Raw genomic sequence first — 72,089 nt, forward strand, 5'->3', positions numbered from 1 at the left:
TCATCATAAGATTCACATATATTCTTCTGGACCAAAAAAAAAAAAAAAAAAAGTCACTTTATGATAATCAAAATCTTATTTCTATTCTGATTTTGAGTGACTTTTTCATTTCCATACATTCATTGTTCATTTCAAAATCTTTTTAGAGCTAAAATGAATTTCAAGTAACCCTAAATTAGGCTTTAATTTATATGTTCTGCTAATTCAGAAAAGCTAATCAATTTGGTTCTGCTTTTTTGATTCATTTTGCTTGAATTTAATGCTTATGTTTGGGAAGCAGACAGATAAAGAGATAAATAGGTCACTGTATTTATGACTGCTCATTACTTCTTTTAATATCCGTGTTGAATAGTGTAAATTCTGATTACAATTCAAATGCTTTTATGCCATCTTAGCAGTAATTGACTGAAACAGGCAATTTGTACTTTGATTCTGCTTGTTAAGTAATTGAAAATCATAAACCATTTCTTGACAATTCTTTTAATTAGTAGGTTCTTTTTCAAGTGTTTAGAAATATTTTAAGAACAAGCTCATTCTCAGATGTGAAAATTCTTGTAAATTTTTCCACATTCTTTTCTCTCTTACTTCTACTTCCATTAGTTTTGCATAAAGTAAAATTCAAAAGATAAAATATAACATTCTCAATTCTATGCCAGCTCTGTCCAAAGCCTGGTCTAGACCAAACTGGCCTCTTTGCAGGTATAAATTGCATTGATAATATCAACACCTGCCATTCTGCACTTGTGTTGTAATGCATATGAAAAATACTCTTGATTTGCACTTGTAACTAGCTGATTCTGTTCAAAATATGTAAAAGGTTATTTTCATAGAGTCACAGAAGTATATTTTATTAACTTGTTTCCCAGTCATACTTTTCATTCACAAATTTTTGTGTTCTCCTTAACATCATCTTTCCCCAAACCTCAAAAATAGATCCAGATTCTACTTAAGTACAGGTGAAAGTCTTAGAATTAAATTCTTGTTAATTTGATAGTTTTTTGTTTGGTTGTTTGTTTCTCATCAGGTAATGATAGTTGGAATTCATAGCAGAGTCCAGGATTTTGCATTCATACAAAACTAGTTATTGACTATAATGATTTTTTCCTTCCCATAGTCATTCTGCATCAAGACAATTTAGCTTTCTTATCTGCTGGGTTGGCATAATCTTACAAATCATTCTGTATTGCATCTTTGTCAACTCCATGATCAAAGTTTCTGATCCCACCCAAGATGATGAAACATGTCTGTAACACACACACCATGACTCACATTCTAAGGACCAGACTTTTGAGGACAAAACAAATATGTTTAGGCTGTTCTCATTTTGCCATTCTGGTCTTCTGAGGACAGAATTAGAAGAACACATAAAATTACCCAACCTGACACTGATACTACTGATCAGTATACCTTCTTTGATGAGGGAGATGTTCAGATGATATCATAATAGTATTTAATTATTTCACCTACTATCATATGTCTTCATTGCTACATTTTCCTCTCATTGATTTTAATATTATTTATAAAACTAGCTAAATTTTGTACAGTGAATTCAACAAAATTGTTTTTATGATATCATAATGAAAGAGAAAGGAACATAATATGTGAAAACATTGTGCTTTCTATTTCTGATATTCCACCCGAGGACAGAGATCATTTTTCATATAGTAAAACACTTCTGCTTTCAGCAACAGAAATTTATTATATTGTTTTCAGAAACCAAATTTCTACTATTGTTTTAGGTAGTCTTCAGTATGGGTAGCATTTTCTCAGACTTTTATCATTCCTAAGGCCAAAAATAAATAGTTTCTAAGACGTAGTGTTAGAATAAAATCATGTACAGAGTTTTTGTTTACACAGGGATTTTCAAGATAGATAAGCTTGATGAAGAAAGTATGGCCATTTAAGGTATGTTTAGAAACCTTGCATTATTGAAGTTAATGATGAGATGAGGTAGCCAGTGAGGTAGCCTCACATCAGTGAGGCAATCAAATGGAAACTAAATACTTGATAAATACTCTTTGATGCATCTTGTAAATGAACATTATACAGTTTCTAAGAATTTTAATTCACTGTACAACTTGTTATTCTGTTTTATTTTTCAGCTTATATATAAAACATAACAGTTAATGGGGAATATGTTATTTCAAAGATAGCTGAACAGAAGAGGCAAAAGGAAATGCTAGATTTTGACTATTCAGGAAGTGTAAGTACTGATGAAGTACGGACTGGGTAAGTGCTCAGTGACAGTCTAAAAATTGACTGAACTGCTGGGCTCAAAAACCAACCAGCAGCATGAAATCCAGCTATACGCCAGTCAGTCCTGGAGTTTGCAGGTGATACAAAATTGAGAGGAATGGCTGAAAGACAAGATAGGTATGATAAGTATTACTCATTTTTTAGATATTCCATCTGATTAGAAAATATTTATAAAAAATATTTAGTTATATTAGACATAAAGATGACTACTTAGGACTTTATTAAAATGCTGAGAACATTTCTTTTAAGTGGACATATTGATAATACTTCCCTAAAACTAAATATGTTTGTGGTAGTTACCTACTGTTTGTGGTAGATATCTTTGGATTTTGTTATAACACTATAATTTTCTGAAAGTATAATACTGTGTTACTTGCTATTGTTATTTCTTCACATTAAGGAGTAAAAAGTATGATACTTGAACAGAAACTTTCACACATACAATTATGGGTGTATGTGTGTGTACAGAAGACCTGCAAAGCTCTTGAAAGACTAAAGCTTCTCAAGGTATTTCAAAGTATAGTTAGATAAATAGTTAGATAAATTGTTCACTTTAAATATTTCCTGCTACTGGAAAATACTTATTCAAATATGAATAACTGTAAGATAATACAATAGCCCAGTAAATATTATTTTTGAACCCTTTTTTTTGTTTGTTTTTCTTGTTTGTTTGTAACTGTGTACAGTAAGATGACAAAGTACCAATATTAATATTTTAATGAATTTAGAAATCAGAAGAAAAAATAAAGAATTATAAATATTTTCATAAGATTTCTCAGTGTTGTAGAAAAAGTAATTTAAGTAGCTGCTGTCTGGAGAATAAAAAATTTGGCTTCCTATGCTTCCACTGTTAGTGGAATAACCCATCCAGAATTCAGAAAACAGTCAGAAATCACAAGGAAATAAACTTCATACATCTTCTGTATTATACACTGATGATAAGAACAAATTCTAAACATTTAAACAAACTTGAACATATACTGGTTCTGAGGTAAAACAAAGATGGTCCTTAAAGACACCATTAATCTAAATGGTAGGAACATTTGTTATGCCAAGATGAGAAGATTGTTAACAGAGTTCAGCAGCACAGAAGAAGAAATTCAATCAGTTCTGTCTTCACCAGTAGATATTAAAAAGAATAAATTAGATTTTAACTACTTGATCATATAGATGTTCTGTGTAGTAAAGCAGATTATTCATCTTCTGATAAAATTTTATTTGGAATTTTGTGAATGATATGTTCATGTATGTGCAAAGAATTTTGTGCCCTTTCTCAGTTAGCTTGGACAGGTACAGTAAACATAAAATATGGAGGAAAATATACAAAATTATAAACATAAGTTTACAGAAAATATAAAAATATATATATTTTTTAGAATTTTTACTTGTCTTACAGAAATAGTTGTGACTGTAGGAAATATTTGCTAAATGGTAAATAGAGTGCACTGAAATAATCTATAAGAAACACATGAACATGCTGCTTACAATCACTTATGTGGCTGAACATCAAATCAAACACCAAAATCAAGCTTGGTTGGGGAGAACATAACAAAAATAATAATTAAATTATAAAATTTCTGAAGTTTTTTGGCCTGTTTTTGATAAGAGAGAAAATATTCTGATCTCATCAGATTATTTTTTTTCCAAATCTATGTCACATTCAGTAGTTAAAAAACAATTCAACAAGAAGAGGTAAAGAAGAAAAATCAGTTATTTCTATTTTATATGTATTTAACTCTTCAGACACCTATGTAGTAATCATAGTAATCATGTAGTAATCAAGTCTAGCAGTAAGAAGCCTATGAGCTCATTAATTTGCTTCATCACTAACCGTGAATATAATCTCCCTGAATTAAAAGGAAAGTATTTACTTTATTTAGCTAAATAAGCATGTCAGATTTTTTACAGTTTGATTAAAAATGTTAGAATGAATGAAGACTATAGTCAGTAAAGCACTAAGAGTGTAAGTCTCTGTTTTCTACTACTCTGAACTACTTTTAGATTGCTTTTCCTCTCCTCCGTCAGTTTACTAGAAGACGTAAAATCACGATTTGCTCATTTTCCTTATGTTGCTGAGATTGGATTGTTGAAACTAGGTCACAATGACTTTGTTTCTCAAAATGTTTAAGCAGATATTAACCTGTCTTAATTTTTCTTATATAAATCTAACAGAGATAACAGTTCTGTTATCTCTGATAACAAACTTTTTTTTTGTTTGATTGATTGTTTAACTTTAGTTGTTTGATTATTTAAACTGGAAGGGACCATTTATTCCAAACCTATCTCTAAGCATAACCAACTTCTGAGCTGGATCCAAGCTGCAGTTGTGTCTTGAAGCTCATGACCTTGTCCGATTAAGTTCTCAATATATCAAGGAACAAAGTTTGCACAATATCTCTCAGCTTCAACAAGGAACAACCCCTCACTGTGATTTTTGTAATTTACCCCCAGAAAAATGTTCATTACCTTCTTCTGGGACCTTCCTGGAAGAGTTTGTCTCTATCTTATTTATAACCACTCATTAGGTAGCTAAGACAGCAATTAGATCCCCATTAGGTTTTCATAGAATCTTCATAGGATCATAGGATCACAGAATGGCTTGCATTGGAAGGGACCTTAAAGATTACTGAACACAGAGTACTGTGTTCAGTTTTGGGCCCCTCGCTACAAGAAGGACATGGAGATGCTTGAGCGGGTGCAGAGAAGGGCGGCGAAGCTGGTGAGGGGCCTGGAGAACAAGTCCTACGAGGAGCGGCTGAGGGAGCTGGGCTTGTTCAGCCTGGAGAAGAGGAGGCTCAGGGGCGACCTTATCGCTCTCTATAGGTACCTCAAGGGAGGCTGTAGCGAGGTGGGGGTCGGTCTATTCTCCCACGTGCCTGGTGACAGGACGAGGGGGAATGGGCTTAAGTTGAGCCAGGGGAGTTTTAGGTTAGATGTTAGGAAGAACTTCTTCACTGAAAGGGTTGTGAGGCACTAGAACAGGCTGCCCAGGGAAGTGGTGGAGTCACCATCCCTGGAAGTCTTCAAAAGACGTTTAGACGTGGAGCTTAGGGAAATGGTTTAGTGGGGACTGTTAGCGTTAGGTCAGAGGTTGGACTCAATGATCTTGAGGTCTCTTCCAACCTAGAAAATTCTGTGATTCTGTGATTCTGTGATTATATATTTCCAACTCCCCTGCCATAGGTAGGGATGCCACTCACTAGATCAAATTGCTCAGGGACTCATCTAACTTGGTCTTAAACACCTCCAGTGAAGAATTTCCTCCTAACCTCTAATCTAAGTCTCCCTCTTTCAGTTTAAAACCATTCCCCCTTGTCCTGTCATTGTCTGCCTGAATAAAAAGTTGCCCTTGCTCTTTTCTATAAGCCCTCTTTAAGAACTGAAAAGTCACAATGAGGACACTCTGGAGCCTTCTCTTCTTCAGTGTGAACAGCTCCAGTTCTCTCATTCTTTCTTCATAGGAGAGGTTCTCCAGCCTTCTGGACATTTTCATGGCCCTCCTCTGGACCCATTCTAACAGATCCACATCCTTCTTGTTCTGGAAGCTCCAGACCTGGACCCAGTACTCCAAGTGGGGACTCACAAGCTCCCCCTTACAAGTAGAGGGGGACAATCACCTCCCTCGACCTTCTAGCCACTCCTCTGTTGATGCAGCTCAGGATGTAGTTGGCCTTCCGGGCTGCAGGCATACACTGATGGCTTATGTGAGCTTTTCATCCACAAGTCCTTCTCCGCAATGCTGCTATCAGTAAATTCTTCTCCCAGTCAGTACTCATGTCCAGGATTGACCCAGCCCTGGTTCTGCACCTTTCACTTTGACTTGAACCTCACTAGGTTCATGTGGGCCCAATTCTCAAGCTTTTCCAGGTCCCTTGATGGCATCCCTTCCATTCAGCTTGGTGTCATCTGCAAAGTTGCTTATGGTGCTCTCAATTCTACTGTCTATCTCACTGAGAAAGATATTAAACTGTACTGGTCCCAGGACAGACTCCTGAGGGATACCACTCATCACCAGCCTCCACCTGGACATAAAGCCATTTAGCACCATTCTCTGGGTGTGACCTTTAAGTCAACTCCTTATCCATGGGATATGCTCCACCCATCAAACCCTTTTCTTTCCAATTTGGAGACCAGGATATTATGTGGGACCGTGTCAAAGGCTTTACAGAAGTCCAGAAGTTTCATGGCTTTTAACCAGCATGTCTGAAAACTATGAAATAGGCAGCAGACACACCTCACTCTGGTCATATCACAGAATCACAGAATCACAGAATCACAGAATTTCTAGGTTGGAAGAGACCTCAAGATCATCGAGTCCAACCTCTGACCTAATGCTAACAGTCCCCACTAAACCATATCCCTAAGCTACAGTCCCCACTAAACCATATCCCTAAGCTCTACATCTAAACGTCTTTTAAAGACTTCCAGGGATGGTGACTCCACCACTTCCCTGGGCAGCCTGTTCCAATGTCTAACAACCCTTTCGGTAAAGAAGTTCTTCCTAACATCCAACCTAAAACTCCCCTGGCTCAACTTAAGCCCATTCCCCCTTGTCCTGTCACCAGGCACGTGGGAGAATAGACCGACCCCCACCTCGCTACAGCCTCCTTTAAGGTATCTGTAAAGAGCAATAAGGTCACCCCTGAGCCTCCTCTTCTCCAGGCTGAACAAGCCCAGCTCCCTCAGCCGCTCCTCGTAGGACTTGTTCTCCAGGCCCCTCACCAGCTTTGTCGCCCTTCTCTGGACCTGCTCAAGCACCTCAATGTCCTTCTTGTAGTGAGGGGCCCAAAACTGAACACAGTGCTCGAGGTGCGGCCTCACCAGAGTCGAGTACAGAGGGACGATCACCTCCCTAGACCTGCTGGTCACACTGTTTCTTATACAAGCCAGGATGCTGTTGGCCTTCTTTGCCACCTGAGCACACTGCTGGCTCATATTCAGCCGACTATTAACCATCACTCCCAGGTCCTTCTCTGCCTGGCAGCTCTCCAACCACTCATCTCCCAGCCTGTAGCTCTGCTTGGCGTTATTGCATCCCAGGTGGAGGACCCGGCACTTGGCCTTGTTAAACTTCATGCAGTTGACCTCAGCCCATCAGTCCAGCCTATCCAGATACTCCTGCAGAGCTTTCCTACCCTCAAGCAGATCGACACACGTGCCTAGCTTGGTGTCTTCTGCAAACTTACTGAGGGTGCACTCAATGCCCTCGTCCAGATCATCAATGAAGATAGTAAAGAGGACCGGCCCCAGCACTGAGCCCTGGGGAACGCCACTAGTGACTGGCCTCCAACTGGACTTGACTCCATTTACCACGACTCTTTGGGCCTGGCTATCCAGCCAGTTTCTAACCCAACGAAGCATGCGCCAATTCAAGTCAAGAGCAGCCAGTTTCTTGAGGAGAATGCTGTGGGAAACGGTGTCAAAAGCCTTGCTGAAGTCAAGGTAGACCACATCCACAGCCTTTCCCTCATCCACCCAGCGCATCACTTTTTCATAGAAGGAGATCAGGTTCGTCAAGCAGGATCTGCCTTTCATAAAGCCATGCTGACTGGGCCTGATCGCCTGCTTGCCCTGCAAGTTCCGCGTGATGACTCTCAAGAGAATCTGCTCCATGAGCTTCCCTGGCACTGAGGTCAAACTGACAGGCCTATAGTTTCCCGGGTCTGCCCTCCAGCCCTTCTTGTAGATGGGCATCACATTTGCTAGCCGTCAGTCAACTGGGACCTCCCCTGATAGCCAGGACTGCTGATAAATGATGGATAGTGGCATGGCCAGCTCCTCTGCCAGTTCCCTCAGTACCCTCTGGTGGATCCCATCCGGCCCCATCGTCTTGTGCACATCCAAGTGCCGTACCAGGTCACCAACCATTTACTCATGGATAGTGAGGGTCACATCCTGCTCCCCATCCCCTTCCACCAGCTCAGGGTACTGGGTATCCAGACAACAACCAGTCATGACACACCTGGACAACTGACAAGCCAATAATGCTTGGCAGTATTTCCATTTTCTCCTGAGTTAGATATAGCCTCGGTATTCTGTCTGATTTTTAATTTGCAGGGGAAAAATATTGTACAAGTATTAGTAGATGAAGACAAGATATCCTTCAGGCCATCTGCTCAGTTTGCAGCGGATGCATGTTCACTCTTACATATTGACTTAAGATTCCTGCAACTTGGATTTATGTTAAGACTTACAATGTTGTTCTATTGGGGTGAAAATAAGGAAAGGAAGCTATCTAGACATTAAATAATCATGACTTTAAAGTATTTTATTATGAAAAGAATGAAAGATTATGAAAATAAATTGTTTGTTCCTTGCCTTTATTTCATTGTATAATCTTTGTGGCTCCCTTGTATATTTCTTAATACTTTCAAAATGATGCAAATATTGCATAATTTAGCTTAGCAGATATGACTTTTTGCTATTTCTAATAAAAGATTGCACTGATCTACAGTACAGGGTCTTGGGGCATACTCCGTCATGAGCTGGGCTGGGCTTATTTCAGCAGCTGCCTTACGCTTCCATAAGCAAACCAAATATTTGTTGCCTCCCCGGCCTGAACTTGAGGTCTGACAGTGCCTCTGCGTGAAGGGTCTGGAAAAGCCCTGAATTCACTGCCCAACAAAGAGCTGAGTCTGGGGGAGGCTGTGGTGCTATATTTATCCCTCAGGTAGGAGCAGTCAGAAGGCAGCAGTCAGAGGTAAGGAAGCATTCAAAGAAACATCAAACTGGACCACTGCACCACTGTGTAAGAAACAACCCCCATGAACACAACACTTCTCTAGAAAACACCTCAGAACATAATATGACTTGTCAGAAGCCATCCCAATTCCATTCATCTTGAGAAGGGACTTAGAAACCAGAGAGATATGGAAGGGAACATTAGTAGGTACTAGGAAGGTTATTTTTGTACTACAGTTTTAAGAGTATTATTAAAGAGTATGTTTTCCTGTATTAATCAGATAATCAGGACTATTAGACGCTTAGAAAATTGATTACACCAACACTAAATCTTAGCTCCACATTTGGTATGCTCCCTTTTCCCATAACAAGATTTTGAATGTAACAAGTTGAAAAGTAGTTTTTGAAGGCAATATATGACATATATGTAAAAGTAAATATATATATTGCTCTCAGAAGACCAGGCTTTGTCCTCTTCAGGGATGTGCCTGGTAGAATACCACAAGATAAAGCCCTGAAGGGAAGAAGGGCCCAAGAAAGATAGTTAATACATCCCAACAAAGAGGAAGTCAGGCAAAAATGTCAGGAGACCTGCATGGATGAAAAAGGAGCTCCTGGCCAAAGTCAAGTAGAAAAAGGAGGCCTAAAGAGAGTGGAAGTAAGGACAGGTAGCCTGGGAGGGATACAGAGATATTGTCCAAGCAGACAGGGATCAGTTTAGGAAAGCTAAAGCCCTGATAGGATTAAATCTATCCAGGGAAATCAAGAGCAACAAGAAATGCTTCTATAAGTATGTCACTGATGAAAGGAAGAATGGGTTGAATGGGGATTTGAGTAACCTGGTCTAGTGAAAGTCATCCCTGCCCATGGCAGGGGGTTTGGAACTAGATGATCCTTATGATCCCCACGAACCTAAACCATTCTAGGATTCCATGACTGATTCTATGATTCTACGTGTAAATATATATGTAAATGTAAAAATATATATATACACATATATGGATATAGATATATATATAAATAATTTATATATATATATATAAATGCACATGCATTTGTATATACATAAGGATATATAAGTTTAAAAGATATTCCAATTGGTCACAGCTCTCCTGTCTGTCCTTAAAAAAAAATAAACAAACAAACAAAAATACTTATAAGCAAAATTTATCTAAATATGCTCTTTATTCCAAATGGAGGGTGGTAAAATATAGTAGGTTATAGTAGGTGAAAGGAAAATAGTTTTAATCAAAAAGCCTGAATCTGTTCTCAGAACTACCTGTAAAGCTCCATTAAAGTCAGGGGTTTTTCACCAGTGAAATAGAGGGTAGAACCCTCTGAAGCTGTGTAATTAATATTGATAATTTCTAAACCTTAGTTAAAATGCATTTTAGTTCTCATGAAAGCTGTTAACTGTCTTGAAGACTTCAAAGCTGCCTCTTGTTGCTCATCAAGATAGCTTGGGAGCCAACATCAGGAAAAGCTTCCCAATTTGATCGTATCATTCTGCCTGAATACTGGTGTGGTGGGACTGCTTCTGAAGGTGAGGGCATAGTTCAGTCTTTAAACCAGGGCAGGTTTAATTATTTATTACAATTACTGAATTATTCATTTCTGTTCACAAATAAGCTTTGATTTTTATAAATTTATTTGGCATACTTTACTGCTTGATATGTTTAGCCAAACAAGGTCTACCTTTGGGGTGTCTTACTAAAGGCTCACTCCTGCAATGCACTGTCTTGTCATCGTGTAGCTAAATCACATGGCATTTCTGTCTCTGAATTATTGACTGACGGCTTCAGGAGAGTGGTGAACGACAAGTAGGAAACAGGACTGACTGAACATCTGATTTGTTTTGATAACAGAGTTTCACACATAAATACAGATCATCCTTGAGGACTGCTATCTTCTTGATATTTATGATCATGGAAATAAAGCTTTTTTTTTTTTTTTTTTCCTCAAGATTCACATCATTGTATTTTATGTATGTTAAAAACACTTAGAAAAAGGTATGATAGAGACTAGAGGTGGCATAAGGTAGAGGACAGAGGTAAGGAGGGAGATATCCTAATAGCCAAAACTTGATGTAAGTACATCTGAAATCTAAGTTCCATGCTGTTGTGTCTTGATTATGCTCATCTTGACAACAGAAGGGCAGCACTAAGTTCTGTCTAAAAGCTCTCTAACAGTGAAACAACTACCTTTCATAAGGCTGCAAAGATGTTCAAACATTCATTTAGGAAATGGAAACTTCCTACAGGAAGAGACATTTGAATATGTGTGGTGTAATTGCCTACAGAGACTAGGAAACTTAAACTAATATTCCCATTTTAAAGAAAATATATAGCATTGAAGAAGCTTTCAGGGTGGACTGTAGCTGCATTACCTAAGCATTCCCTAGGCTTCCAAACTTAGATGCTATTGCACTAGGGGAACCTTGTGTGTTTACTCTAAGGAACAGTATAGAGTGAAGGGAGGAGTGGGGACACTGTGGCTAGTCTCTGTGATCAGATGGGGACTCAATTGTTCTTGGGCACACCGAGACCAATAAGCTGCACATTTGATACCCTAAGCCAATGACCTGTCATGTTTTTGACAAAATGCTGTACCCTAGTGAACTTTTGCTCATTATAATATCATTATAATACCAAAATACACCTCCATCCCAAAAGCTACTCACCCCCGAGGTGCGTTCACCCCTCACTGAGCACGTGCTCTGAATTTCTTAGAGCCTATACCTTTAAAAAGAGATGGGAAAACTTTTCACCCATCATAACTGAGATATGTTTGACTAGAGTCACTCAAGCTCTGTCAAAAAGATAGAAAATAATATAAATTGACTTAAGAGAAAGGGCATGTTAGGGAAGATACCATCATGAAGGATACCTTCTGATATCTGGGATCAGTCGACGGGCTGAGTCTCTTCCCCGCTCTTCCCCCTTCCCCTCTGCACTGGGACGCTGTGGGATAAGATTTGAACACTTGATTATATCAGGTGTCTCTGCAGAATCTATAGAGTCTTTGTGCCTTTTAATGTGTTAGTAGCCAGGCTGTGTACATGTGTATTTCATGCATTCTAGCTTGCTTTTGCAGACAGTGAATTTATTGCCAGCAATCCAAAGAACCTGTGTATCTGTTGCTATAATAAATTTCACTTAATTGCATTTTTCCTAGCTGTGATAGTTCTCATTGAATGCAACTAGAGTGAGGGTGTGCTACGTTGTTGGTGAATCCATGACCATGATAGTTCAGTACCCTGAATCTGACCGGACCTATATCAGTTAATACATTATTGTATTAACTGATTGTGAATCAGTGACCATGATAATTCAGTATCCTGAATCTGACCAGACCCACAATAGTTAATTGGCTACATCCCTTAACATGACAGTATGTAATGTTTTATTAAATATATATATACATATTATTTCTTTTTCCCTTTCAAATTCATACTGAAGGAAAATGAGTGATAAATCTCATGAAGAACACGGAATGTAACCAGAACTGTAATGGAGAAACGATGTGGAAGTGTGCCTATCATGTGAGCAAAGAACCAAGGAGAGTAAATTGCCTCCTCATTATGATATACCCTTCTTTCTAAAGAAAATGATATAAATCACTTGTAAGGATTATTATAGCTTTGGTAAACTGTAAGAGGTGAAGTGGATGTAAAACATAAGATATCAAACATGTTATTTTTTGAACCCTGGAATTTAAAAATTTGGATCGGGAATCTGTAGAGGTCCCCATCAACAGGAAGCTGGCAAATACAGTCCCAGTTTTCAAGAAGGGTAAGAAAGAAGACCCTGGTAGATACAGGCCTGTCAGTCTCTCTTCGGTGCCTGGCAAAATTACGGAGAAAAATATTCTGGGAATTACTGAAAAACACGTAAAAGATAATGCAGTCATTGATCATAGCTAACATGGGTTCTTGAGGTGAAGGTCCTGTTTAACACACTTAATTTCCTTTTATGACAAGGTCACCCATCTAGTTGACCAAGGGAAGCCAGTTGATGTCGTCTTTTTGGATTTTAGCAAAGCTGTTGATACTGTTTCTCACAGTATTCTGCTGGACAAAATGTCTAGTATGCAGCTAAACAAGTATATAGTACAATGGATTAAAAATTAGATCACAGGTTGGGCTCAAAGGGTGATAATAAAGGGAGTTACACCAGGCTGACAGCTACTCAATAGTGGGGCTCCCCAGGGCTCCTTTTTAGGGCCAGTTCTCTTTAATGTTTTCATATAAATCACTTGAATGTGGGACTTGAAGGTGTACTAAGTAAGATGACACTAAATTAGGAGGATATGTTGATTCCATTGAAAGACCTTGCAGAGAGATACTGAGAAATTTAAGGGCTGGGCAATCACTGACTAAGAAATTTAACAAGTACTGGATTCTAGAACTGAGATGGGGTAATTTTGTATATATATTTACAGATTGTGGTACAAGAGCAGCCCTGAGGAAATGGATCTGGGGGTTTTAGTTGATGGCAAGATGAAAACGAGTCAGCAGTGTGCCCTGGCAGCCAGAAGGACCAACCATATACATGAGGTACATTAAGCACAGTATAGTTAGCCAGTCAAGGGAAGTGATTGTCCCACTCTACTCTCTGCTGCTGTGGCTTCATCTCAAGTATTGTGTGCATGATATAAGAACGGCATAAAACTATTAGAAAGTGTCCAAAGTAGGGCTACAAAGATTCTGAAACGTCTAGAGGGAAAAAAGTATGTGGAGCAGCTGAGGTCACTGAGTTTGGAGAAGAGAAGGATGAGGGGTGACCTCATTGCAGTCTACAGCTTTCTCAAGAAGAAGAATGAAGGGGGAGTCACTGATCTTTTCTTTCTGGTGACCAGTGACAGGACTTAAAACTGTATCAGGTGAGGTTCAGGTTCAATATCAGGAAAAGGTTCTTTTCTGAGGGAGAGGTCAGGAACTAGAACAACTTTCCAGTCTCCTTAGGGAACTTTCATGGAACTTTCCCGAGTTCAATAAATATCTGGATAATGGTCTCAGACAAATGATTTGATTTTTGAGTGGTCCGTTTTGGAGCCAAAAGTTTTGGAGCCAAAAGCCAAGGATTCAATGATCCCTGTGTGTTCCTTCCAACTCAGGATATTCTATCATCCTAAACTGAATATATATGCATCATGTATATGAAATTCTAACCTTAATCAAAGATTAAATGTATTTCCAAGACAGTAGGACTCTTCATTTACCTGTTATCCAAGAAAAGAATAGACATATACCAAGCAAACAGGGATGGCTACAAGCTTAGAACTGTACTGTGTTGAAAGATTGGTTTGAAACATGAAAGCAATACAAATCTAATTACCTTGAGCATAGCAGCACATAAATAAAAGAGAATTACTTCTCGATGTGTGTCATGGTTTTGGTTAAGACTGAATTTATTTTCTTCAGAGTCTCATATGATGCTGTGTTTTGGATTTCTGATGAAAACAGTGATGATAACACACCAATGTTTTTAGCTGTTGGAGACCAGTGCCTACACAGTATCAAGGACTTTTCTATTTAAAAGTGGACAGTGTGAAGTTTATAGCTGAGATGGGGATTTCATTTAGAATATATCTCTCAAAAGACTTTTCTATCAAAGATATACCAGATCTTTACTAGGTAAAGCAAAGGCTGCACATACAAGCAAAACAAACAAAGAATTCATCCACTACTTCCCATCGCCAGGCAGGTGTTCAGCCAATTCAAGGGAAGCAGGGCTCATCACATGTAATGGTATCCTCAGGAGACAAACACCATCATTCCAAATGTCCCCCCTTTCCTCCTTCTTTATGCCAGGTTTATTGCTGAGCATGATGTCATATGGTATGGAATATCTCTTTTGTCAGTCTGGGTCAATTGTCCTAACTGTGTAAGGCAGTATGAGAAGCAGAAAAGTCCATAGCTCTGTGCAAGCAGGACTCTGCAACAACTGAAAACATCAATGTGTTACGGTCCTGGTTTCAGCTAGGATAAAGTTAATTTTCCTCCTAGTAGCTATGGAATATCTCATCGGTTAGTCTGGGTCAGATATCCTGCCTGTGTCCCCCCCCTAACTTCTAGTACACTTCCAGCTTCCTTGCTGGAAGTTAAGAAGTTAACTTTTTATTGAACCCGAAGTTTTCTTGGAAGCTATCATTCATACATCTATTTGTGAGGATGTTATGGCACACTCATAGAGTTGGCAACTGTAATTTCAGGAGAGAGATTCTAAGGAGAAGAAAATATTTTTGTTTTCACAGTGCTTCAGGAATGTAGTAGATAATGTTTTTCAACAGATACATGTACTTTACTCATCTTGTGATATTTCAATTTCATAATGAATCAGTGAGGTCTCATTATATTGGATAGCTGTATTCATTGACCCACTAAAATTCCATTGGAAGTAGCAGGTTGGATAGAGAGCATTAAGATAATCTCTTTTCCTGGGACTATCTTTCTCATATAGCTAATGACTGTTTGAAAGATTTATTTATTATTCTTAATATTAATAAGAGAGTAGATATTTATTCTCAAGAATAAATACTAAGTTTTTTATCAATTATAAAAAGCTTACCAAAAATTGGGAATTAGAAGATATAGATGTACTGATTGTCAGTGGCAGATTAGTTTTCTATGTTCAGGGGTCTATTTAGTTGCAATGTTAAACATTACTGTTTCATTGATCTGAGCACTTTGGGTTTTAATGAAGAAGAACATGGGTAGCAGAAAGTGAGTATTTATTGATATATATATTTGTTCCTTTCCCCACTTGTTGTTATATATGCATTATTTGTATAATTCTGAAATTTCAAGGTATTTTGACAAAGAATGCCCACTGTCATTATAAAGACTAAAGTGAAATCTTTAAAGTGAAGTAGAGGCTTAGCTTCTACCACTTCCTTGCACAAAAATCCTCATAAAAATTACCAGAGATAATTGTCAGAATAAGTGATTGAAAAAATTAGAAGTCCATTGTCTGGCCTTCTATCACTCATAGACCATATCTATGTTTTAAATCTATGATAAAATTTCAGTTCCATATCTAAAGCATTTTTTGGTGTTGTTTTATCATCAGACAACCTTACGGAAAAACATATGTACAATCTGGAATGGTGCTGAAAAAAAAAACAAATCCACTTTTAATTTCTTTCTCTTCCTCACTGATCTTGTTATGTTTCCAGTTATAAGGAAGACAGAGCAGGAATAATTAATCAATAAGAATTAATGATTGAAAGTGGTGCTATTAAGCAGCTTATTAGACTGCAAAGAAAGATGTAAGAAAGTATATTTCTTCCTTATTAGGAAAGCTATCTATCATTAACTCATAGATTTTCAGTGAGGATGTCAGTAATACTATACTCTTGCTTCCAAATAAATTTGGGAAAAAAAACAAAAAACAAAACAAAACAAAAACAAACAAACAAAAAAAAACAAACAAACAACAAACAAACAAAACAAAACAAAAACAAAAACAAAAACAAAAACAAAAACAAAACAAAACAAAACAAAACAAAACAAACAAACAAAAAAAGCAAACAAAAACTTGCCACTAGATATGTTTACAGTCTGGAAAAACAAATTTCTGTCACCTTCTATTCCACTTAAAAACATGTAAGGACAAATATGTTTTGTGACACATGGCAGTAACCTTTCAGCTCTTCCAGCTCAGCAACTTTCTGACAAGTGTATAATGTTCTCCTACTCTTCCTTTAACCTGACTTTCAGATTAGCATCTCAGAAGTTATGTTTGCATTGGAAAAAAAACAAACCTTGTGAAGAAACACTCATCCAAACTGATAGAACTGTAGTACAGACCAAAATAATTCCACAAAAATGCACCACTGTATTAAAAAGGTGTAATCACATTGATAGAGCTACACCTGTGGAAATATGCACTGTTTTGGTATTAGTTTGCTCAGAGCAAGTATATCAAACTTGAATCCATTCAGATGACAATTCAGAGATTAACCTCTTTTCCTTGTCTCTTTATTCCAGTATATATATATATATATTATATATATATATATATTCCAGTATATATATATATATATATATATATTTTTTTTTTTTTTCCAGGAGTCCTGAGATGTCCCATATTTATATATGGCTTAACAAAATAGGGCTTTTTCTTGGCTTTTAGTCACTAAGTAGGGAACATACATAAGAATGCTCCCACACTGGATATAAGCTAATTTATACTGGAAAATATTTGATTCAGTCTTTCAGAAATCCTGCAGAATACCATTCTCTATAATTCATACAGTACTATAAAGTACCAGAGTACAGTGCTTCATTCTTACAATTTCTGTTACATTTTTTAATGAAATAAAGTGATGTTTCATTAAATATTTTGAGAAATTTATTGAATGTGTTACTGAAACTTTTCACTTGTTGCATTTTTACTTTGTTTCTAAGAACATTTACCAGCCTAATGGATCTTTGTTCCTTTGGAACTCCTTTGGAGTTGATCCACTCCTACTGTTTCTTGAAAGTTGTAATCTTGTGTTTGCAACATTGCAATAATTTTTTGGGGAGATTATTATGATTTTTCCAAATAGTTGATTCTAACTTCAGATGGGAAATAAATCATAGACAAATTCCTAAGGGGTAGGAGGTGGAGGAGGAAGATACTGCTGGGGAAGAGACCGTTTTCTGCAAATGATCTGATAGAATCTGGGAGAGAAAGGCAGATGATTAATAATTTTAATAATTAATAATTTATACAATTTTTAATTATATAAATTATATTAAAATATATAAAATGTATTACAGTTGTATATATTATAATTAATAATTAATATTTTTGTTATGAAAATGGAACTTTTTCTAATTAGAAGGTGTTTCTTTGCCTTAGGTTTTCCATTAAAAGCTACGTATCTTCTTATGATTTTGAAATTGCTTTATGGCCAAGGGCAGATTCTAGTATTCTGATACTGTTCCTTCCTTTTTAGGTGAGGCTATAAAGGTGTATAACTTTAATCATTACAAGTAAAAGCAGTAAAATATAATGTTGGACAAATCAGCAGTGCGAAAGAACATCATGCTTCACATATTTAAATAGGTTTTTGGACTCCTTTTAGTGATTAGTGATCACTGTTCATTCTCTTATGTTGGAAAGAAATGTTGAAAAATATTCACAAAAGCTATTGTCCAGGGACTCTAAAGTCAATTCCCTGTAGTAAGTAATCACTTTGTATTTCTAGTTAGAGATATATTCCTAAAGGAAGTGTCTCAGAGCTGACATCTAAATTGATCTGAATCAAACCCTAGAGGGAATGTCTATACAAGGAGTTCAAGAGATTAGACTAAAGATAGACATTATACTATTTCTCTTTATAAAGGAGAATTTAAAGCAATAACTGTTTGAAGCATCAAACATTTTCCATTTCTTTCTTTCTTTTTTTTTTTTTTCTTTTTCCTTTTTTATTTTTTTCAGTATTGTTTGGTCTGGTATTGGTGAATGAGAAACAAGGTTAAAATACCAAAGAATATGAAATCAGATCTTCACTAAAGTTCTTATCTCCTAATTTATATATAAATCAAAATACACTTGCCTCAAAGATTTCTATATGATATATCTTTGAATCAAAGAAACACCTACATGTATTTCAAGCTCTGGGTCATAATGAAATGTCTTTAATTTGTCTCTAATTTTAAGTATATGTCTGTCTAAAATATAAGCTGTCTTTCAAAATGTTAACAGAGTTGATGTTAATTACTAAGGAAAAAAAAAAAAAAGAACTGTGGATGTTGTTATTTTGGACAATTACAATGTCAACTATATACAGGATTCTGGCACAATTGATACAAAATAGAACCTCCCTGAAGCTGAGACCATTGCTTCAGAATCTCCTTTTTCAGAAAAATAAAAAAGAGACCCTCGTAGATATTATTTGAAACAAGAGTCCTGAATGTGCTGCTGCTGGCATTTGAATGTTCCTAAATCTGTAGCTATTGCTCTGAGCAATGTGAAATGCCATATGTGCCAGTTAATTTAGAACCTAACAATGACATTTTACATGTTAACTTTGACAACTCATTGATTTTGACAACAGGCATGAAGGTGCTAGAAGATACCAGAACATCTGCAGTGACTAATAACTCATTCTGCCACTCACAGTAAAGCAATGCTTGGTGAAAAAGAAACACCTTTTCCTACTCTGCAATTAGAGCCCAAGCTGAAGTATTTTATTAGACTGCAGTGGGAGTAAGTAGGTAAAGTGGATTGGTACAATGAGATCTGAAAGAAAGATATCTTGGAAGGTTTCATAATACCCTTTTCTAAAGTAAGGTCTAGTTCTTTCAGTAATAAGTTAAGTAGAAACCTGGTACTTATTATTTTTAAGTTCCTAAGAAGCTTTCATATTACATGCAAAATATAATACTAGCAGAATTTTTACCAAAAAACTCTGTGAGTTTTTTACATGGAGAAGACAAGCATATGTAACTATTAAACATAGAAACAAACATAATATTCATTCAGATACATTTCTATAATAAAATATATAACAGGATATCTATGCACTTACAGGATATCTATATGCACTTACCATAAACACAAACATACACTTGCCCAGAAAAACCTATTCTACTCTACTCTACTCTACTCTACTCTACTCTACTCTACTCTACTCTACTCTACTCTACTCTACTCTACTCTATTCTTATCTAAGTGCATGCATATACATACAAAGAGAATTCAGATAGACCTTTTGGATTTAGTGTAATTTATTTTTAATATTTCTGCTAATAGAATCAAAAAAACAAGTAAAATACAACCTATTGGTCTATTAGTTTCTAGCTCTTCTGATGCTTTGTCTTGTTTAATTAACATTAACATTTGTTTATCTATGTAAATTTTTTATTTGTGGTACATTTTCTTTGTGATACGTATAAAATTAGAAGAGATGCTACAACTCAGAAATGCAGTGCTATGGATTAAAATAAAGAGTACCTAATAAACTATTGATCATGAGGTTATTTAGACCTGGAGGCAATTTTGTTTATATTGCTTACGAAGCAAATTATCCTGATTCATATAGGTTTAGAAGAATTTCATATGCTGTTCCCATGTGACATGGATTCAAGATAAATTGCCAGTTTATAGAAAATCCCAAAGCATAGAAAACTTTTTAAAAAAATGTTCAATAAAAATGGCTCTGAGTGCCATGTATCCTCTTTTCACAGCTTCTTTCCTATATGTTGTGAAATAGCACAAAACTTAGGTCTTTTGCAGAAAGGAGGTTTAATCCTCAAAAATACATGTATTTGGTTGAAGTGTAGAGATTGTGGAAATATTCTTAATATTTACACTAGCAGTATATTTTACGAATGCAAAATAATTTTAGTATTTGTGTTTTGGTTACATTTATAAGCATTTGGCCTTCTATTGATTAGGACAAAATCAAATTGAAGTCTAGCATAAAGCTGTTAATTTTCTTACTTTTAAACTGAAGCACTGTCTATATTTATGCCTTAAAGGTTCCCCTAATGCATACAGAGAAGAAATATGAACTAAAAACTTCTAAAAGAAAAACTAAATGAAAATGAACTAAAGAGAAGTTTATAATATCAGATAATGATAAGACACGGAGAAAATGTTTTTAAATTAAAAGAGGGAAGATTTAGAATAGAGATTAGGAGGAAATTCTTCACTCAGAGGGTGGTGAGGTATTGGAACAGGTTGTCCAGAGAAGTTGTAGATGCCATGTATCTCCTGGTGTTCAAGACCAGGCTGGATAGAGCCCTGGGCAACCTGGTCTATGGAAGGTGTCCCTGCCTATGGCAGGGTGTTGCAACTAGGTCTTTAAGGTCCCTTCCAACTGTTGTGGTTCTGCTTGAGTGGGCAGCTGAGCTTCACCACAGCCGCTCTCTCACTCCCCCTCTTCAAAGAGGAACGGGGAGAAAAGGGCTCAAAGGTTGAGATAAGGACAAGAAGGTCACACAGTAATTATTGTAACGGGCAAAACAGACTCGGCATAGGGAGATAATAAGATTTATTGTTTATTACTAACAAGCTAGAGAAGTGAGAAACAAAGGAAAGAAAACAAAAGCACCTTCCCCCCCATCCACCCTCTTCCACCTCCTCCCCCTGAGCAGCGCAGGGGAACGGGGGAATGGGGGTTATGGTCAGTCTACAGCACTTCTTCTCTGCTGCTCCTTCTCGGTCACTCTCATCCCCTGTGCTGTGGGGTCCCACCCACGGGATGCAGTCCTTGATGAACTGATCCAGCATGGGCTTCCCACAGGCAGCAGCTCTTCCAGAGCTGTTCCAGATATGGGTCCGTACCACGGGGTCCATCCCTCAGGAGAAAACTGCTCCAACCTGGCTCCCCTATGGGCAGCAGCTCCTGCCAGGTCACCTGCTCCTGAGTGGTCTCCTCTCCACGGGCTACTGGTCCGGCCTGGAATCAGGCGGCAGCCTCCGTGGGTGCAGGTCCACCTGCTCCACCGTGGTCTCCTCCACAGACTGCAGTGTGGAACCGTGCTCCACCGTGGTACTCCATGGGCTTCAGGGAGACATCCTGCTTCACCATGGTCCTCACCACAGACTGCAGGGGACTTTGCTCCAGTGTCTGGAACACCTCTCCCCCTCCTTCTTCACCGGCCTTGGCGCCTGCAAGGCTGCTTTCTCACTCCTCTAACTCTCCCAGCTGCTGTGTCGCACAGCGTTTTTTTCCCTGTCTTAAATATGCTCTCACAGAGGCGCAAAACAACATTGCTTATTGGCTTGGCTCTGGTCAGCAGTGGGGCCCTTACCAAACATGGGGCAGCTTCTAGATCCTTCTCACAGAAACCACCCCTATGGCCCCCTGCTACCAAAACCTTGCCACGTAAACCCACTACACCAACACAGGCCTTTCTATGATTCTATGACTACTTCAAGTGTGATTTTTCAAGGCAGAAAGCAGCATAGATTTTTAAGTAATGAAAACTGGGAATATTTAAAATATCTGATCCACAGCTGCCTCAAGCCCAAAGTTTATGCTTTTCTTAAATGAAGAAAAGAAATTAATTCAAAAACAAGCAAACAAACAAACAAAACTCTAATTTTTTCTTTGAGACCTGAAAGTTTAATATAGTGACTTCCTTCATAATAGGAAGTGGTAAGGTTGAAAAATACAGAATAGTTTGTAACAGTATTTGGTATTTGGCCCCATGTTTTGAGTTTGACTTTGGATTTTAAATTAAATTGAAGTAGTAATTTAAACGATGCAAATGCAGACCAAAGCATTAATTATCAACCACAATATATTCTGAGATTGGCAAAGCTATCAGCCATCCTTTTTGCAAAATATTTTATTAATTCTAATTATTATTCAGTCAGGCACTTTCAGGTTGCTCTATCATGAGTGTATCCTTTGACCTAGGACATGACAGCTAACTCAGCAAGTAAGTATTAGGGAACATGTGCACTTACAGCTTGGCTGAGATATTCAGCTGCCTGTACATGACTCTGAAAGCTTTATCAGCTTCAGCAAATCTCTTTCATTCAATTACGGGTCAGTATGTGCTATTTCTGGCTTCATAAAACATGCACTCACACTAGTACAGCAGTGGACATAAGCACAGAGGGATGCATGTTCTACTTCCTGAGCTGTGTGGTAGAGCAGACTACCACTGTGTGGTTGTTAGCATGGCATTGACAGATGAAAGATGCCGGTCAGCAATGTATTTGTTAATGGAATCACCCACCAAAAAAAAAAAAAAAAAAGTATTATCTGGCATTACGAAAAATATCTACACGCAACTGTGGTCAGGGGTTGCAGAAAGGAACGGCTTTGAGGAAAAAGTAAACAAATCATGACAAAACAGAAATGGATAAGAATATAGAACTTCAGTTACTCTGTAACATTGAAATTTTTTTAAATAAACAGAGTAGACTTATCAGAATGAAATCTGCTCATGACTGCATTTGACACCTGAAATATTAGTTAAGAAAGAGAAGTGGTAGTAAAGCCCAGCTAGTGGACTAGACCTATGTATCATTGTCTTTTAGAGGGAGTAAAGGAATTATGAAAAAAAAAAATCAGCATTGTAGACAGTGTTAAAAAGGTCATTCTGGAGGTACTAGAATGAGTAGCATATCTTCAGTCATAAAGGAAGATTGTATTCTTGCTTCACACATGTTTTGCATAGGGTAACTTTCATACCAGCTTCTTAGTAGAATGTCAGGCATCTTCAGATATACCATTTTGTTTACTGCCATTATTAGTATGTTTTAAACCTTCACAGACTATAGTATATAAGCCCCTCTTTAGATACTTAAAAGTAACAAACATTAGAAATCTTAGAAGCTTCTTTTGTGTAAAACATGTTACTCTTTCCTATTTTAAAACAAAATAACAAAAAAAAAAAAATCAGTAACCTCTGGTTTCATGATAGACTCTCAAAATAGTACAGTATTTGATAACAATATAAGGGGATAGACTATGGTTTCCTAATACACCTTCAAAACCTTCAAAGTTTTAGGCCACTGCATTTATCTCCTTGGATTAGGAGAGAAAAACGTCATTTCTGCAGGTCATAATTTTTCATTTTTGTTTCAAAGAATATGGCACTTGGAAAATAAGGAGGTGATTGGTGACAGCCAAAAGGAATTCACTCAGGGCAGATTATGCATGACACATCTGGTCACCTTTGTCAACAGGGTTACAGCATTGGTGGATAGGGGAAGAGCAACTGATATCATCTGCCTGGACTTGTACAAAGCATTTGACACTGCCCCACATGACACTCTTGTCTCTAAATTGGAGAGACATGGATTTGACAGATAGACCACTTGGCGGGTAAGGAATTAGCTGGATAGTCACACTCAAAGCGTTGCGGTCAACAGCTCCATGGTCAAGTGGAAATCACTAAGGAGTGGTGTTCCTCAGCAGTCAGTATGCTGGCTGGGTCCAGCATTGTTTAACGTCTTTGTCAGTTACATAGACAGTGGGATGGAATACTTCCTCAGAGAGTTTACTGATGACACCAAGCTGTGTGGTGCAGTCAAGACACAGGAGGGAAAGGATGCCATCCAGAGGGACCTGAATAAGTTTGAAAATTGGGCCTGGGCAAACCTCATGAAGGTCAACAAGGCCAAGTGCAAGGTCCTGCATCTGGGTTAGGGCAATGCTAACCCAGGCTGAGGGAATTGGGGTTGTTCAGTCTGGAGAAGAAATGGCTCCAGGAAGACTTTATAGGGGCCTTCCAGTACCTAAAGTGAGACTTCAAGATATCTGGGAAGGGCTCCTTTATCAGAGAGTCTACACTGATAGGACAAGGGCTAACAGCTTTAAACTAAAAAAGGTGAGATTTAGATTAGATATAAGGAAAAAAATCTTTACTGAGAGAGTGGTGAGGCGCTGGAACAGGTTTCCCGGAGAAGGTGTGGATATCCCATCTCTGGAAGTGTTCAAAGCCAGGTTGGATGCGGCACTGTGCAACCTGGTCTAGTGGGAGGTGTCCCTGCCCATGGAAGGGGGATGGAACTGGATGACTTTTAAAGTCCCTTCCAACCCAAACCATTCTATTATCCTATGATTATTCTACAAAAAGCTAATGGGGATTTAATTGTTGTCTTAACTATGCAAGCTACCCTGTGATTCTATGAACAGTGCTTGTAGGACACAGTGCCTCACTGTTTTCATTCTCAATACTTTTATTATTACCATGAAACAATGAGATGTCTTTCAGAATATCAGCCCATGGTCCTATTGTGAATGTGGTTCTAAATGTTGTATAAATATCAGGGCATGAAGCTTACACAGTTTCTCCTCATAGAGGACAAGGGCTCTGCTAGATTATTTTATTATTATTATTATTATTTTTCCCTTACAACAAAAGTGGTGCATATAATATATAGAGTCAAGTTCTGCAAATTATGTATGCATAAACTACAGCATCATTAATTTAATTGATTACAGGGAAATGAACTGAGAAGAATCATTATTTCAAACTGTAATATTAGTAATTTTCCTGTCACATGCCAAGATTAAAATTTTAGACCCATTATATGCATATATATGACTATAGAGCTAAAAAAGATTGATTTTTTTTTCTTTTCCTTTTTATTTATTTTTTTCCCTTACAGTTACTATGTCTCTGTACAAATTATTTTGAATATTCTAATAAATACCTTCATTCACTAAATTTCATTCACTAAAAAAGGAGAATGAGCTGACTATATTAATATAGTTAAAAAAAAAAAAAAAAGGAACACTTGTACATACACCAGAGTTTTGAAAAAAAAAACAAAAAAACTTCCAGCTTTTTAAAAATGAAACCCTTGAAATTATAGTGATGACATCTTTTTTACCTAAGAATTTTATAAATTATCATGAATGTTAAATGGATAAAATCAGGAAATTATATGTAATAAGGGAACAAATCATGTTCAGATTTTCAAAATGTAGGACTGTAGTCACTACCTAGGTGTTTAATTTTCATTCAAATCAGTACTGAAATTTACAATAACTTTAATTTTAGTAGTTCAATATAAATTCCTATGTGAATGAGGAGACACTTTTTGCATGAAGTGAGACTTTTGTGTTTCACAGGACATTCATCTCAAAAGTAGCCATATTTGTACCTCATTCTCCAACATTCTCCTAGGACTTGGCTTGCACACAGGATTCTCCAGCAGCCCTTTTGTCAGAAACTGAAATGAAACAATAGTTTCCTTAACAAGGTAGTGAAATTTAAAAACCAAAATGTTGTGTTTCAACAAGCTATAGTTGAGCAATGTTGAGCTAAGTTGAGCTATAGTTTTAGCAGGTGCAACCTGCTAAAACAAGAATTGATTCATCCACAAGGGCAAGATGCTTCTGTGGGAGTGGGACTGTGAGTACAGGAAGTATGTGAGTACATACTTTCCTTCTGGAAAGCATGGGATTTGTGTAGAATGATTGGGATGCCTCTAGCAAGAGGTATAGGTGCTCCATACTTTGCCACACTTGCAATTTCAGTTCTGAGTAAATGTTCTGTTCTGAAAGCTAAGAATCTAGAACAGCCAAACCCTAAGTCTCCCTTTAAATTGCATACTGTCTTTTGGTTAGTCCTTGATGCTGTCAACTCTCTGCTTCTTGTGTGTGACGGCAAGCTAAACTAGAAATGACTATCACACTATTTAAGAAATTCATCTAACTGTTTTGTTCGAAAGTGCAGGTGGTATACTACATTGGTTCATCCAGAATGAAGAATGAAAAAAATATATATATATCCTATTTCATTTGTTATTGACCTTACCTTTTTTTTTTTTTTTTTTTTTTTTTTTCCAAAAAACTTTAAGGGGAACTGAAAAGACCTGACGGAAACATTCTGGAGTAAAGGTTCCCTGGAAAAAGGACATGAAAACAAGAAGATTGGAGGTGATAGGTGATCCCAAAGGATACATTAAATAAATAAATAAGTAAAATAAATTAATAAAATTAAAATTAGGGGAAAAAAAAAAAAGTCTTCAGTATAATATTTTGATGCTCAAACTTCCCTCTCAGATTCAATGTAACTTTGGAAGCTTCCAAAATTCCTGAAAGAGCTGCAGACTCCCATGCAGCTGATTTTCCAGTGTTGGTACATGCAAGTAGATATCTGAAGGGGTAAGGAACAGAAGCAGAGGTACACAAAATTTAGATTTACTCATGGAAAAACAAATCCTAAGATGTCATGAAGGTTGTATGCCTGACAATGAGAAAAGTGCAGTCATTTCAGCTCAATTTCTAATACAGACCTGTCATTCAAAATGACGGTATTTGATATCACCTGACAGTTTTTATTAGCAATTTGATTCTTACCCTTAAAAGTGATCACTCCAGCTCACAATTCAGTCTTATTGGAAGGGAAATATCTTCAGAGCTCTGACTGAGTTTGTCTGAGCTTGGATTGCTCCAGGGACATCCAAGGAAATGCACTTCAAGGTTATAAATATAGACATACATGTATATTCAAAGATCTATAAAGAGTATTAGAATGTATACAAGATATAAATTATAATGATATACAGGATAGAAATTCAAGTGATACAAAATCAAAATATCAAATAATATGAACAGAATACACATTGAAATTATCTCAGTTGTGTTTTGCTGGTTAATAAAATAGTTTCTACATCATTATTTTGATTTGTCTCTACTTCGTAGTGTTAGATAAATTGATTCTTTATTCAGGTACACGGTACTGTGACATATTAAACCTGATTTTGACATTTCTAAAAAAGATAATGAAAATTTATATATGGGAAATATTGTATCTTTCATGCCTATTTAGAGTGATACAGGACGTGCTAATTGTTGTTCTACTACATTCACCTTTCATTTCATGTGTTACAAATATTACAGGAGGCAGATATTTTCACATATTAATTAGCAATTAAAAATCATATAAATAAAGTCAGTTCATAAAGACGTCTTATTAAAATGCAAAGTATTATTCCAGATTACTTTTAAATAAGAAATTATCAGAAATGCTGAAGACTGACTACTAGCTATGCAAGAACATCTTCAAAAACAATTTGTTGAATATTAATGAACTGAAAATGTCATTTGTGGTCCAATTACTGCAAGTAATTAGTGTTTTTTTTTTTTTTTTTAATTATGGAGGAATTAGAATTTTAATAAGGTCAATTTTACAATTAGAGTTTTGAAAAAATCCTAATTGCATTGTTTTTGTCTTATATAAAAAATTGAATACCTGTTGAATTCAATGTAAATAAAGAAAAAAATACTTCATTAATTCAGTAGGAATTAGAATTTTAATAAGATAAAGTTTGTTTTTAAATATAAAAAATTTTTATTGAAGCAGGTATTAGTTACAATAACAAAAATCCTGATGCCATTGCATACTTTTTTTTTTTTTTTTTTTTTTTTTCTGGAACAATTAAGAATAATATCATGAAACTACTGTTTCTTTTGGAATATTTACTATGTAGCGGTTAAGTCTACTGAAATCATATTAATTACTTCCCAACTTAAATAGAGATACTGCTTTACACTAGTATGTGTTCTACCTTCAGTGCTGGTCAGTCCTTTGCTATAAAAATAAACAAGTCAGTCAGTCTTGTATTACATCTGGAGACAATAAAAGTTAAGGGTTAATACTTTTGTGCACCTCATTGTTTAATGTTTAGATTTGAGAAACGAATCTCCATACAGAGTTCTTTGATGTAACTTTAAAGTTGGTTAGAATTAAACTATTTTCCCCTTTAATGCAGTGTGAATTTCATTGAACAGTTTTCCACTTTAATCATAAAACCTTGTTTTATAAACAATCCCAGACGTAGCTAGCATTGCCATTAAAAGCTAAATTTCCTAACCTTGTAGATATTCATTCATAAGATAGAAAATCTAAATCTACTATTATACAAATAGACATGCAAGTCTTCCCTTCCCTTCCCTTCCCTTCCCTTCCCTTCCCTTCCCTTCCCTTCCCTTCCCTTCCCTTCCCTTCCCTTCCCTTCCCTTCCCTTCCCTTCCCTTCCCTTCCCTTCCCTTCCCTTCCCTTCCCTTCCCTTCCCTTCCCTTCCCTTCCCTTCCCTTCCCTTCCCTTCCCTTCCTCTTCCCTTCCCTTCCTCTTCCCTTCCTCTTCCCTTCCTCTTCCCTTCCTCTTCCCTCCTGTGACTGAAGGAGTCTATGCAGTATGGATGTATTGGCCCCAATACTCTAAGAGTATTTTTCTTGTTTAAATATTTGCATATCTGAATTCTGATAATTCCCTTAAAGTTTTCTAAGACATTTCTTAAGATACTTAACCTGCTGATATTTCTTCTTGAAAATGATTCACAATCAGACTTACAGGAACATGTCCTTGCCGGAGAAGACAGCCCAGGAACATAACCAGTATTGTTCACCATCATAACCTCTAATACAGCACCCAGCCCCATGCACTGTCATGCTGTCATGTAACCCTTCCCTTCCCTTCCCTGCCCTGCCCTGCCCTTCCATTTCCTATTTCATTTCCTATTTCCTTTTCTATTTATTTCCTTTCCATTTCATTTCATTTCATTTCATTTCATTTCATTTCATTTCATTTCAATTTATCATTTCATTAATACTTATTTATTTATTTATTTATTTATTTTAGATTCAGAATACTCTGTAAAGGCAGGAAAAAAATAATAATAATAATAAAAACACTGTAATGGTCCACATATACAGATCTTTGAAATCTGTGTTTCTTTTTTATACGGAAGGCAGTTAAAGCTTTCTAGAATGTAATGCTGGAAAAGATCCAAAGTATGATCTACTCGAAAAAAATGATATATATTGACCTGATCAAAAGTAGAAGAAGAAAATTCTCCCAGCAGTTACGTAGCAGTTTTTGGTTGATGATTTTTTATTATTATTTTTTTATTTTTTAGTTGGTGTCTTAGAACTGGACAAGAACACATTATTTCTTGCTTCCCCAGTAGATCTAGCAAACTATTTATTTTTTTGCTTGTTTGCTTGGCTATTTCATAGTAAAAAATATGATTAGCATCCTATTTCAGAATTTCTCAAGTTTTCATGATGATGATAATCTCCAATGATGTCTTCTAAAGGTTTTATAACCATCATCTGTTTTGTGTAGCCCTTATATTTCCATTGTTAATTAAAATATTTTTAATTAAAATATTGAGTTTACCTGGTACAAAAATGATAACTGTAGAAAGACTGCATTTTAGTTACTTGCTTATGTGAATGTCATATAAGAAATTATTATAAGCCTTATTATGTGACAAAACATATTACATCCACCCTTTATTCTTCTTTCAGACAAAATAAAAGTTTTTCAATTTTGTATGACAGTGGAGAAGTAAAAACATCTTTCTGAAATAAGCAACTGCTAGGTCATAAAATAACAGATCAATGTTTCTCTTTGATAAATAAAGGAAATGGATTAAGAAACAAGTCTAAGAATCAGTAGCACATAATCCCAGGTTTATATGCAACATTTGATTTACAAAGATAGCATTTTAATTAAAGATATGTAAACAGTAAAGTAATCAAAATAATTTCTTAGTCTCCCTGTGTGTGCACATCTGATACCCACATTCAGTTTATCTGATCTGATGACTTCCTCATTAAAATGAGGATGAGGTGTTTTCTTAATTAATGTTTTGATGTCCTCTAACCATAAAAGTGAAGAAAGTAACAGCAACAGCATGTTACCACAGTTTGAAACTTGTGCTTTAGCAGTACGTCTGGTTTTAACAGACATTTCAGAAACATACATTTCTAATTTTGTAATTGATGTCCATCTAGATTTTCACATTTCAAAACTTTTTATCACACTTTTTACTTCTCAGATGTTATTTGATACTGCAGATAAACTGTCAAAAAATGCTGAGGGTGCTTCCCTGATGAAGACTGAATGAGGAAAACCTTACATGGTTCTATTCGAAGCCCATTAGAGTGAGACAAGACTTTTGTCTTTGTTCTGTTGAAATTAATAGGAAATCTTTTATTGACATCAATGTGCAGAATAAATCTTGAAGTAATCCAGGACATACCTGAAAGCAAATCTGAGTTCATGTTTAGTTTTCGAAACAGATGTCTATACAAATTTATAGTGTTAGGTCAGCTGTATTTGTCAATAAGACTGCAAAAACCAGATTAAAAAAAAAAAAAAAAAAAGTATATATTTTTTCATTTAGAATAAAAGGGAGTAGGAAACCCAGTCAGATTTCTCCCTAGTGACTTCTCAAGTTTCTAAAAGACCGTAGCCAACCACAGATATGGCCTAGTTGTCTGTGACTATGTATTTGAACACATTCTAGTCACTCTACTTGATACCATATGATGTTAAGAAATAATAATATTTTTTAGGTGTCCAGTCATTGTTTCATTGCTTTATTATTTATTATTATTATTATTAAGAAAATACAAGAGTTTACAGGTAGGTTTTTGTGCCTTTGTAGCTCAGTGAAGCCATTCCTTATACAAGGTTCCAGGACCTACCTGGCAGGTTTATTCTGGACTTGTTTTGTCCTGCTTGGAGGTTTTTGTAGCTTGCAATAACAATCATATAATGGTCAATTGACTTGTCCAGTGACTTGTCAATTCACTGTCCCCCATAAGATCCCCATAGACAAGCTCAGGAAGTGTGGCCTAGATGAGTGGTCAGTGAGGTGGATTGATAATCGACTGGATAGCAGAGGTCAGAGCATTATACTCAGTGATGGAGTCCAGCTGGAGGCCTGTAGCTAGTGGACCACCAGGAGTCGGTGCTGGGTCCAACACAGTTCAACTTTCTCATCAGTGACCTGGACGATGGAACGGAATACACCCTCAGCAAGTTTGCTGACAGCACAAAGTTCAGAGGAGTGGCTGTGTTGCCATTCAGAGGGATGTCAACAGGCTGCAGGTTTCGGCAGAGAGGAACCTCACGAAGTTCAGCAAGGGCAAGTGCAGGGTCCTGCATCTAGGGAGGAATAGCCCCAAGCACCAGTACAAGCTGGGGGCTGACCTGCTGGAGAGCAGTTCTTGCAGAGAGGGACCTGAGAGTTCTGGCTGAGAGCAGGCTGACCATGAGTCAGCAATGTGCCCTTGTAGCCAAGAAGGCCAATGGTATCCTGGGGTGCCTTTGGAGGAGTGTTGCCAGCAGATGAAAGGAGGTGATCCTTCCCCTCTACTCAGCCCTGGTGAGGCCACACCTGGAGTAATGTGTCCAGTTCTGGGCTCTGTACAAGAGGGACATAGAACTAGTGGAGCGAGTCCAGAAGAGGGCTATGAAGTTGATTAGGGGACTGGAGCACCTGTTGTACAAATACAGGCTGAAAGAACTGGGCCTGTTTAGCCTGGAAAAGAGAAGACTGAGGGGAGACGTCATCAATGTGTATAAATATCTGAAGGGAGGGTGTCAAGAAGATGGAGCCAGACTCTTTTCAGTTGTGCCAGCAAGAAAACAAGAGACAGCGGGTGCAAACTGAAACACAGGAAGTTCCAGCTGAATATGAGAGGGCACTTCTTTACTATGCAGGTGACAGAACACTGGAACAGGTTGCCCAGAGTGGGGTTGGAGTCTCCTTCTCTGGATATATTCAAAACCCACCAGGATGCCATCCTGTACAATGTGCTCTTGGTGATCCTGTTCAGCAGGGGCTTTGGACTAGATGATCTTCAGAGGTCCCTTCCAACCTCAGCCGTTCTGTGATTCTGTGATTTTGTTACTTCCTTTATTTTAGTTTTTGCTTGGCTTACTTTAAATGGTATAATATTTATACTATTACTATTATAATAACCCATATATACACCAATTATATGACACTTATTATTATGTATGCATGTCCCCATATTATTATTATTATACTTGTCCTGGTTTCAGTTGGAAAAGAGTTAATTTTCTTCATAGCATCTGGTATGTGTCATATTTTGGATTTAGAATCATAGAATCATGGAATGAAGAAAGTTGGAAAATACCTCCAGGATCATCTACTCCAACCGTCCATCTACCACAAATAGTACCCACTAAACCATGTCCCTAAGTACCATGGCCAACCTTTCCTTAAACACCCCCAAGGACAGCAATTCCACCACTTCCCTGGACAACTCGTTCCAATGCCTAACTACTCTTTCTGAAAAGAAATTTCTCCTAATTTCCAACATGAACCTTCCCTGTTGCAATTTGAGGCCATTCTTTCTTGTCCCATAAATGGTTATCTGTGAGAAGAGGCTGACCCACAGCTTCCCACAACTTTCTTTCAGGTAGTTGTGGAGAGTAATTAAGTCTCCCCTGAGTCTCCCCTTCTCCAGACTAAATTACCCCAATTCTCTCAGTCGCTCCTCATAAGACTTGTGTTCCAAACCCTTCACCAACTTGGTAGTCCATCTGTGGACTGTTCCAGGGCTTTGATGTCTTTTGTAGTGAGGAGCCCAAAACTGAACACTGTACTTGAAGTGTGGCCTTACCAGAGCAGAGTAGAGGGGGACAATCACCTCCCTGGTCCTGCTGGCTACACAATTTCTGATACAAGCCAGGATGCTGTTGGCCTTAGCCACCTGGGCACACTGCCGGCTCACGTTCAGATGAGCATCAACCAACACCTCCAGATCCTTTTCTGCAGTATAGCTTGTCAGCCACTCTGTCCTAAGCCTGTGGCATTGCACGGGCTTGTTGCGACCAAAGTGCAGCACTCGATACTTAGCCATGTTGAATCTCATCCCACTGACCTCTGCCCATTGATCTGTCCTGACCAGGTCCCTCTGCAGGGTCTTCCTATCCTCCTGCAAATCAACACTTCCCTCCAGCTTAGTGTCTTCTGCAAACTTACTGAGGGTGCACTCAATTCCCTCACACAAATCATCAAGAAAGGTATTAAAGAAGATGGGCCCGAGGAGAATTAGGAGAAAAATAAATAATTCCAATGTTTTAGCTGTTGCTAACTAGTGCTTACACTAAACCAAAGACTTTTCAGCTTTTCTTGCTGCTCTGCCATCAAGGAGGCTGGGGTTGCACAAGAAGTTGGGAGAGGACAGAACCAGGACAGCTGACCGAAACTACCCAAAGGGATAGTTATGTCCCTTTGTCCCACATGTGACATCACATGTGACACATGTCCCACATGTGACATCATGTGGGACAATAAAAACTGGGAGGGTTGGCGGGGGCAGCACTGCTACTTGGGGTCTGACTGGGCATTGGTGATCAGATGACAAACAACTCCTTCTTCTTCTTCTTCTTCTTCTTCTTCTTCTTCTTCTTCTTCTTCTTCTTCTTCTTCTTCTTCTTCTTCTTCTTCTTCTTCTTCTTCTTCTTCTTCTTCTTCTTCTTCTTCTTCTTCTTCTTCTTCTTCTTCTTCTTCTTCTTCTTCTTCTTTTCTTCTTTAATTATTTATCATTGTTATTGCCATTAGTCTTATTTTCCTCTCCATTTCTATCCTGTTAAACTCTCTTTATCTCATCCTGTGACTTTTTACTTTTCTTTTCCCCTCTGATTTTCTCCCCCATCATACTCAGCATCAAGCTGAGTCAGGAGTGAAGTGAAGTCTAATAGTGGACCTCACTAGGAGTGGACTGTATTTGCAAGAGAGCAGACAACAGTTTGAGAAAATGTTTTTCCCTGTTCAGAAGACTAAGATCCTCTGTCCAGCTTGAGGTTGTTTCTTTCCAACAGAAAATGTGTTGAAAAAAATGAGAAACCATATGGGATATGATGTATGAGGACATGCTGAGGGAACTAAATTTGTTTAGCCTGGTGAAAAGGCTGATTTTCCACTACTTTTATAAGGTCATAGAGAACATGAAGCCAGACTCCACAGAAACAGACACACAGCAGAAGGACAAGAGACCACCATCATAAGCTGCAACAAGGGAAGCTCAGGTTGGATGTTATCATTCACATTTAGAGCAGTTAAGCATGGGAACAGGTTGCCCAGACAGTGTGTATACAGTGTGCATGATGTCATATGGTATGGAATATCTCTTTGGTCAGTCTGGGTCAGTTGTCCTGACTGTGTAGGGCAGCACAAGAAGCAGAAAAGTCCATATCTCTGTGCAAGCAGGACTCTGCAACAACTGAAAACATCAGTGTGTTAGTGTCCTGGTTTCAGCTAGGGTAAAGTTAATTTTCCTCCTAGTAGCTGGTATGGTGCTATGTTTTGGATTTAGGATGATAACAATATTGATAATGCAACTGAATTGTTGCATTTTAATTGTTGAAGAGCAATATTTACACTAAGCCAAGGATTTTTCAGTTTCTCGTTCTGTCCTGCCAGCAGGCAGGCTGGGGGTGCAGCAGGAGCTGGGAGGGGACAGACCCAGGACAGCTGACCCAAACTGGCCAGAGGGGTTTTCCATACCATCTGATGTCATGCTAAACAATATATAAGGGTGGCTAGCTGGGGCAGACAGGCCATCTGCTCGGGGATAGGCTGGGCATCGGTCAGCGGGTGGTGAGCAATTGCATTGTGCATCACTTGTTTCGTACACATTATCTATTATTGTTATTGTTATTATTATTATTATTATTACTATTTTCCTGTCCTAATAAACTGTCTCTATCTAAACCTACAGTCTTAATTTTCCTGATTCTCTCCCCCATCCCAGAGAGGGAGGGGGGAGGGTAAGCAAACGGCTGTGAGATGTTTAGCTGCCAACTGGATTAAACCACAACAGTTATCACCACTATTTTCATCTGAATCCTGAAACAAGCCTCTATGAATATGATTAACTGTATCTCAGCCAAAACAATTATACCTTCAGATATACCTTCCAAATTAAATATCTCTGTGATTCTGTGACAAACAATTTCTATAAAATTTGGTATTCAGAAACAATATGACGTGTTAGAAAGTTTCCTAAAAAATAGAATCCAGACAAATAAATAATATTAGGGCTGAGAACCATTTCAGTCTAATGAGATGAAATGGGGAGAAAAAAAATACTAAGAAGAAAGGATTATAAAGACAGTTTACCTCAGACTTAATAGTAGGTTTGCAATGATAATGCTGTCATGTCCCTGCACCCTGTGCTGTAATTAGCTTTTTAATAATATGATATGAACTGATATGTTCTGATATCAGATAACAGATATAAAATGACATGATATGATGAGTTCCATAGAACTTGAGAAGGGGATGATAACAGTGCAGAGTTTTTGATTATAAGGAGTTAAAGCACTTTTAAATAATCAGAGATTTTGTATTCAAAACCTAGTGTTCTTCCTCAGGGTTTTACAATAGATTACATTTATATCCATAAGTATTTTTTGAACTTATACATTAACAAATATAAGCCATGTATACACTTTTTAATGTCTGCACATATGTAAACATGCACATATATCATAATAACACATAACACAATTTTCATGAAAGGGGACTTTTTTGAAAATAGTATGAGAAATATGTTGCTGTAGTTTATGGTCATATGTCTATGACATAACTAGAGCACATGTCTATGATTGATACTAAATTTTATATTTACATATGTAAAAAAATTATAGGAAAAGAGACTGGATTATTTTTCTCAAAGAGATACAAGTTACAGCTTTTGGAAATACTGAATTAAAATTTAGGAATAAACATGTTTCCTTCTGCTTCAAAAGCATAGGCCTTTCTTAAATTTAAAGAGAAAGACACAAGTTCAATAAAAGGATATAAGGATATCAGTCAGTTGTCTGTAACATTATTATCATAGAGTCATAGAATGGGTTGTAAAGGACTTCATAGATCATCTAGTCCATCCCCCTCCCCCACACAGGCAGGGATATCACCCACTAGATCATGTTGCTCAGGGCCTCATCTAACCTGCTCTTGAACACCTCCAGGGATGAGGCATCCACAACCTCTCTGCACAACCTGTTCCAGTGCCTTACCACCCTCTGAGTGAAGAATTTTCTCCTAACCTATAAATTAAATCTCTGCTCTTTTAGTTTAAAACCATTTCCCCTTGTCCTGTCATTGTCCGATTGAGCAAAGAGTTGCTCTGCAACTTTTTTTATAAGTCCCCTTTAAGTACTGAGAGGTTGCAACGAGGTCTCCCTGGAGCCTTCTCTTCTGTAGCCCCAGCTCTCTCAGCCTTTCTTCATAGGAGAGGTGCTCCAGCCCCTTGATCATCTTTGTGGACCTCCTCTGGACCTGCTATAAAAGGTCCACATCCTTCTTGTTCTGGGGACCCCAGATCTGGACACAGTACTCCAAGTGAGATCTCACAAAGGCAGAGTAGAGGAGGACAATCCCCTCCCTCGACCTGCTGGCCACTCCTCTTTTGATGCAGCCCAGGATGCAGTTGGCCTTCTGGGCTGCAAGCACACACTGCTGGCTCACATCAAGCTTTTGATCCGTCAGAAACCCCAAGTTCTTCTCTGCAGGGCTGCTCTCAGTGAGTTCGTCTTCCAGTCTGTACTCTTGTACAGGACTATAGATTATATATTATTGATAATACAATCTCATTATCAAAATATTAGAATGCAACCCTTTCTCTAAATTAATTCACCCCAGTATTAAAAATCTTTAGTTTGCTGTTGCAGGAAGCATGGCCGAAAGCACAACAGACACCAGTATGGTCAGATCATGCTCCATTTTATTGCCTGAATAGCCTAACTTTTATAGTAAACTTAACAGGGGCGGATAGTGTCTCACACAAGATTATTGATCAAAAGCACTCAGACAAACAACTACAAGAAAACAACCCCACCTGCAAGAAAACAACCCTCTTGTGATTAGCAGTCACGTAGACCTTGTCCTTGAAGCCAGATGCTGGTAACAATATTTTTCTAAATTCCTCAATTGGGCGATGTGGGAACACTGTCATGGGAACTTCTCATAGTTGCCCTGGTAGCTTGGTTTGCTCAGCTGCAGCAAGCCATGGGTTCTTTGCTGTTTCAAAAATCTCTCAACAGTTTGCCTAAAGTATATAGAGGTATTCTGTGTCATGTTCAAAATATGCTTTATTGTTCCTATCTCATGTTTAAATTATAGAGAACAATGATTAATTCCCTCTATCCCAAGCTTTCGGAACATTAGAATGATTGGCCATAATACAAATTCCTAATATAGGCAACTAACTTGAGCTTTTCTAGTCTAGTTAACTTTCTAAAAATCTAAGTAAGAATTCACTTAAGAATTATTATTGATTATTAATTAATAAGAATTCAAATAATAAAGCTATGTGTCCAAGGTGCAAAAGAGAACAAGTTCTTGCATACTACTAATAGAAAGATCTTCATACAACCAGTGTTTAAACTGCAACAATCTAAAAATATTTGATCCTGTTTTTCAATTCAATATTTAAAAAGTGATTTTACTTCAATAAAGAGATGTTGAGTTGACAAGTTATCACGTAAAATGCATCTATTGATAACAGTAATTGGCACAATAATCTTCTGATTTGTGATCCATGGCAACTTCCCACATGTTACCAAGTAATGGCATTTGGTGAAATAGTATGAAGACATGTTATATTGCAGCTGTTCTATTTTCAAAGCACTATAATGTACAGATGTTTGCCAAAGGTAGCAGTTGCAGTCCTGCTGGGTTAACCTCTTGAATAAATGTGTATACCATTGTAGCTTTGCAATCAATTTATTACTTCAACTGCCAGATGAATAAAAGAGCCAGGGAAAATAAATTGTTCATTTTCTGGAGATGATGGAAAGGGTTAAATGAAGACCATTATGGAAACAAAACACAATAAAACAAATAAAACCAACCAACCAAATAAACAAAATGTTATAGATAAAAGTCTAAGTTATCAGTTTTATCATCATAACTGAGTTTTCATAACTGAAAATCTTCTCAGTATTTTTTTTTTTAGAAATGTGAAAAGTATATAACTTGTAGCAATATTTATTCATAATTCACAGAATCACAGAATCACAGAATTTCTAGGTTGGAAGAGACCTCAAGGTCATCGAGTCCAACCTCCAACCTAACGCTAACAGCCCTCCACTAAACCATATCCCTAAGCTCTACATCTAAACGTCTTTTGAAGACTTCCAAGGATGGTGACTCCACCACTTCCCTGGGCAGCCTGTTCCAATGCCTCACAACCCTTTCAGTGAAGAAGTTCTTCCTAACATCTAGCCTAAAACTCCCCTGGCTCAACTTAAACCCATTCCCCCTCGTCCTGTCACCAGGCACGTGGGAGAACAGGCCAACCCCCACCTCGCTACAGCCTCCCTTGAGGTACCTATACAGAGCGATAAGGTCGCCCCTGAGCCTCCTCTTCTCCAGGCTGAACAAGCCCAGCTCCCTCAGCCGCTCCTCGTAGGACTTGTTCTCCAGAACAATAAATATGTATTATTCAATAAATATGTAGTGCTATAACAGTGGAGTTAAAGGGACAGATAGCAAAAAATTGTTTTATTTTTTGTACATACATAATATTGTTAGAAAATTGGCATAATCAACCAGCATATCCCAAAATTAGTATTTATATATTAATCATGATACTTAAAACTGAGCATGTATACATGCTAGTTCAAGCAATCATATACAAAACAAGGCAGCTAGTGTTATTTTGGCATTATCCTACTGTAGCATCAAAAAAAGAGTGAAGTGAATCAGATATGCTAAAAAACAAAATGCACTGTACATATATATATATATAAAAAAAAAAAAAGTAAACACAGGAGAACTCCTCAGTAGGTTGTCTTGTCTCCCTTTCATCTTAAAATTCAGAAGCTAATGTAGGTCCTTCTCTAGTATCTACCATTCTCACAGATATTCTTGAGTTTCTCAAATGGCAATTGCATGCTAAACAAATTGAATCACACTCTTAGATCTCAGCTAACCCTAATAGGAACTGAAAAGCAGTTTGATCAACTAAATTTACTGGAATTTGAGACCTTACCTCACTTCTAATCACTACTACAGAAGGCCATAGGTCTTCTCTCATACCTGTCAGTCTGATAAGTATTCTTATGTAAGCTTTCTGTGGATATGAAAACAATCTTAGGAGTGGTTGAAAAATTAGTCTAGAATTTTTGTCTTATTTGGAATTAAACATTTGTGTGGCTCAGTTTTCTAAATGTAGACAAAAATAATTCTGAGATTTTATCTTCTTAATCTAGTATCTTGATTTTGGTGCTGTATCTGTTACTGTGGTGCAGAGAGTATTTTTAAACATGACAAAGCATGCCAGAAACAGAATTTAATATAACTCATGATGGTAGTGTTTCTGAAAAAAAGACTGACACTATGATGCTTTGGAGAAAAATAAATAAATAAATAAATGTTCTGGAAAGAATATAAAACTCCTGGCAAGCTTATTTACTTAGTCCAATCAGATATGGGAATTCTATACTGTTTGCAAATGTCAAAGTGTCTTTGTTATAATGAACCAAATAATTTATATATGCCAAAAGTACTGAAATTTATGGCTAAACCTTCCTAGAAGACTTTTGTGATGTGGGATTACTTTGTCTTTGGGGATTTGCTATTTTTTCCTTAAGCTATTCAGTATAAACTAATTAATAGTAATTAATACTGTTAAATTCTAGTGATAACTCTCCATTATTTCTTAGGGTCAAGATATATGAAGCACAGACAGTAGCTGTGTTAATTATGTTGTTTCTGGTTACGCTTGTAATTAAACTTAAATCAGAGTCTGAAAATGTTTACAATGATTAAAATAATACTAGACCTAGAGTTTTTGATTATGAAGATTTTCAGATGAAACCTTGTTTCCCTGAGATTTAATTATAATGTATATGCATATTCATATGCATATTCACCCATTCATATTTATGGAAAAAAAAAAGTCCATTGAGTACTATCTTCTTTATCAGGGCACCTTTCTACAGAAAATGCTGCTAATAGTGGAACAAATGTAAGAGAGAAAGAATATTGCACACTTATAAGCTTATCATTCTCCCTTGTATATAAAAACAGACTGTATACAATAATAGAAAACATCACAACACAATTAATTTTGCAGTTTTCCACAAAGCATGACTCTAGGAAAAGAGGGAAAGAGGAGCTAATATATGACCCTGAAAACGATTTCTGATTCACCGAAATAATGGCATCTCCCTTGATAAAATCTTGAGTGTGTTAAATTAATCGATACATTCTCACATCTTTTATCCCTCAGGGGATACAGGTTTCTTGGGCACAAGGTGTCCTCACAGTGAAGGGACTGGGTAAGTACCCAAAAAGGACAAAGTGTCCTTTTTTTCTGAATAAGGAAAGAAAATTGGCATTGGGTTTCAAAATATATAAAATTTCAATAATCTCTGAATTTAGATACCTGAGTAAAAGACATAGGTTATTTATTTATTTATTTATTGAAATCTAGATAAAGACAGACTACATCTCTTTTATTTAATTTTCTTTAATCCTGTACCATGACTAAGAAAATGAAGAATTGGTTCAGACATATTTCTTTCAGGAGAAAAATTTTTGTCATAAGAATTCCCTAGAAATTTTCCTTGTCAATTAGCAAAATGAGCAATTTTGCACAAAGGGGAAACAGTAGGATAGTTTAAGCACCATCACATTCTCAAGTTCATTTTTTATGGCATTATTTTTAATCTCTGTGAAGATTTAAATAGGCAGTAATATTTTATGAATCTAATACACAGATTTCATAAATAGGAGGCTGTAAAAAAATAAAATAAAGTGCATTGCTTCCTGGTTTGCTCCTTTCCTTCTTTCTTTTATTTTCCTAGAAAATTATGACAGCAGTATAAAACAAATAACGGTAGGAACTGGAAACCTTTTCTTCAGTTACAACATGGAAATTCTCTTTAGCTTAGAAGAATTGAAAGACATATTATCTGAGCTGCAAAAGAAGCCAATATCATTAGAGTTAAGTATAATCTTAAGAATAATTAATAATGAATTTTGGTACTTTGTTTTATTACTGGAATCCATGCTTTTAAATATATATAGATTTATTTGTTAATTTAAATATGAGGTGAGAAAGCTGACTCTAGGTAACCCAAAGGCATTAATTCTATTTTTCAAATAGTAACAACTATTAAAAGAAGAATGTTAGGATGACAATAACTGTTGAAGGATACTAGTTTATGCGAGGTTCCTAATTTATACTGTAAAATCAAGGAAGATTGAATTTCTGAGGTGTTATCTAAATAAAGTGTTAAAAATTCACAAAGTGTTAAATATTTTCTTATCTCTTACAATTAATTTTTTCTTATTTCTCTATGAGGAGATACCTCAGAGGCAAATAAACATTCATTTATTTATTTCAATAGCTTAATTGCAAAACCAGAACAAAAGAAAAGTGAAAAACTAGAAGAAAAACAAGGGAAGACTGACCATCATGGAGAAAAAAAAAAATAATAAAAAAAAAATAGCAATTTAAGGGATAGAACTCAAGAATTGAGAACATAAATCTGAGAATTGCTACTTTCTGTCTCTCTTTATTACTATTATTATTATTTATTTCTGTGATTTTGAGCTCTTTTCATTAAATCTCATTTTTGAACCTCTGAACACTAACCTTTTAATTTTATGTTTCACAGTTCCATGTATTATTTTTACATAAAATGGATTCATATCCCAACCGTTTTGGCAGAAGTAGCTGTTGAAGCATAGTTGCCATTATTGAATTGTAAGTCTTAAGTACCAAACAAATTTTACTATCACAGAATGGCTTAATCTGTGCTATAGTTCATTAATAGTTTAACTAGCGTGAGTAGTGTTTTCAGTTGACATCCACCTGATGATGCAGTGACAGGTAAATTGCAGTTAAAAGAATTTGTAAAGTCTGTATTGTTCATTTGGTGAAGGATAGCCACTTCCTTTTCAAAATACCATGTTTTTGTTTGTTTGGCTGGTTTGTTGTTGTTGTTTTTGTTTTGTTTTATTTCAGAGATAATAATGATATATTGCTATAATTGTTTCATACAGTCATAGAATGGTTGTGGTTGGAAGGGGCCTTTAAAGATCATCTAGTTCAAACCCTCTTACCATGGACAAAGGATGCCACTCCATAGCTCAGGTTGCCCAAAATCAGCCTGAACTTGAACAGTTCCAGGGATGTGTTCACAGATTCTCTGATCAACAGGTTCTAGTGTCTCACCCCCCACTGAGTAAAGAATTTCTTCCTAATATCTTATCTAAATCTACCCTCATTTAGTTTAAAACTGTTATTCATTGTTTTATCACTACACAGCATAGTGTATTAAAGAATCTTTTCATCTTTCTTTAATTACTAGAGGGACACCACTAGGTCCCATCAGAACTTTCTCTTCTCCAGGCTAAACAACCCCAGCTCTCTCAACCTCTCTTCATAGGAGAGATATTCCATCCCTCTTATAATTTTTGTGGCCCTCTTGTGACCCACCCTAATAATTCCATGTCTCTCTTGTGCTTGGGCCCCAAACCTGGATGGGGTCTCATGAAAGTGGAGTAGAGGCTGAGAATCACTTCTCTCAACCTGTTGGTCACACTTATTTTGATTAAACCCAGGACAAGACTGGTTTTCTGGATTGCAAGTGCACATTGCCAGCTCATGAAAAGTTTTTTCATCCACCTGTAATCCCAAATATCTCTCCTCAGGGCTGCTGTCAATCCATTCGTCACCTGGTCTGTACTGGTGTTTGGGGTTGCCATGAGCCAGGTGCAGGACCTATTTGCATAAGCCCACCTCTCAAGCATGTCAAGGTCCCTCTAGATGGCATCCCTTCTTTCTGTCATGTCAACTCTACCACTCAGTTTGGTGTCATCTGCAATCTTGCTCGTCATTTGTATTTAACTGACATTAAGTCATCTTCATGGAGCTGGATCCTGTTACAAAGCAGAATCATGGAATAAAAAGACTATTCCTGGTCCTAGCCAGTGCACCAGGTAACTCAATACACATTTCTTCCTGATTCATTATTGTTAAAGCATAACTGATAAGGAGATCTCAGATTAGAATTTTTACAAAGACAATATTGTTCTTTGTTTTTCCACTTTGAACTATTTCATCAAGGGCAATAATGAAATGATGAGAATAAAAGGAATAATTTATCATAACAGTCACTACACTATTAATAATATTCCATTGTTTTTATTAATATTTTCTAGTTGATAGATCTCATTGGGGTAAGGTGGTGAAAACACCAGTCAATTACAATCCTTATCTTCAGTACAAAATAATAATTAATAATAATAATAATAATAATAATAATAATAATAATAATAATGTTTTAAATGCTAACGGCTTCAGTTACAGTTCAAGTTAATGTAAAATCATAGACAGAAAATCAATTTCACAATGAAGATACCGTAACAGAGAATCCAATATACAGAGTAGATGGCAGCATTAACCTAGTTAACCAAAGGCTTGCTGAGTATCTAGGAGTAGTATCCTAGCTGTTCATTTTAACTGACTTATTCAGTTAAATGCATGACCTTGTGTTACTCCAGTGATTAATTCTGAATTAACATTAACCTGTAAGTAAGTGTCATTGAATTGGCCTACAGTCAGAATGATCTCAGTAATAAATGTCAAAGCTGCACTAACTACATATTAAGGCTTTACCATATGAGCACAGTAAGTGATAAGCTGATTTTAAAACCTTTTAATTTAAAACCAATGTACTTATTAACTGAATTACCCACAAATATGACTATGAGAAGGAGTCTGTTAAAACACCAACTCAATGTAAAGTGTTTACCAGAGATATGACAATTGTTTTCCTTTCAAATATTAAGCTGCCATGTCCATTCAAAATGTGACTCCAATAATCTCAATGTCAAAATTCTCAGCAAGTTTGCAGATGTCAGTTTCCATGAAAGTTAGACAAGTCCTCATGACTAATCAATTTTAGATATAGAGCTTAGTGATATGGTTTAGTGGAGGACTTGTTAGTGTTGGGTCAGAGGTTGGACTAGGTGATCTTGGAGGTCGCTTCCAACCTAGATTCTGTGATTCTGTAATCCCTAAAATGGGAAAAATACTTTCAAATTTCAGTTCACTTACATTGGAGAAGTGACTGGAAATGGCTTTTGTGGTCATCAACTTGCAATCTTCAGACGTTGGTTAAAATTATGTCAGTTGCCTGTTCACAACATGTAATTGTTGCAGACTTTCCTGTGATAGGAAATTAACATTTTTTTTCATTATCAAAATATAGTTTTTCTTCTGTCAGTGCTGTTCTTCATTCTAAATAATAAATTTATCTTTGTATGTTCTTACTGAAAGTCAGAGCAGTAGCGTTTCAAAGCTGATATTTTATTTTATTTTGTTTTGTTTTTTATTATTTTTGGTAAGATTTGGTAAGATTTTTCTTATATGAAGGAAGCTCTTCATTCTTATGGGACCTTTTCAGTGGATGCTGTGTAGTGTATTAGTTTGTATCTCAGTCACCAAAAGTAGACAGTGTGTCTACTTTGTGCTTAATTCCTCTGTGTATTACATTAAGTATATTACCTATGTCCTTATTGTCTATAGTATGAACTTGAACACTTAACTTAAAGGGAAACTTTTTTGTATCAGCACCTAGGGTAGTCCCTTTAGTCTGTGAGTTGAACCTTTCTACTATTGTAAGCAGCATCCAGTAAATATTTCACCTAATATATCTTGACCTTGTATTTGATTCTTTCATTGCCTCAACATATTAGCAATTCCTAAATATATGATAAATGGAAATACCATATTTTTCTCCTTTGTCCTTAAAAAAGTACCTCACTTGTGCACTTAGTCTATCTTTACTAAAAATATGACTTTGTATTTTATACAAAAGCATTTTAGTATACAGTGACTCAGTTCTTCCACAATATTCCAACTTTTCTCTGTAATGATTATTCAAAGTTCCCATTATTAGGCTTTTATTTATTTTATTTTATTATTATTTTTTTTTATCTGCTAATCAAAAGCATGAATGAGTTCAGTCCCAAGGACAAAGTCAGGTTAGTACATCATTACCTGCTTCCTCCAAATGAATGTATCTTGTTATAACAGCTGCAGAAGCTGTTGTAACTTTTAAGCTAAAGTGTGCCTATATCCACAACTCATCCATCTTAGTTTCCTGTCTAGTATCATAACAAATACCCCACTGAAGGCCAGATGGGCTTAGGCATGTTCCTCTGCCTAAAATTCTTTTATTGTGACCTTTGCTATCTGTTACTTTGAAATTATTAATTAAGTATGAAGGTCAGTTGCAGATTATTTCTCTCCTCATAAACATTAGTAGTAACCTATGGAAGGCAGTAGAGGTACACTGTGACTTGAAGAGGAGAGCGATTTCAAAGTGATTTTGACAACATGTTATTAATATCATTGTAATTAGTAGATTTAGTCAACAAATGGTCATGAAAGCATTATTTCTCTGTGTCTACATGCATGTCAGTCTTACAGTATGATTAAACTGAGTGATTAAATACCTTCCTAAATTTTAATAAATAAACTGTATGTTTTCACAATTACAAAGCTTCTCATTGAAGTTTTTCACAGAAGCTTTTGAAGAAGAAAAGGGTTTAAAATAGCAACCACAAAAATTCAGCTGCAAGATTTTAATAGAGGCCTTGAAAAGACAAGCACAAGATGATAAAGGAGCCCTCAGGTCTGTAAGGAAATCATCAGTGGTCCAAAACTTTAAAAGAATTCAAATTTGAATGCTGGCTAAAAGTTGCTTTAGAGAGAGCAAAGGGAACAAAGAAAAGATTTTCAATGAATGTAATATATAACAAATATAAGACATGATAGGGCATTTCATAATTGAGGGCAGATAAAGAGTTAAGAAGTTGTGGATAGTAGACAATGTATTAGAATAGGCACAAGAGAACAGATTTGTGAAGAGGAAGATAATAAATGGAAGAGGAAAAAACACCTCATCAACCATTTAAGCACCTCACCTCACCATTTCCTACCAGTGAAAATACTGGGGCGCTAGTGACTTCTTGTGAAAATATACAGGAAGAGTAAGAATGAGATCAGATAAATTAATACATACAGGAAATACTAACAAATTTGAATATATAATTTGTTAACTATTTCATTATTAGGGAAAATATGTAGTTATATGGACCATAATTGGTCTACTAATTACTAATATCATTGTAACTGGATCAATACCATTACTCAGCTTGGATTGTTTCCTGAAATGGGAGAATTTCTATTGTCCAGAAGAAAATCATCTGGTTACTGAAAGTCAAAGAAACAAAACAAAAACAACAACAAAAGCTTAGGAAAGAAGCAAAAAGGGGTATGAAATTTGGTAGCTTGCATGACATGTTGGAGAACTAGACAACAGCAAAGTCCCTAAGGACTGTACACTTTCCCTCCCCTCCCCTCCCCTCCCCTCCCCTCCCCTCCCCTCCCCTCCCCTGCCCTCCCCTCCCCTCCCCTCCCCTCCCCTCCCCTCCCCTCCCCTCCCCTCCCCTCCCCTCCCCTCCCTTCCCCTTCCCTCCCCTCCCCTTCCCTTCCCTCCCCTCCCCTCCCCTCCCCTCTCCCTCTCCCTCTCCCTCTCCCTCTCCCTCTCCCTCTCCCTCTCCCTCTCCCTCTCCCTCTCCCTCTCCCTCTCCCTCTCCCTCTCCTCTCCACATTTGTTTATTTGTTTGTTTACAGGAGACCAGAGTGGGCAAAATTTACTGGTATATTTCACGTGGTCATGTGATTCTTCTGACGTCTTTGCAGGACATCTGACTGTACATTGAAGGGAAAGAAAAGAAGCAACACTGAGCAGTATCACTCTATAATGTAGGTATTATAAGAGTGACTTTGAATATGTATAGTATCGACAGAGGCCTTTATATGTACTCAGAAGAATAATGAATTCAGTATTTCTCTTCTATTTCAGCATTCAAAGTACCACAACTATTTTCAGTCTTATACTTTGGAATAAAATGGAATCCATGATACATTTCAAGGGTGAGTACATTTTGGATTTGAATCACCTAAGTTAATGGGCTGAAGAAGGCTTATGTTTCAGTACTGAAATAATGTTCACTTTTTTTTTTTTTTTTTTTTTAATATTTTCCATGAACAAATCTATTTTCCCTTTGTTCTTCTATGGATGAAAAAATGTCAGCTTATGAAATGATCCAAAATCCCTATTTTTTTCCTAGAAAGTAATTTTGATTGTATAAATAATAAAAAAATATACACTGCTACAGTGTGTAAACATATTAAACTGTTCTAGCTAAACTGTTCTTTCTACCTAAATGTGGAAGACAACTAAATGTCTTGAGAAACTCAGCAAGTAGATTGAAGAAAGTGAGACATCGAAAGTACACATGAAATATTCTGTTTGTATTCAATTAAAATGTTTTAAAATTTACCTATATTTATTTGTGGTTTATTTGTGGTTGTGTAATGAGTTTTTTTTGTCTTGTTATCAGAGTGCACTGCTTTGTTCTGCAATTTAAAAATTGATATAGATGTCTCAATCATATAAATGTGTGAATATTGTATTACTCTTCTAAATTACATCTTCTATTCATACATAGAAGAGATAATTCATTCATTGTATTACTAATAAATCCATTAATAAGTTTCACTAATAAAGCCATTAATAAGCTTCATATCTAGCAGTAGACAAATAACTATATTTTTAAAGATATTAAAAATGATAAATTTTGATATAATGGGTTGATATCAGTGAAGATCATGAACTGGCATTCCCTCAGACTGTGTGCACAGACTGTTTAAAGCTGAGAATATTATTCTTCATAGTCTGTAAGGAGTTACTAAAGAAGAAATGAAAAATATAATAAGACATTGATTTTACTTCACAAAATATTCATTGTTTATATTTTTGTTCTTTAACATTTAGATGTTAAATGCTTTTGCAGACCTCACAAATAAAAATATTTCTGAGTCATTTTTGTAACAAGTTGTTACATGTAAGTTATTTACTTACATGGGTTTAAATGTTTGTGGGAAAGGAAGCCATGAGCCTGTATTACTTTTAGAATTTAGAAATTATGACTGAACTATCATTGTTCAGAGCCACAGGGAAAAGAAAAAAAAAAAAAAAAAAAAAAAAAAAAGGAATTACTACTGGATTTTCATAACTCATAAAATAAAATTTTAAAAATTATGAAAGGTCGTTTGCTCAAATATCATCAGAATTTACTTATATTCTACAGCACAAAGACTGGAAGGAGGACCTATCAGTCCTGTCAGTCTGACTTCATGCTGGGGATGCTCATGGAGCGGATCATCTTGAGTGCCATCATCCAGCACATATAGGAAAACTAGGCCCAAACAGCATGGTTTTACACAAGGCAGATACTGCTTGATGACCCAATCTCCTTCTGTGACAAGGTGATGCACTTAGTGGATGAGGGAAAGACTGTCAATGTTGGCTACCTAGATTTTAATATTTTTTTTTACACTTTTCCCCACAGAATTCTTCTAGAGGAACTGACTACTCATGGCTTGGACAGGTGTATGCTTGGTTGGGTAATAAACTGTCTGAGTGGCTGGGCCCAAAGGGTTCTGGTGAATGGAATTAAATCCATTCACCAGAGGCTGGTCAATAGCGGTGTCCCTCAGGGCTCAGCACTGGGGCCAGCTCATCTTTATCAGTGATTTGGATGAGGGGATCAAGTGCACCCTCTGTAGGTTTGCAAATGACAACAAGTTAGGTGGGAGTTTTGATCTGTTTGAGGGTGGGAAGTCTCTACAGAGATATCTGGATAAGCTAGATCATGGGTGAGGCCAATTGTGTGAGGTTCAACAAGGCTAAGTGCTAGGTTCTGCACTTGTGACACAGCAAACTCATGCGGTGCTACAGGCTGGTTGGCTGGAAAGTTGCCTGGCAGAAAGGGACCTAGATCAATAGATGGCACACAGCCAGCAGTGTGCTTAGGTGGCCAACAGCATCTTGACTTATATCAGAAAAAGTGTAGGAGTAGGGAAATAGGGAAGTAGGAGTAGGGAAATTATTGTCCCCTCTACTCAGCTCTGATGAAGACACATCTCAAGTACTGTGTTCAGTTTTGGGTTCTTCTCTACAAGGTAGACATCAAGGTGCTGGAGCATGGCCAGGAAAGGGCAGCAAAGCTGTTGAAGAGTCTCAAGAACAAGTCTTATGTGAGGGAACAGTAATTTATCTGTTATTTAACCTACAGAACAGGAGGCTTTGGGGAGACCTCGTTACTCTCTACAACTACTTCAGAGGAAGTTGTAGCAGTGTAGGGGTTGGTCTCTTCTTCCAAGCACTGAGCAATAGGACAAGTGGCAATAGGACCAGTGGAAATGTCCAGGGGATGTTTAGGTAGGACACTATGAAATGAACTGAATTTCTTCACTGAAAGAGTTGTGAGTCATTGGGACATGCTGCCCAGGGTATTGGTTGAGTCACTATCCTTAGAGGTATCTAAAAGATGTGTAGATGTGGTGCTTGGGGACATGATTTAGTGGTAGACTTCGCAATGCTAGGTTAACAGTTGGACTTGATGATCTTAAAGTTCTTTTCCAATCTATATGATTCTATGATTCTAAGTTAGACATGAGTACAGGATTGGAATTCATAGCTTAAAACATTATTTTCACAGTCTTTTTTTTTTTGTTGTTTGTTTGTTTGTTTTAATTATTATTATTTTTATGGATATCTTATATTTTTTACACAGAGCCAGGGAGCAAAAACCCTGTCAAACACATGAATATTGGAAGTCATGTATAACATCCTAAATTTTATGTTTTGAAACAACATATTTTCTTACTAGTTGGATGATATAGACCTACCCTACAGTGTACTAGGAAGCTCAGAATAAAAAAGGCAGAATTCAGGACAACAAAATGTTCTCTTGTGTTTCTTAATGGTTAATTTAACAGAAGAGCTGGCTGACAGGGATCTTACAGGCAGCTCTCTACCTTCACTGTATACAGTCTTTATGTGGTCAGCTATTATTTGAGAATTTCATTCCAAAAAGAAGAATTTCACTCCAGGATCCACAACTGAGGTGACCATCCTGTAGAGACACAAATAGATGAGAATAGTGTAAAAAACAACAAAAGATCATTTAGGTAGCATCTTATTCAGTGATCTTCTCTTAAAGGAGACCTATAAAAGGCAAAATGCATTTGATTTCTATTTTTCAGATACTACATATGATTTCTTATGCTTGAGTTCCTTAATCCTTAGTGATTAAGAAGATGTTGTACCAGCTTTTCTAGCAAGCAAGCATTTATACCAATTAGTTCTACTAGAACAGAATTCTATTTATGGGGGCATTCAAACATGACAGGTTGCTTGATTTTCTGTGACTTAAATGTAACATAAACAGTCCTACAATTGCATCAGAGCAACATTCTATGACTTAGCTGTGAACTCTGGTTTCAGCTGTGTTAAAAATTGCTGGATATTGCAAGGAGAAATTATACTCTTGAACGAGAAGAGACTTGCTGATGCATGGTAAAGTATAAGATATTTAACTGGTGGTATTTCTTGAAAATAAAATGAGATGCAAAATATTTTGACATGTATCATTCCAGGAATGAACAAGCATACAGTAATAGTATTGCTATTTTATTCTAGAAAACTTCTCTGCCTGTCCTGCATAACATGGCTCTAAAGATCATATCTCTAAAGGTCAATTAAATATAATTTATTTTTTCAATTTCATTGTCAAAATATATATCTGTCTATATACACATAAAGAAACTATAAAATTGCACATTTTTTATTAAATATATATATATACATATGTTATTTGTCTTAACAGAACTTTCAGGCTTGTTGACTTCTAGAAAAGAAATCAGAACTTCATTAGAAACTTAGTCAATGGTTAGGATCTTTTTGTTTGTTTGTTTTCTTTGCCTTCAGGAGCCTTTTACCTTTGTTTAAACACTAACAATTTTCCAGAAAAATAGTCCCTCAGTACACTTCCTTATTTTTACCAGTTGCCTGATAAATAAGAGAAAGAAAATTGTTATGGGGAGATTGTCATTTTCTGACCATCTGGCAACAAATTAGGTTATTTTTATAGACATTTTGTAATTCCCTCAATAATACAACAAAGTTATTTACCACCTTAAGTAATCAAAATAAACTATCTGATGTTAGTAAAACAGTAGAAATAATACAAAGATCTTAAAATAAGACTTAAAAGAATATCTTTAGTAGACACAATAATTGAATATACTATTTTACTACCAGTCAGCAAACTTCTGAGGTATAACTATTTCCTTTCATTCAGGGAATATTCAGTAGTTATAACCCTAATGTCTCTTTTAACATAAGTGGTGAAAATTAAATAATAATAATAAAAATGGAAGTAAAAACAACCCCAAAACACACTAGGTGAATTTAATTAAAAGAATTAGAGTTGCTTGTTTGTCCAAGATAGACAAGAGCTTGTCTTCAAATATACATGTATTTGACAGCCAAACTGTCTTGTTCTTCAAGAAAAAGACAGTTTGGCTGAATATATTTGCAAACAGATATCAAGCCTCATTTCATTTGCCGCAGATGATCAGAGATATCCACATGTAACTCACAGAATTTCAGTATCTGCAGGAAGTTTGTGTCCTTTTGGAATGGCAGCTAGAAGCCAGATAGGACAACCAAGGGGATCTCACATGCCTTTGGGTACAATAATTCTATAATTGAATTAAATCCAGTGTGTTCATTATTTCAGTGGAGTCAATATTCTGATATCTCTGTTAGATATTAAACAGTGTCTATCAGAAAGAGCTGAAGATTTAGAAAGATGTCTTTGCCCACATGAGTTAGAAGAGACTCAAGCCGGAAGAAGGTAGGGAACATACAGATATATCAGATGCAACCCCAGGTATCAGTGGGGCTGATCAGGGAGAGCCTGGTGACTTCAATTATACATAGTCAGAACACACACACATGCATATATATATATAAGTATTATTTATGATTTAGAGAGCATTTACACCAGTATCCTCTCTGTAGAATTATTTGCATTTCTAGAGCTGGTAGGACCATACTACAAAAAGTGTTTTTTTGCTAAGCCATATAATTGCTTTTCAACATCTTCATCAACGATCTTGATGAGGGAATAGTGTCTGCCCTCAGCAAGTATGCTGATGACACAAAGCTGGGAGGAGTGACTGACATGCCAGAAGGCTGTGTTGCCATTCAGCGAGACCTGGACAAGCTAGAGAGATGGGTAGGAAGAAACCAAATGAGGTTTAATAAGAGCAAGTGTAGAGTCCTGCACCTGGAAAGGAACAACCACATGTATCAGTACAGGCTGGGGGAAGACCTGCTGGAGAAGAGCTCTGAGGAGAAGGACCTGGTGGATGACAGGTTGACCGTGAGCCAGCAGTGTGCCCTTGCGGCCAAGAGGGCCTACGGGATCCTGGCATGCATTAAAAGGAGTGTGGACAGCAGATCAAGGGAGGTGATCTACTCTTCCCTCTCCTCTGCCCTGGTCACGCCTCACCTGGAGTATTGTGTCCAGTTCTGGGCTCCCCGGTAAAAAAAAAGAGAGGGATCTTCTGGAAAGATTCCAGCGGAGGGCCACAAAGATGATACGGGGCCTGGAGCATCTTTCCTATGGAGAAAGGCTGGGAGACCTGGGTCTGTTCAGCCTGGAGAAGAGAAGACTGAGAGGGGATCTCCCAAATGTATACAAATATCTGAGGTGTGGGGGACAGAGGGATTTGGCCAACTTCTTTTCAGTGGTTTGCGGGGACAGGACAAGAAGTAATGGTCACAAGATAGAGCACAGGAAATTCCTCACCAACATGTGAAAGAACTTCTTCACGATGAGGTTGATAGAGCACTGGAACAGGCTGCCCAGGGAGGTTGTGGAGTCTCCTTCTCTGGAGATATTGAAGGCCCATCTGGACACCTACCTGGGCAGACTGCTCTAAGGAACCTGCTTTGGCAGGGGGGTTGGACCTGATGATGTTTTGAGATCCCTTACAACCCCTACAGTTCTGTGGTTCTGTGATTTAAGTTCTGTGATAAGAAATCTGAAGCTGTTCTGGAGAAAGAAGAAGAAAAAAAAAAAAAGAGAGAGAGAGAGAAGAGAGAAAGATCAATGCCATATTAAAAAAAAAAAAAAAAAACAAACAAATAGAAGCTTATCAAGTGATGCTTAATTTACTAGATACACTAGTTCCCCTGGAAACTCCTGGGGAAAAACAAAACAAAACAAAACAAAACAAAACAAAACAAAACACGCTAAAGAGAGATAAAATTATTTATATTTAATTTTGATGTGATATTATTAGGTCAACTAATAATTGTACTACAACTTTTAATTTTATTACTCCTAGAAATTTAAAATTGCATTTTACATATGAAGTTTATGTAGCTGTGCTTGGTACATGTCTTCTGGTCTTCAGGGATATGTTTTCTTAAGGAATATACAACCTGTAAATTGATCTGTCTCTTAGCCAGCATTGCAGGAATTAATTCCCACCTTACCTTACAAGAATTTTAAGAAGCAAATTTTCTACTGGGCTAGCTGCATATTAAGTCAATGATGTAATATCAGGACAGAATGGGCAAGGGTTCCATGTCTATTATGTAATTCTTTTAAGAACAACCACTGGATACTGTATTTAAATATATTCTGTTCTATAATCTTTTTTTTTTTTTTTTTTTTTTTTCATATTCACATAATATATTGCAAATAATGGTTTATTTTTCTCTGCTAAGTTGTGTAGTCTTACAGGTCACCGTTAGTATGTTTGATTTACAATTATGTATTTATTTCCCCCACACACACACACCAATATCCTGCCATATTACGGTATTACTGTTGCTGTCTTTGCGCTTATAATGCACAAATTTTAAAAATAAAAGTATAAGAAGGAAAATTTATCCATTTACACTGAAAACAATTCTTCTTCATTAAAGAGGGATACTAAGTGATGCACCTATGTCTTTATGAGGCTTCTCTTATAACAGTTGCCCTTTGCATGCTTTCCCAGACCCATTACTTTTCCAGATACATTTTACTTTTTTTTTTTTTAATATTTTTAAATATTTTTTTATTTTTTATTGTTGCATTGGTTGCTTCGCACTAGTTATACAATGAATTATATGGTTGTTATGGTTTAACCCAGCAGGCAGCTAAGTATCACAGTCATTCACTCACTCCCAACACAATGTGATAAGGAAAGAACTGGGAACAGATACAGGTAATGGGTTGAGATAAAAAGTGTAATAGGACAGAAAACAAAGGGAAAATTATTGTTAATATTATTATATACAAAACAAGTGATGCACAATCCAATTGTGCAATCCCTCCCACCCCCCTTTCTATTGAATGACCTCTATCTAGGTATCCCAAAGTCCCACCTATTCTCCATGTTGCTATGATGAACATTGCATTAGTTTTCTTCTTCATTCTACAGCAAAATAAATAACAGATATTCTTCCAAGGAATATTAAATGTTTGGGTTCTGCTCAAACTAAGGAAGACCTGCTCAGTGAGATAATTCTTTCACACAATTGATTATCTAAAACTGTCTTCCTGTAGTTGTGTACTTCATGTGTATGTCTTAGGATTTTGTACTAAAGAATAAATGGATAAGTATCATATGTATAGTCCTGACATATACCTAGTCACTTAGAGAAACATTTTAGGTTTGACAGTGGTTAAAAGTTTCACTTCAACTTAATACTATTGAATTTAGCCAATACCGTCTCAGAAATGGAATATAGCTATTGAATTCTATATACATTCTGAAACATGTAGCTGTGTTTTTTCTTTTCTCTTTTCTTTTCTTTTCTTTTCTTTTCTTTTCTTTTCTTTTCTTTTCTTTTCTTTTCTTTTCTTTTCTTTTCTTTTCTTTTCTTTTCTTTTCTTTTCTTTTCTTTTCCTTTCCTTTCCTTTCCTTTCCTTTCTGTTTTTTTTTTTTTTTTTTTTTTTTTTTTTTTGCTGTTATTGTTTGTTTGATTGATTGATTGTTCATGAACTTATAACTTAAAGTACTATAACTTAAAGTACTAGTTTTGAGAACACGCTTCCACATATAATGCTAACCATGTCATGGACAAATTGGAAGAGATACACTATTGCAACAAGACAAAAGATATGTTACTGATTAAGATTTCCAAAGTCTTAAGATTTCAAAGTTTCAAGTATATGTGAAATATTCTATCTAAAAGAAAATGTATAACAAATCTGATCTTTATTTGACTAATATTTTAATTAGAATTTCTCAAACTAATCATCATCTTCTCACACTACGCATTTACTTCTTTTAAATATTTGCATATTGTATATGTGAAATAACAATGTGAATAGCAATGTTTGTTGTTTTCTAATTATGCTTTGGTGTGCTTGATATAAAATCCAAGCAGGATTTATACAATTATACAAAAGATATCCCTGGTTACTACGGTTTGCATTTTTATTTGTGAAGTATCTGTGAAAATGGTAAAACTTATTTCATTAGACAAACCTAATTTTTTTTAGTGACTTTTGATAAGCAAGTCATCAAACATTCCCTTCAGGTTTCCAATATTGCCAACCTCAACTATTCAGTTGATAGTAATAATTAGTAATCATGCTAAAAGTAGAAGTGTATATTTTTTTAATAAAAACAAATGTTCACTGCTTTCATCATCTAGAAATTTAAAGGAAAATAAATCTAGGTGCTATCTACAATCTTAAACTCACAGCTTTTAATAAATAAAATCATTGTTTTTTTTGTTTGCTTGTTTGTTTTTTGTTGTTTTATTTTTTGTTTGTTTTAATTATGTCATAAAAATACATGCAGATAATGAAAGAAGACATGACAACAATTCTATCTTTATGTCAACCACTGATCTTGTATTTAAGCTTAGATTCAGTCTAGCTTTCTCCCCATCCCCCTATCCAATCTGCCCCCTTGTCAAAGCTAATTTTCAAATACTAATGTTATTTCTACATTATTGTTGCTGTCTTGCACTACAACTGTCTGCTTCTGTAAGCATCCCCCATTCCTTTTGCAGTTGGAGTCATAGATACTCATTAGGAAGTTAATGAAATGGATTTCCTACAGGAATTATTTTACTGTGGGAATTCCCCTTCTCAGATACCTCTGAAGCTCCAATCTTTGTATCTGGAGGATAAATTACCTTATTGCCCTATCCTTTTTCCCTTTTAATGGTTGTATTTGATTTAAGATATTTTAGGACAGAATATGAGCTAATTCTGACTGGGCAGCATTTAACAGTAATATTTTGAAACACTGCCACACAGTGGTACACTGAACTGCATAATTTCCGAGTTCAAAAGTAGCAAAGACTTCCTCATCCCCCACCCTCACCCCTAGCACACATTGTGAGTATTTTGAATACATTGTTACCTAAAAGCATTTAAAATTAAACCTTTATTTAGAGACTCATTTAACTTTCAAATAAATATTTTGAGTACTACCTACAAATAAAAGGCAGACAAGAAAAAATTAAACTATATGCCTTTAAAAAAATACCAGTAGTAGACTTAAACATCACCATCTTACCTTTACAATTGTGAATTATATGCTATATATTATATTATATATTATATATTATATTATATATACTAAATGGGATATTTTAAAGAATTTCAAAACAAGGCTTTAAAACTAGGGGGCATGATAATTTTCTTAAAACACACAATCTGGAAAAAAAAATAGTCAAAATCAAAAGCATTTTTAAAAATTCTTATAAGCAATTTTAAAAATGCTTATAAAAATTCTTCAGTAGGATACACATTTATGAAAAAACACATATAGGAAAAGATGAAAATAAATTACATGATACTCTTTATATGTCATTTGAGAAAATGTAGTGGTTCACAGAATTGCTAGTCTTCTCCACTAGTAAGAAAAAGGGTGCTTGATAACCCCTAAAGTACATTTGAAAGACTGGGATATCAGGAAAATTCAGAGTAAAGACTGAGTGTTCTGAGTAAAGATTGAGTGTTAGTTCAGAGTGTTCCACCCTCATGAACAATTATGCATGATTATTTAGGATAAAAATATTCAGATTGTTTCAGACACCAGCTGTCACCATATGTCACTTCTCCTATACAGTAAAACAGGGACATAAATGAAGTCATTTAAATGAAAAAGGAAAATAAATCCAAAATTATGCTTTCTAACACCAAAATTTGTAACTCTTGTAGAGTTTATTCTGGTGGAAATCTGACTTTTGAGACATTTCTTTAGACTTAAAAAGATATTAAACAATTTATTTTATTATTTTAACTTCTTTCAGTAGTTATCAATACAGAAGTTTCTTTCAAGGTTGTTCTGCTGACTAATTCTTACCAGAGAATAAAACTCTGTCAATGTTCTATGGTTTGTTAAAACAACAGGTGATGATATTTTACAGTTCACATGATGAACTGAAAATGCACATTATTGTCAGTGCATTTTGTTCTAATTCTCTGTGCATAACCATTGATACTCATATAGAAGTATGGAGTTTGTGTAAAACAGTCTTCATCTTTCACCAATTTTCTATATTTGCACTACGGTGATGTCTAGCCCTCTTGATATCAAGAGCAATTGTTCACAAATGCACAGATTAGTTGTGGAAAGAAATCAATCATCAACAGCAGCAAAAATCAGAACTCCTAGTCACTGTTGCCAATGTAACTTGTAAATAAACTGCTAAGCATAAGGAACTGAGTTTTCAATACAGAGCTATACCACAATAACTGTACATGTCTCTCTTTCAAAACCTGATAGCAGAGGCAGCATATTCCACTTGCTTTAACTTAATCAAGCTTCTTTTCTTCCTAGGTGCTTGCTAAAAGTAAATCATGTGAAATAGAGTATATTTGTTTCAAAATGTAAAATAATGGGCTAAACTTAGTGCATAATGTCAACTTGGAGAAAGTGATGAGATCTTTTTTTTTTTTTTTTTTTTTTTTTTTTTTTTTTTTTGGCCTCATTGCCTTGTATAAGGTAAGCAAATATAATTATCTTCATTTTACTGACATAGAAATAAGACTTTGGAAAGACTGACTTGAACTAATGTACTGGTGATGAAACTAGAGGTTGTATCAGACTTTTTTTGACTTATGTAAGTTAGTTATATCACTTATATTAGTTATATCACTAATATCTATTACATATTTAGCTCCAAAACTTTAAGGAGTTCTGAAGTTTGATAGCTGATATCGAAAAGTGTTCTTTTTAAAAACAAATCCAGAAATGAACTAGTAGGTAGGGAAGCTGCCCAGGGTGATCTAAATTTCAAAACTGGTTAAACTGTATGCCTTCAGTTTTAAAAAAGAAACTTGAGGCATCTGATGATATTGTTTTTCAGAAGGATGTTGATCTCAGTGAACTTAAAGATATCAGACACTCAAATAGTGCACCACCCTTAGTTTCTAGATTCTTTTAAAAAATTAATCTTTAAAGCCTCCATCAGAAAATGCCATTAAACAGAGCATGTTGTATTCTCTAAAAGTTTTAATACTTTATGTAATATGAAGCAAAATATAGTTAATTATGAACAGAACAATAATAAATTTAATTAGACTATAGTAACTTATAACAGAAACATTTGTTATTCCCAGCTCTAATAATATTTATAACCAGAAGTTTCTGGCAAAAAGAAACCATATTTCGTTGTTTTGGAGGGCATTTTTTTAATTGTTCTATATAATTGTCTCCTTTCCTACTAACTTTGTTATTTCAAATTCATATTAATTTTTTTTAGGTTTGGTTCAGTCATAGCATAGGCATTTTACAATTCATACATGAAATATTAACCTGCAAGCAATGCCATATCAACACAGCTCTTTGTGCTGTGTGAAGACTGAATTATTAATATTAAAACAAAGAAAGAAAAAATAAACAACATGAGACATGGCAAGCTACCATTTTATTATGACATTGAGTCATAATAAAATGACTCATTGAGTCATAATAAAATGACTAAAATGACATTGAGTCATAATAAAATAAGTTTTTAGGCATAAAGCATGTTCTTAATGCTTGTTATTCATTCTGCTTCAAATAATTTATCTTATGTTTAAAGTATAAACCCTTCTTTTTACCTAATTTAAGTTTTTTTGTTGTTGTTGTGTTTTTTTGTTTTTTTGTTTTTTTTTCTTAATTTAGAGCAAGAATTCTAGGTTTCTGTGGATACAGATAACTTTTTCTACATGACATAATATTAAAGTAACATTCTTTGCAGCACTTGGAAGGCCTGTACACTTACAAATTACTGTAAATATAAATTCAGCTGGAATGCAGCTGAGAAATGACGTAACACACTTATTCTCTTGTGAAAGTTAGAAGGCAATTAGATAGGGAGTATTTATCAGAGTGACATCAAGTTCAATACCAGAGGATGGAGATGATGAGTAAACATTTTTACCATCTTCCACATAAGTAGTTAATGCTGGTACTTTTTATTTTGTAAATACTTAAAAATTGCATGGTGGTGAGTTGTGGATGAAGTCTTTATTTAATTTCAGCTATAATTTATACCTGAGCATGGGTTGCTTAGGACATTAGGATTTAATTTGAAAATTATTATTTAATAGCCAAGATAGGACTTTTTAAAATTGTGTAGCCATTTGTTTTTACTCATTGAACTCTGAAATATTTTGGTTCACAACTTCATGTGAAAGATCATCTTATTTTCAGAGTAAGCAATTGTGTGTTATTTACTTACTGTGTTTACTTACACCTAATATACATGTATTTGTTAGACAGTGGTAGAATCATTAGATTCTGAACATACTATCCAAAACTTAGATCTTCTTAAAAGTTTTCCAACAGAAAATTCTAACAGAGAGTATTCCAACAATTCTAACATCCAGACGTTTTCTTAAAGTTCTATATAATCAAAATGGAAGGTTCCCGGAGAAGTTCACACAATTTAACTTGACAAAATTATACAATCTGACCTCATTTAAAAAAAAAATAAAAGAAAAAATAAAAAGCTTTTTTTTTCACTGGCTGTTGACATGGATTTATAAAAAAAACAGTATTTCTAGATATGTTTATGTTCTTTTAATCTGCTTACACTGTGCATGCTTTCTTGAGTCATTGCTTATCAAACAATCATATGGATAAATGACAGAGATACTGACCATTAACAATTTTTGTCTGTTTTTCACCACCCAAAAATGAATAAATAAATAAATAAATAAATAAATAAATAAATAAATAAAAGGGGGGAGAGAGAGAGAGACAAAGAAAAATACTACCTTCCAAGAAGTGTCTGTGGTGACAATTTCCCATCATTCCTTAGTGTTCAGTGCTGCTGCTTCCACAAGCTCAATATGCATCTTCAAGCTTTTCACAAGTCAAGAGGACAACAAGTGAAACTTAATTTCATGTGGCTCTCAGTGGGTTATCAGAAACATCCTTCAGGACAGGTATCTGGACTTTGACAATTGTCAAAAACAGTAAATCATAACCCAAGTATAATCCTTTTTGTTGTTGTTGTTGTTGTTTTGTTTTGTTTTGTTTTTTCATCTTCCTTACAACAGGCAGAACAGTGGAAAAATGTTGTTATTAATTCCTGATACCATTTACCCTTGGCAGTTCATCCCCATCACTTAAACACAATTGTAAGAAATGATGCACATTAGCTCTTTTAATATATTTTAGCGAGCATGTCTTTCTTCACTTGACATGTATCCTAAGATTCTAAATCCCTGGAGCAATTTGAGGCCATTCCCTCTTGTCCTATCACTAGTTATCTGTGAGAAGAGACTGACCCCCATATCCCCACACCTTCCTTTCAGGTAGCTGTAAAGGAGAAAAAAAAAAAAAAAGCAATTTGATACCTTTTCTATGGTGCCCTCTATCTGGACATCTTCTCATACAAATAAGATAATACCTTAGAACATATAGTCCAGAAGTAATTAGGACACTCTAACATAACATCCACATCACGTATTTTGCTTGGACTAAATTAATCAGAGTGCTTGGACTTCACTACTATCCCTCAATTGCACAGAGCAGCAGAGCAGCTGGGAAAGCTACTTTTGTTGGTTTATTTATTTTCTGAGATGTTTATGTAATCACAAGATTTAGAAAGTCAGTTTAGAAAGGATGCAAGAGATGTCTCCTTTAGAAAGGAAACAAGAATTTATGTGAACTGTGCTAAGTAACTATCATTGTGTTTTGCAGCTTTTCCAAATGCTAGTCCAAGTAGATAGATGTTCAGATCTTGTAGGTTCTTTTTCAGACTTCATGTCCCCTTAGGTAGCTATTCTGGGAAAGCTAATGAGAAGTAAGTAAAATGTGGTTTTATAGATATAATATATGTAACAGTAGCTTTTTCTTTTTGACTGCTGAAAAACATAAAATAAGAACCATACAGTAACTGAATTTCATATACATTCAATTATGTATATATTTTGTAACCGAACAACAGCTTTCCAGGGCAAAGTTCAAGCTATTTGAAGTACAGCTTCCAATACAATTGCACTGTGGTACTGAGTAAATTTTGATAACATAATGTGTGACAGGATAAGAGAAGACATCTTTTTTTGTAACTGCAGAAGAACATAATGCTTCAAGTGAAGCATTCTTCTGTTGGAGAAATTAAACACTGAAGAAAAGACAATTTCAAATGACTTTTGGTAAAGTTCAGTTTCAGCTCTGCTGTGTTGATGTTTTGTAATATGTCCAGTATTTTTTCATGAACTTCAGAAGTCTTCTCAAATATGGTATCGTCAAGACAATATTACATGTATATTACTGGATGGCTACTGAGGATTACAAACATGATTCTTTGAAAAATGCTGAGTACTAATACAGGTCTTTATGGCCATAATTAAAATGGAAAACACCAAAATATAAATGTTCTGAGATCTGTGTTGTTCTTAATAACATTCTTTGTTGTCAAGAACACTTAAATTAAGAAAGAAAAAAAAAATGATAATTTTCCTTTGCAAGTAAATTATTGCAGATAATTTCTCAGTTAGTGGAAAAGGATAGCTGGGAATCACAACTGCTCCTGAAAGCTGTTAAAATCCTCTAGACTCACTGTGTGCTCTTAATTTATTCAGTGTTGTGTTAGGAGTAACTTTTAAGTCTTTGAAATACAAAATCTCTCATTTAAAATGGTAAAGGGTAGGTATAATTTCTGCAACATATAACTAATATTAGGTTTACATATAATTGTGAAAACAAAGCAACAAGAACAAAACCCACACTTTTTCTCAAGCAATCTTTTTCCTTTGATACTCTTACTTGTAAAAGCAGAAATCAAGAGTCAGTGACATAATAGTGTTTGGCAGTTCATGGCTATCTGCACAAGCACAGCAGCAAATCAATTTCTGTTTAGGATATGAATAACACTGTGCACAATAGTGTCCACACTGTCCAGCAGGTGCTCAATAGGAATCAGAAGTCATATTTACTCACAAGCATCTTACCACAGGAATCTGGTTCCTCAGGATTTCATCTAGGTTTATCACATAGCAAACCTCTAAAGCATTTTAGTTAAATAGATTTATGGCAACATAGAGACTGTTGGGCCAGTTTCCAGCACTAACTTGATAGAATGAGGATGACCTCCTAACACAGTAAAAAATGTTAAGAGTACACATTATTGTATACAAACCGTGTTTGGGGTTGCATATACCCACACAGCAATGTTTTCTCTCAGACATGTCATATACATGTAGCTGCTCAAATTGTGTCAAGTTTTTCTAGTAGTACTTGCACAGAGATTCTTTTACATAACCTAGCAAAACTGGATATATTTTGTACAATACTCTGCCAATAATATATATATATATATTTCTTTCTTGAAGACTATTATTTATTTATTTAATGAGACCTGCAATAGTTATTTTAACAGTGTTTTTTATCCTGCCCATTTTAATTGCAACAGGCATTAGATATGCATGAGCTTTGCAGGTATAGCACAGAATCAACTCCATAGAACTAAGGCATTCTGAGACGTAGATGAGGGCCTGCTGGACCCCAGTTAGTCGGAATGGGTAATATGCAGCTTTAAGCAAGTAAACCCCTTTTATAGTCCTCAAAGGGAGATGGCACATCTATAGGGCAATCCACCATGCAATTAAATGTATCTAGTATAGATGGGATGATTCAGTTCTTGCCTGGTAAAGCCCTGGAGAATTCAATGCATTTGGTTAAACATAAGCATCTAGTGCCATATTAAGTATCCTAATGTTTTCCTACTTGGTCTTCAGTTCTATCTGCAGAAGACCAGTTGTTGTTTAACTGGGGTGGCAGCTAAGCACCATACAGCTGTTCATTCACTGTCCTCCACCTCTTCACCTCCCCTAGTGGAATTGAGAGAAACAAAACAAAACAAAACAAAAAAGGGGGGGGGGGGGGGGGGGGGGGGGGGGGGTGACGGGAGGATAGAAACAACAACAATAATAATAATAATGAAAATAATACCAAGAGCTGACAGACTCAAGCATCGGCAGCCCCCAACTCCAAAATCCAATCCAACTCCCCCTGTTTTTACTGTTTATTGTTTTTATTGTCATATCACCCATGATTGTTTAAATGGGATGGATTATGTATGTTCACAGTTTATCTGAAAATTAGTCACCTAAGATATATACCCAGGAATACTTAAACTTAAGTGAGTAGTGCCATTTGAGACACCTGGGTAGCCACTTGCAGCTGCCAAGTACTATAGAACCTGTGCTTTTGTCCTGGTTCTGGCTAGGTTAGAGTTGATTTTCTTCCTAATAGCTGGTATGGTGCTGTGTTTTGGATTTAGAATGAAAACAATGGTGATAACATGCTAATGTTTCAATTGTTGAGGAGCAGTCTTTACACAGAGCCAGGGGACCTTTCAGTTTCTCATGCTGCCCTGCCAATGAGGAGACTCAGGGTGCACAAGGAGCTAGGAAGGGACAGAACAAGGACTGCTGACCCAAAGTGACCAAAAGGATATTCCATACCATGTGATGTCATGCTGAACAATTATATGTACAGAAACAAACAAACAAACAAACAAAATGTTAAAATGATAAAATGATGACCAAGAAGATTGTAGAGCTAAATAACTCTATGTCATCACCAAGAAATAGATACTAAAATTTTCTTGGCTACTTCTTTTAACAGAATCACAGAATCACAGAATTTTCTAGGTTGGAAGAGACCTCAAGATCATCGAGTCCAGCCTCTGACCTAACGCTAACAGTCCCCACTAAACCATTTCCCTAAGCTCTACATCTAAACGTCTTTTAAAGACTTCCAGGGATGGTGACTCCACCACTTCCCTGGGCAGCCTGTTCCAGTGCCTCACAACCCTTTCAGTGAAGAAGTTCTTCCTAACATCTAACCTAAAACTCCCCTGGCTCAACTTAAGCCCATTCCCCCTTGTCCTGTCACCAGGCACGTGGGAGAACAGACCAACCCCCACCTCGCTACAGCCTCCCTTGAGGTACCCATAGAGAGCGATAAGGTCGCCCCTGAGCCTCCTCTTCTCCAGGCTGAACAAGCCCAGCTCCCTCAGCCGCTCCTCATAGGACTTGTTCTCCAGGCCCCTCACCAGCTTCGTCACCCTTCTCTGAACCCGCTCAAGCATCTCCATGTCCTTCTTGTAGCGAGGGGCCCAAAACTGAACACAGTACTCGAGGTGCGGCCTCACCAGAGCTGAGTACAGGGGGACAATCACCTCCCTAGCCCTGCTGGTCACACTGTTCCTGATACAAGCCAGGATGCTGTTGGCCTTCTTGGCCACCTGAGCACACTGCTGGCTCATATTCAGCCGACTATCCACCATCACTCCCAGGTCCTTCTCTGCCTGGCAGCTCTCCAACCATTCCTCTCCCAGCCTGTAGCTCTGCTTGGGGTTATTGTGCCCCAGGTGCAGGACCCGGCACTTGGCCTTGTTAAACTTCATACAGTTGACCTCAGCCCATCAGTGCAGCCTATCCAGATCCTCCTGCAGAGCTTTCCTACCCTCAAGCAGATCGACACACGCACCTAACTTGGTGTCATCTGCGAACTTACTGAGGGTGCACTCGATGCCCTCGTCCAGATCATCGATGAAGATATTAAAGAGGACCGGCCCCAGCACTGAGCCCTGGGGGACGCCACTAGTGACTGGCCTCCAACTGGACTTGGCTTCATTCACCACGACTCTTTGGGCCCGGCTATCCAGCCAGTTTCTAACCCAATGAAGCGTGCGCCAGTCCAAGCCAAGAGCAGCCAGTTTCTTGAGGAGAATGCTGTGGGAGACGGTGTCAAAAGCCTTGCTGAAGTCAAGGTAGACCACATCCACAGCCTTTCCCTCATCCACCCAGCGCATCACTTTGTCATAGAAGGAGATCAGGTTCGTCAGGCATGACCTGCCTTTCATAAAGCCATGCTGACTGGGCCTGATCACCTGCTTGCCCTGCAAGTGCTGCATGATGACTCTCAGGAGGATCTGCTCCATGAGCTTTCCTGGCACTGAGGTCAAACTGACAGGCCTGTAGTTTCCCGGGTCTGCCCTCCAGCCCTTCTTGTAGATGGGCGTCACGTTTGCTAGCCGCCAGTCGATTGGGACCTCCCCCGATAGCCAGGACTGCTGATAAATGATGGATAGTGGCTTGGCCAGCTCCTCTGCCAGTTCCCTCAGTACCCTCTGGTGGATCCCATCCGGCCCCATCGACTTGTGCACATCCAAGTGCCGTAGCAGGTCACCAAACAGTTCTTCATGGATAATGAGGGCCACATCCTGCTCCCCATCCCCTTCCACCAGCTCAGGGTACTGAGTATCCAGAGAACATCCGGTATTGCCGCTAAAGACTGAGGCAAAGAAGGCATTGAGCACCTCCGCCTTTTCCTCATCTCTTGTAACTAAGTTTCCCCCCGCATCCAGTAAAGGATGGAGATTCTCCTTAGTCCTCCTTTTTGTGTTGATGTATTTATAGAAACGTTTTTTGTTATCTTTAATGGCAGTAGCCAGATTGAGCTCCAGATGAGCTTTGGCCTTCCTAATTTTGTCCCTGCACAGCCTCGCTACTTCTTTAAAGTCCTCCTTAGTGGCCTGCCCACTTTTCCAAAGCTTATAAACCCTCTTTTTCCTCCTAAGATCAAGCCACAATTCTCTGTTGAGCCAGGCCAGTCTTCTTCCCCGCCAGCTCGTCTTTGGGCATGTGGGGACAGACCGTTCCTGCGCCATTAAGACTTCCCTCTTGAAGAGCGCCCAGCCTTCCTGGACTCCTCTGCCCTTCAGAACAGCCTCCCAGGGGACTCCACCAACCAGTGTCCTGAGCAGCTCAAAGTCAGCCCTTCGAAAGTCCAATACAGCGGTTTTACTGGTCCCCTTCCTGGCCTCGCCAAGAATAGTGACCTCCACCATTGCGTGGTCACTCTGCCCAAGACAGCTCCCGACAATCACGTCCTCCACCAGTCCTTCTCTGTTTGTGAAGAGAAGGTCTAGTGGGGCACCACCCCTGGTAGGTTCACTAACCAGCTGCGTCAGGAAGCTATCTTCCACGCTCTCCAGAAACCTCCTAGACTGCTTTCTCAGGGCTGTGTTGTGCTTCCAGGATATGTCAGGGAAGTTGAAGTCCCCCACGAGTACAAGAGCTGACGATTTTGCAACCTCTGTCAGCTGCCTGTAGAATTCCTCATCCGTCTCCTCATCCTGGTTTGGCGGTCTATAGCAGACCCTGACCAGGACACTAGCCTTGTTGTCCCTGCCGATCCTAACCCAAAGGGACTCGACCTTGTCATTCCCAACCTCGAGTTCTACAACCTCGAAAGACTCTCTAATATAGAGAGCCACACCACCACCCCTTCTATGCTGCCTGTCCCTTCTATAGAGCTTATAGCCAGGCATTGCAGCACTCCAGTCATGAGACTGGTCCCACCACGTCTCCGTGATGGCAACCAAGTCGTAGCCTGCCTGCCGCACGATGGCTTCCAGCTCCTCCTGTTTGTTACCCATGCTGCGTGCATTGGTGTAGATGCACTTCAGCTGGGCCATTGCCTTATCCTCCGGCCTTGCCATTGTTCCCCCTGGCACAGCCCCAACAATCCTAGCCTCAGCCCCATCCCCCTTCCTACCTAGTTTAAAGCCCTCTCAATGAGCCCTGCCAGCTCCTGGCCCAGGATCCTTTTTCCCCTAAAAGATAGGGACCCGTCTGCGACCATCAGGCCAGGTGCTGAGTAAAGTGCCCCATGATCAAAAAACCCAAGATTTCTGCATTGGCACCAGTCCCGGAGCCACGTGTTTAACAGGTGGGCTTTCCGTGTCCTCTCTGAACCCCTCCCTGCCACCATAGGGATGGACGAAAACACCACCTGCACTCCCGCTCCATCTACTAACCGACCCAGTCCCCTAAAGTCCCTTTTGATAGCCTTGAGGCTTCTCTCTTCGATGTTATCACTGCCCGCCTGGACTATCAAAAGGGGGTAATAGTCAGAGGGGCGTACCAGGTTAGGAAGCTTCCTGGCAACGTCCCTGACCATGGCCCCAGGGAGACAGCAGACTTCCCTACGGGTAGGGTCAGGCCGACAAATAGGGCCCTCTGTTCCCCTAAGAATCGAGTCTCCAACAACAATAACCCTCCTGTCTTTCTTGGTGGAGGCAGTCCCGAGGCGCGGAGTTGACCTCCTCGCCCCAGGCATCCTCCTGGGAACATTTGCTACCTCTTCCTCACACACCGGCCTCTCAATCTCTAGGGCCTCAAACCTGTTGCGTAAGGACACCTGGGAAGGTGGGGCCGGAAGGGGAGGGCATCATCTGCGATGTCGAGCAGGGACCTGTTTCCATTCCTCCTCAGCTCCCAGATCCCCTCCCTCTGCCCGATGGGGACAGGGCAGGGGGTCCGCCCCCATTTGAGGAGTCTCACCTCGGCACCTCCCCTTGAGGCCCTGCAGGGAGTTACTCCAGAAGTCTATCTCCCGCTCACACTCCCTGATGGCCCTCAACCTCTCCACCTCCTCCTTGAGCTCCGCCACCATGCGGACCAGATCATCCACCTGCTCGCACCTCACGCACGCAGTTTCTCTGCCTCCCGCCGATGGCAGCAACAGGCTCAGACACTCCTTGCATCCGGTGACCCGAACTGCTGCATTTTTTAACGGGTAGTCGGTCTGCGTGTGTACTGACTTTCTGGAGAGCGCGCCGTGCCTGGTGGCGACCATTATCACCTAGCTACGGCTGTTGTTAAGGAGGTGTTGTTTGTGTGTAGGGGGAGCGCTCTGCCCTTCCTGCGCGCCCTGCCTGCGTGAACTGCCGCGCAAACTGCCGCGCCACTCCCTTCTGACGCGCCACGCCCTGTTTGCCCACCCTGTTCACCGCGCTCCTGGTCGCTCGCGCTCCCTAGGGGCAGCTTTTGAACGGCTGGGGAGGGGGCGCTGCTGGCTCCGCCTTCGCCTCGTCAGCCTCCCTCACGAAGGCTGCCGCGTCCTGGCGGCTCCCTCAAGTAGGCTCGATGCCGGAAAAAATTAGCCCTGCCTGGCCCAATCCCCCGCTCCGCTGCAGAACGCGTCTGCCCCGGAGCTGATCGCCTCAGCAAATCGCACTCTGCAAACTTCTTTTGCAGACTGTAGTCCTGGAATTAGTTCTGAAAACAGTCTAATGCTACAACCTCTTCGCTGACATAGAGCCCTATGAGGTTCAGAATAGACCTATGAAGACAACTGCTTGCATAGCATAGTTTTTATTTTTTGAGTAAATGTCAGGAGCAATAAATGAAGATCACAGATTCAAGCTTCCACATGTGCACACACACGTACAAACTAAATTTCAAATTTCCTCAATTGTGCAAGAAAAATAATTCAAAAATAGACTTCCTATTCTCTACAATCTGTGATACCTTATTTTTCTTATCTTCTTCTCTTTACTTTTGGACATTATTTATAAGTATTTGTAGAACAACAAATAAATAAGTATCTCTGGGATTTTTTTGCTGTTCTTATGAATGTTATTATGTGAGACACCTGGCATTCTAAGATATGTGGCTGTATTTGAAAGTGGGGGGAGTAGGAGAGAGTACACATTTGAATACAAAATCAACAGCTAAAACTTGGCCTAAATATAAAACAGGGACAGATGGTGGCTCCTAGGAAAGAAATTCTGGTAAAATCTCAGACTTTTCAGACCTTTTTGTCAAAGTTTAAGTACCTGTTTACTTTCTAATTTCTATCAAATTCATATTCCATCTTTCTTTATGTTACCAGTATAATAATCACAGTAAACAGAAATGTTTCTGTGCATGCCTATTACTTTTGTATACTGTATAGCAAAATTTCTATCAATAAAATACAGACACAGTGGACTTATATGCAGTTAGCTGCATTTTGACAAGTTTTCATAATTGTAATCTGTATGTGAAGAGTTAAGAGATGAAAATAAGTAAGAAAATGATTTCACACGATTAAGAATTGAGGTTGTCTTGGTTTCAGCTAGGATAGAGTTAATTGTCCTCATAGTAGATGGTATGGTGCTGTGTTTGGAATATAGGATGTTGACATAACGTTGACATCAAACTGACGTTTTAATTGTTGCAGAGCAGTGCTTACACTAAGCCAAAGACTTTTCAGCTTTTCACTCTGTCCTGCCAGTGGGCAGGTTGGGAGTGAAGCAGGAGCGGGGAGGGGACTGACCCAGAACAGCTGACCCAAACTGGCCAGAGGTGTTTTCCATACCATCTGACATCATGCTGAACAAGAGATAGGGGTGGCTAGCCGGGGTGGAGGGGCCATCTGCTCGGGGATAGGCTGGGCATCGGTCAGCAGGTGGTGAGCAATTGCATTGTGCATCACTTGTTTCATACACATTATTATTAGTAGTACTGTTATCATCATTATTATTATTTTCGTTTCTTTTCTGTCCTGATAAACTGTCTTTATCTCAACCCACAGGCTTTCATTGCTTTCCCCCATCCCAGAGAGGGAGAGGGGAGGGTGAGCAAATGGCTGTGTGGTGCTTAGCTGCCAGCTGGGTTAAACCATAACAGAGGCAAAAAAAGTCCTATATTGAACAGAATGAAAAGTTGTCAGGTTAAAAATATAGGAATGAATTATTACTCTTGGTTGGTAGATAAAACAATATCAGCCAAACAATATATATATATATATATATATATATATGTATGTATGTATATATATATACATAAAAGCCAAGAAAGAAAGAAAGAAAGAATATCTCAGCAGAGAAAATTAAATATAAAAATTAAAAGAAAACTGAAGATAAAAAAATATCAAAAAGAAACACCAGTTTTGTAAATCATTATGTTCTTTTAGTTACATAACAATTTACAGATTCTTATTATTTTGAATATTTCCAGCCTTGTAAGGATATACTAGAAAGCCCAAACGTTCAGACAATGATACTTCTTGAGTAAAGATCAAGTAGAATGCTATTAGTCTGTATCAAATTAAATTCTTTCTTTGCAGAATTCAGTCATTCTAATGGTCTAACCATTCTAATGGCTCTAACCAGAGACAATTTTTAGCAATCTTTGAGCTGTGGATTTTATCTCAATTTCTTAAAAAGTTAAATCATTATTCTGATTCTGCACACATTTTATAGGGTCTTTTTATACAGATGTTAAATCAATGCTGAAAAGACTTCAAAACTGAAGAAAAGGCTTCAAAACTGAAGAATGGAGAGACATTTATCAATGCATTTCATTGTTTTTATGTATATATAATCAAATCGCTATATTTATATGTGCTTAAGAATTAATAAAACCAAAAACAAACAAACAAACAAAAATCAAATAACAAACTAAAGAAATATTCTGGACTAGAACTAAAACTAGTTCAATTTTTTTTTTAAGAAGATTTGGGAAAAAAAAAATACTAGAAGTGAAGGAAAACTCAATCTTCTTCATTACCTTTCTGAAAAAAGAAAAAAAAAGAAAAAAAAAAAGAAAAAAAAGAAAAAAAGAAGAAGCTAAGATTCAGTTCCAAACCACAACCACAGAGAAGTTAATAGTAATCTATATATTCAAGGATAATCACCTTGAGTATCAGAAGTATGGTCATTTTTAAAAATAAGAAAACATCATCAGAAACAAACAAGCAAACATACACACACACACTAACACACACACACACAAAATCAACAACAACACTATTTTCGTAGGTGGTGAAAGCATGGAGGCCATTTACTTATAAAAGATAAGATATGAGAAAGACTGCAAAATAACATGTTTTCTGTCTGAGGCATAGTGTGTTAATTTTCACTGCTAAGCAAATTTCTTACTGCCAAGTTATAAACATTTGAAATATAACATAGGTGCTGCTACAACCTTGAATATATTGAATAAATGACACAAAATAATTATGCTTTGTGAGAAACATAATAACGTATTCTGAACTCATAATTTGGTCATTTATTTTCTATAATTGCATTTTTAGTTTCTCTTTAATGAACTTTAATAATTATAAACAACATGGTCCTAGATTGTTTTCTCCTCTGTCATCCCTAGATTTCTACAGCTATCCTCCTTCTCTTCCTTTATTATTTCTGCACTCATCTGAGACAGTGTGATACTGAAGTCAAGAGCAAGGACCAGACTTCCTAAAGAAGACTGCAGCTCCTCTGAGATGGAGATCTAAATGGTTAGATCATGGCTGACCTAACCATCTAAAATCTTTCTAAGAAAGAAAGAAAGAAAAATGATGAAAGTAAGTTTAAGCCACTAAAAAAAAAAAAAAAAGAAGAAGAAGTACAGAGGCCCAAACTGTATTTTTTTGTTGTTGTTGTTTTGGTTTTGTTTCATTTGTGGTTTTTGTATGTTTTTGTTGTTGTTTATTTGTTTGATCTTTTTTTTTTTTCCACTTAACTTGAGCCAACTAAAAGAAAAGCACGCAGCAAAGGTAGTTGTTCAAGCTTTTTCAGAACTTAATGAAGAAGGGAAAACAAAGCAACTGCCTGAAGTGAATCATTTCACTGAAATAAAACACCCATTTTTCAATGTGATTAATATGATTTCAATGTGATTAATCAGTTTAGGAGACATCTACGT

The sequence above is a fragment of the Aythya fuligula genome, chromosome 1 (genome assembly GCF_009819795.1).
Source record: "Aythya fuligula isolate bAytFul2 chromosome 1, bAytFul2.pri, whole genome shotgun sequence".
NCBI classification, from domain to species: domain Eukaryota; kingdom Metazoa; phylum Chordata; class Aves; order Anseriformes; family Anatidae; genus Aythya; species Aythya fuligula.